The sequence below is a fragment of the Triticum aestivum genome, chromosome 2B (assembly GCF_018294505.1).
Source record: "Triticum aestivum cultivar Chinese Spring chromosome 2B, IWGSC CS RefSeq v2.1, whole genome shotgun sequence".
Lineage (NCBI taxonomy): Eukaryota > Viridiplantae > Streptophyta > Magnoliopsida > Poales > Poaceae > Triticum > Triticum aestivum.
The window spans coordinates 571,839,370-571,911,458 of record NC_057798.1 but is presented as its reverse complement, the minus strand read 5'-3'; the positions used below and the strand labels follow the sequence as shown (position 1 = coordinate 571,911,458).

The window sequence follows — 72,089 nt, the reverse complement described above, 5'->3', positions numbered from 1 at the left end:
GAAGCAGACAAGAGACAATAGCTCTCCGGACGATACCGAAGACAATGACGACCCCGCCCAGCCAAGCTCCGAACAGGCCGAACGGGAAGACGGGCGAGCCAGCCCTGATGAGCAGGCCATTAATGAAGACTCGGAGGATAGTAATTACATGCCTCTCTCCGAGGGTGAGGTGAGCCTCGTCGACGAAGAATTTATCTTGCCTGAGGATCCCATTGAGCAGCAGCACTTTAAGCGCCAGCTTATAGCCACGAGAGAGAGCCTGAAGAAGAAGCAGCAGCAGCTTCAAGCTGATCAAGATCTGCTCACTGATAGATGGACTGAGGTCCTGGCAATCGAGGAATATGGACTCGACCGCCCAACCAAAAGTTACCCGAAGCGCAAACTGCTACCTCAATTCGATGACGAGGCACTGGAGCCAGCACTACCAGCGCATAATGCGGCTGACCGACCACCGCGTGGCCGAGATAAAATGGTAACTCAGCCCGAACATCAGCCTGCACTGCCTCGCCGAACAAATACAAACACAACAACTCGGGGATGCACGCAGGCCAGACCAGATCGATCTATGGATTGCAGGGGTGCGCCCCAATGCGCAACGATGGCCACCACGCCAGATATAACAAATACACACCTGTCTAGGCCGAATACCGCAGACCGGCTCCATCCGAGCTGCGTCCCGACGTAGCCCGACATAGAGGCGCCGCACACCCCCTATGCTTCACTGATGAAGTAACGGAACATGAATTCCCAGAAGGGTTTAAACCAGTAAATATTGAATCATATGATGGGGCAACAGATCCCACGGTATGGATCGAGGACTTCCTTCTCCATATACATATGGCCCGTGGTGATGATCTCCATGCCATCAAGTATCTCCCGCTAAAACTCAAGGGACCAGCTCGGCACTGGTTGAACAGTCTGCCCGAAAACTCCATCGGCAGTTGGGAGAACCTCGAAGATGCATTCCTTGACAACTTCCAAGGCACTTATGTCCGACCTCCGGATGCCGATGACTTAAGTCATATAATCAAACAGCCCGGAGAGTCAGCCAGGAAATTTTGGACTCAGTTCTTAACTAAAAAGAACCAGATCATCGATTATCCGGATGCCGAAGTCCTAGCGGCCTTTAAGCATAACATCCGTGACGAGTGGCTTGCCTGACACATCGGCCAAGAGAAGCCTAAGTCCATGGCAGCCCTTACGACGCTCATGACCTGCTTTTGTGCGGGCGAGGATAGCTGGCTAGCTCATAGCAACACCACCTCAAGTAAACCTGGCACGTCTGAAGCCAGAGATAGCAACGGCAAGCCCCGACGCAACAGACATAAGCGTCAAAATAATGGCGATAACGACGAAGTCACGGCCATCTATGCCAGATTCGGTGGCTCCAAGTCCGATAAGCGGAAAAAGCCAGTTAAGAGAAACAATTCGGGCCTGTCCAGTCTGGACCGCATACTCGATCGTCCATGTCAAATCCATGGCACCCCCAATAAACCAACCAATCATACCAACAGAGAATGTTGGGTCTTTAAACAGGCAGGCAAATTAAATGCCGAAAACAAGGAAAAGGTATCGCAAAGCGATGATGACGAGGAACCCCGGCCACCGAACACAGGGAGACAGAAGAAGTTTCCTCCCCAAGTTAAAATGGTGAACATGATATATGCTACCCATATCCCCAAAAGGGAGCGGAAGCGCGCACTAAGGGACGTCTACGCGATGGAGCCAGTCGCCCCAAAATACAACCTGTGGTCATCCTGTTCGATCACTTTTGATTGAAGGGACCATCCGACTAGTATCCGTCATGGTGGTTCAACCGCACTGGTGCTCAACCCTATCATTGACGGATTCCACCTCACACGCGTCCTCATGGACGATGGAAGCAGCCTGAACTTGCTCTATCAGGATACAGTGTGCAAAATGGGTATCGATTCCTCAAGGATCAAGCCCACAAAAACCACCTTTAAAGGTGTCATACTAGGTGTGGAGGCCTGTTGCACTGGCTCAATCACACTAGAAGTGGTTTTCGGAATCCCGGATAACTTCCGAAGCGAAGAATTAATCTTCGATATCGTCCCTTTCTGTAGTGGCTATCACGCACTCTCGGACAAACCGCATTTGTTCGATTCAATGTGGTGCCGCACTACGCCTATCTTAAGCTCAAGATGCCCGGACCACGCGGTGTCATAACGGTCAACGGAAACACGGAACGCTCCCTCCGCACCGAGGAACACACCGCGGCCCTTGCAGCAGAAGTACAGAGTAGCCTTCTTAGGCAAAACCTCAATTTGGCAGTAAAGCCCCCAGACACCTTCAAGCGAGTCCCGACTACTCTGCAGCAGGACTGTCCGACCCGTCTAGAGCTCGACTAGCAATTCGGCCTACGTTCCAGCTTCAATCAAGCAGCGACATAAGCGCCGCGCATACATAATTACACACTCAAAATACCATGGGCGTGGACGGAGGCAAAGCTAGACCAGGGTTCACAATGTGGCTCAACCGCTCCCGGACCCGCATTACTTCACTATTCAGTTTTTTTTCAGGTTTCTTTCTTCTAGCCACGTTTCCGGACAACCTGGTCATCGGACATATCAAGGGACATCTACACCAAGAAGGCAAAAGGCTTAAACGTACAAGGGAATTCACAGGTGTTCTCTACTAACGATCATTATACCTATCTTAAAACCTGCACACAGACTGCCCTTGGTCATGGCATGTTAAATAGCCTTATTGCTTATGGCATTATTTGTACAAATACGCCTTGGCGTACTAATTAAATTACAACAAAAAATAATTCGCGGCTCCATATTTGCAGCGTCAGCTTATTACTTAATTGTTTCCTTTTTCTTTTTATATATTGTTATCATTTGCACCCGTACACTCTGGTACGGCCTAATTTGCCAGGGGCTTTATTATGCCCCATAACACGGCAGGAAAGTCCGAACACTTTCACGGTAGTTCGGCGCCCCGAATTGTAGCATTATTTGCATCAGCTCCGAATCATGTCTTGGGTCAATAGTTGGGTTGCCCGGCTCCTGTGCTTGCTACCCTACATTCCGCTATATCGGCTAGGGTAGTAAAGGGAGAACTACTATGATTGTGTCCTTGTTATTCCAGATGAGCACCTCAGTAGAGAAAGCCGAAAACTGACTGTCATGATGCGGCGAGAGCCGGTCAGCTGTTCGAGAGGTCACAAATCTTTAGCGATTTTTCCTGCATCATGCGATGAATCAGTTTTTACACGATTAAGCGTATATACCGCCCCAAGTTTGGTCTTCTGAACACGAGGGGCTACGCCTAAGTTTGTCTCGTCAAACTCCTATGGCTAAGTGAGAATGATAAAGCCGAATAGTTCGATTGCCTGGTTTGTTGCGCTGAACACCTCCTTAAGTGACCAAAACCTTGGATAAAGAGTGTTTAGATTCATCCTGAACACCCCCGTACTACCTACATGGGGGCATAAGCCGATGACTAGCATTTCTCAGATTTATTAAAACAGCCGCACAGGAGGTGTAGTTTTAAACAAACTTTACACTACATAACTAAACTGTTTCATATTACATGACACGATAAACATGAGTGTATTCATGGGAATATGATATCCTTAGCACATTGCTCCGCCACAAGGCGGGACACCTCCATGACACTCTCATAATACAACTCGGGCTTGCGGTTCTCCTTGCCTTTGGGCGGTCCTTCGGTCATCAACTTCGTGGCGTCCATCTTCGCCTAGTGCGTCTTGGCGCGGGCGAAGGCCATCCGTGCACCTTCAATGCAGACAGACCGCTTAATGGCATTAAGCCAAGGACAGGCACTAACCAGCCGCTTCACGAGTCCGAAGTAGCTACTAGGAATAGCTTCGGCAGACCATAGCCAGATTATCAAATCCTTCATGGCTAGTTCGGCCGCCTTATGCAGCTCGACCAGTTGGTTCAGCTGGTCGCTAAAAGGCGCCGGATGTTCTGGCGCAAGGTACTGCGACCGGAACAGCTTCTCCGTAGAGCTTCCTTCTTCGGCTCGATAGAATTCTGCAACATCTGATATACTGCGTGGTAGATCCGCAAATGCACCTAGAGAGCTCCAAAACCGGGTCAGTAAAAGGAACCTTTCTCTCACATATTTGCTCTGCATTATAAAAGGCTTACCCGCCGCGACCTTTTTGGCCGCCTGGATTTCCTGGAGGGTGCCCCGAGCTTCGGCTCAGGCATCTTGTGCGCTTTGGCGGGCCTTGGCAAGTTTGGACTCTTGCTCCTTAAAATCATGCTACAAGTACTCGCATCTTTTGACTGTGTCCTGGAGCTCTTACTGGACCTCCTTAACCCGGGCCTCATGCTTCTCACATGCGGTCCGCTCCTTGGCCGCCTTGTCCTCGGCCTCGGCCAGCGCCTTTGTAAGGGCCGTTACTTCGATCATGGCCCCTAATAAATATAAATGACACTTTAGTCAGAACAAATTGTTCACTGTATCTAAAATTAGATAAAAATCAGCGCATACCTTTGCTTTCTTTTAGCTGCTTCTTTACGTGGCCGAGTTCTTCCTCGGCCCGCTCCAGACTCTACTTCAGTCCGACGACTTCAGCAGTATGAGCAGGTGCAGCTAGCAGCGATGCCTGCTTGTTCACATAAACATTTCAGATTAGTCTCCTGCGAAGATTATTTGATCCTCTGTTCGGCTTTTCTTTTCGAACACCGGACAGAGTATCATGGGCTACTATCTATACTGACATTCCTTTTAAAAGTCGCGTGGCTTACCTCGAAGCTTGTTAGAAGGCTCGTACATGCTTCGGTCAGTCTGCTTTTCATGGACTGAACCCTCTCAATCACCACACCCATGAGGGTGCGGTGTTCTTCCACAATGGAAGCGCCTCGCAGTGCTTCCAGCAAATTGTCCGACGCCTCTGGATGGACGGAGGCCACTGGTGGAGCAGGCACGACCCCCTCATTCAAGGGTTGCTTGCCTGATTCCGAAGCCGCAGGAATCTTCAGAATAGTATTCGGCTGGGGGCCGAATTGAAAGTAGCCCCCACCTTCAGTCTTTGTGGGGACTTGTTCCCCCATATGTTCGGTGGGCGAGGTTCCACCCTCCGGCGCCACTGGGACAGCCTCCAGGGCCTCTCCCAGGCCTGAAATCCTTCGAGACAACACCTCAGTGTTGACCGCGGCCTTGGGGGAGGAGGCTGTTGGAAGGGACCCGCTATCCATCATCGACGGGTCTAGCGATACCTTTGAAGAGGAAGATAGCTCGATGTTGAACCGAGCCGGACTGCAAGTGCATAACCCCGCACATCAAAAAACAATGCAGTAAAAAGGCCGAATACATTATTGTGTTCGGATACTTACGATTTAGCCCGGGGCTTGATCCTGGGCGCCCATTCCTGACTGCTATCAGTAGCTGTCCTCGGACTGTCCGAAGGAGAATTTTCCCCCTTCTTGGATGCCCTGACCTTCGAATGAGTGGAGGCCACTGAGGGAGTCCTGGATTAGCGGGTCCTCGGACAGCCGGACTATATGCTTATGCCGGGCTGTTGGAGTATGAAGATACAAGATTGAAGACTTCGTCCCGTGTCCGGATGGGACTCTCCTTTGCGTCGAAGGCAAGCTTGCCGATCCGGATATGTAGATTTCCTTATCTGTAACCGACTCTATGTAACCGTAGCCCCCTCCGGTGTCTATATAAACTAGAGGGATTAGTCCGTAGGACACGAACAACAATCATAATCATAGGCTAACTTCTAGGGTTAGCCTCTACGATCTTGTGGTAGATCTACTCTTGTAATACTCATATCATCAAGATCAATCAAGCAGGAAGTAGGGTTTTACCTCCATCGAGAGGGCCTGAACCTGGGTAAACATCATGTCCCTAGCCTCCTGTTACCATTAGCCTTAGACGCACAGTTTAGGACCCCCTACTCGAGATCCGCTGGTTTTGACACCGACATCGGTGCTTTCATTGAGAGTTCCACTGTGTCGTCACCATAAGGCTTGATGGCTCCTTCAATCATCTACAATGATGCGATCCAGGGTGAGGTTTTCCTCCCCGGACAGATCTTCGTATTCGGCGGCTTCGCACTGCAGGCCAACTCGCTTGGCCATCTGGAGCAGATTGATAGCTACGCCCCTGGCCATCAGGTCAGGTTTGGAAGCCTGAACTACACCGCTGACATAGACTTGATGTTCGACGGATTCGAGCCCAGGACAGGTGCGCCCTGCAGCCGCGATGAGCATGACTTAGATCTGCCATCGGACAGCGATCAGGAGATCACACCTGAAGCTGCCCCGGCTTTAAATCCAGAGCAGATCATGCCGTCCAAGGACGGGTGGATGGACTCCATCGCGGAGGCCGCACACTCAGCGGCGATTGAGACAAACACCGGTCTCACTTCCAAGGAGGTCTGTGTCATCGGACCCTCGGACTCGTCTCCGGCCATAGGCTCCGAACCGTGTATGTCCATGCCGATCGTACCTAACTGGGTGCCGATCCTGGAGTTTAGCTCCGCGGATATCTTTCAGCAATCGCCCTTGGGCCACATGCTAAACTCATTAAAGTCTCTCTCCCTGTCATAGGACTCTCGGCCGAACTATGTCCAACTCGAGTGGGAAGCGGACGACGAAGGAATTCATTGCGCACCCACCACCCACTTAATAGCCACTGTCGACGACTTAACCGACATGCTTGATTTCGACTCCGAAGACATCGACGGTATGGAAAACGACGCCGGAGAAGAACAGGAACCACCGCCCATGGGGCGCTGGACGGCAACCTCATCATATGACATATATATGGTGGATACTCCCAAAGAAAATAATGGCAAGGATCAAAAGGATGCAATGGAGGGTGACCCTCTGGAGAAGCAACCTAAGCGCCGACGTGAGCGGCACCGCTCTAAATCCCGCCATAGCAAAAACAGCGATACCGGCACCAGAGACAATAGCACTCTGGATGATGCCGAAGACGAAAACAATCCCACCGAGCCAAGCTTCGAGCAGGCCGGACGGGAGAACGGGCAAGCTAGCCCCGATGAACAGGCAATGGATGAAGATTCGGAGGATGCCAATTACATGCCCCTCTCCGAAGATGAGGTGAGCCTCGGCGACAAAGAATTTATCGTGCCTGAGGATCCCGTCGAGTAGGGGCGCTTCAAGCACCGGCTTATAGCCACTGCAAAGAGCCTGAAGAAAAAATAGCAGCAGCTTCAAGCTGATCAATATCTTCTCACTGACAGATGGACCAAAGTCCTGGCAACTGAGGAATACGGACTCGCGCGGCCCAACAAAAGCTACCCGAGGCACAGGTTGTTACCTCAACTCGAGGATGAGGCACTAGAGCCCACACTTCAAGCGCAGGACGCGGCTGACCGACCACCATGTGGCCGTGACAAAGTGGCATATCAGCCCGAACACGAGCCCGCACCACATCGTCGAACAACTAAAAACACCAAGGCCCGGGGCTACACGCATGACCTGCAAGACAAACTAGAAAACAAAGCAGAACAGTCAAGATCGATCTACGGATCGTGGGGGCGTGCCCCAATGCGTGATGATGACCGCCACACCGAATATACAAAATACAAATCCGTCTGGGCCAAATACAGCAGACCAGATTCATCCGGACTGCGTCACGATGTAGCCCGACACAGAGGCGCCGCACACCCCCTATGCTTCACTGACGAAGTAATGGAACATGAATTCCCAGAAGGGTTTAAACCTGTTAACATAGAACCATATGATGGGACAACAGACCCCGTGGTGTGGATCAAAGATTTCCTTCTCCACATTCACATGGACCGCGGCGATGATCTACACGCCATCAAGTACCTACCACTAAAACTCAAAGGACCAGCTCAGCATTGGCTGAATAGCCTACCGGAAAACTCCATTGGCAGTTGGGAGAGCCTGGAAGACGCATTCCTTGACAACTTCCAGGGCACTTATTTGCGACCACCGGATGCTGACGACTTAAGTCACATAACCCAACAGCCCGGAGAGTCAGCCAGGAAATTCTGGACTCGGTTCTTAACTAAAAAGAATCAAATTGTCGACTATTCGGATGCCAAAGCCCAAGCGGCCTTTAAGCATAACATCCGTGACGAGTGGCTTGCCCGACACCTCGGCCAAGAGAAGCCGAAATCCATGGCAGCCCTTGCGACACTCATGACCCGCTTCTGTGCGGGCGAGGATAGCTGGCTGGCTTGTACCAACAGCACCTCAGGTAAACCTGGAAATTCTAAATCCAAAGACGACAATGGCAAGCCCCGAAGCAGCAAGCACAAACGATTAAACAACGATGACAACGCCGAAGACACAGCTGTCAATGCTAGATTCAGCGGCTCTAAGACCGGTCAAAGGAAGAAACCATTCAAAAGGAACAATGCAGGCACGTCCAGTCTGGACCGCATACTCGACCGTCCATGCCAAATTCACGGCACCCCAGGTACACCAGCTAACCATACTAACAGAGAATGCTGGGTCTTCAAACAAGCCGGCACGTCAAACACCGAGAACAAGGAGAAGGGGTCGCAAAACAAGGACGATGAAGAGGAGCCCCGGCCACCAAAGACAGGAGGGCAAAAGAAGTTCCCTCCACAAATTAAAATGGTGAATATGATACACGCCACCCATATTCCTGAACAGGAGCGAGGGCGCGCAGTTAGGGACGACTACGTGCTGGAGCTAGTCGCCCCAATATACAACCCATGGTCGCCCAGCTCGATCACCTTTGATCACAAGGACCGTCCGACCAGTATTCGTCATAGCGGCTTAGCCGCACTGGTCCTTGACCCTATCATCGACGGATTCCACCTTACATGAGTCCTTATGGACGGTGGCAGCAGCCTGAACCTGCTTTATCAGGATACAGTGCAAGATGGGAATCGATCCCTCAAGGATCAAACCCACCAAAACCACCTTTAAAGGTATCATACCAGGTGTAGAGGCGTGTTGTACAAGCTAAATCACACTGGAGGTGGTCTTTGGATCCCCAGATAATTTCAGAAGCGAAGAGTTAATCTTTGACATCGTCCCTTTCCGCAGTGGTTATCATGCATTGCTTGGACGAACCGCATTTGCTCAATTCAATGCGGTGCCATATTATGCTTATCTTAAGCTCAAAATGACCGGTCCATGCGGCGTCATAACCGTTAATGGGAAAGCCAAACACCCCCCCCCCCCCCGTACTAAAGAGCACGCCACCGCCTTAACAGTAGAAGTGCAGACCAGCATTTTTCAATTGAACCTTCATTCGACAACCAGGTTCTCGGACACAGCCAAAGGAGTCTGAACTACTACACGGCAGGATAGCCCAACTCGTCAAGAGCTCAATTAATTACTCTGGCGGCAGGTGGAGGCAAAGCCAGGTTATGCCACACAATGTGGCTTAACCGCTCCGTGGCACACAAACATCTTTTGCACTTTCTTTGCAGGCTCACTTTTGTGTAGGCCATCATCGATGACACGGCGGCCAGGACCGTAAGGGAACGAACATGCCAAGGAGGGAAATAGTTTGAGCGCGTAAGGGAACCCTTGGACATTCCCCTTGATAATCCAGATCCACACACAAGCTTCCCTCCCTGGTCCCAGCAGGTTCTGAAGTCATATTTCTTTTTATCGCACTATTTGTACTCATACGCTTTGACGTATTATTAATTTGCAAATCTGTGGCTTCATATGATGATTTCCTGATGTTCCTTTTTATTGATATTTTTTGTCAAATAGCAGCCGTACGCCTTGGTACATTTTAACGTACTAGGGGCTTCGTTGTGCCCATAATATGGCAAGCAAGTCCGAACACTTTCACGGTCGTTCGGCACCCCAAACTTATAGCATTATATGCATCAGTTCTGAATCATGTCTTGGGTCAAATGTTGGGTTTGCCCGGCTGCCATGTTTTGCTACCTTACGTTCCGCTATATCGGCTAAGGTGGCGTAGGGAGAACTACTATGATTGTGTCCCGGTTCTTCCGGATGAGCACCTCAGTAGAGAAAGCCGAAAACTAACTATCATGATGCGGCGAGAGCTGATCGCTGTTCGAGAGGTCACAAAATCTTTAAGGATTTCTTCCGCATTATGCGATAACTAATGCAGCATGCGACAGATCGGGTTTTTTCCGATCAGGTGCTTATAGAGCCCCCAGTGCGGCCTTCCGAACACTAGGGGTTGCGCCTACTTTTCTTTGTCAAACTCCTATGGCTAAGTGAGAGTGATAAAGCCTTATAATCCGATTGCCTAGTTCGTTGCACTGAACACCTCCTTCAAGGACCCAAAACTCGGGTAAAGAGTGCTCATGTTTATCCCGAACACCCCCGTACTTCCTACGTGGGGGCGGAAGCCAACGACTGGCCAACTCTCAGGATTAATATATAAAATGACCACACAGGAGGTAAAAATCTCAAATAACAAGCATTATATCATTTAAATGACCTTGTTCAACACTACATGGGATAGCATGAATGTATTCATGGGAATATAATATCATTGGCACATTGCTCTGCTACAAGGCGGGATCCTTTCAGGGCACTATCATAATATAACTCGGGCTTGCGGTGCTCCTTCCCCTCGGCGGCCCTTCGGTCATTAGCTTTTCGGCATCCATCTTCGCCTAGTGCACCTTTGCGCGGGCGAAGGCCATTCGCGCACCTTCCATATAGACCGACCGCTTGATGACTTCAAGTCGAGGGCAGGCACTCACAAGCCGCTTCACGAGCCTGAAGTAGCTGCTGGGAATCGGCTCGGCAGGCCATAGCCGGATAATTAAATCCTTCATGGCTAGTTCGGCCACCTTGTGCAGTTCGATAAGCTGCTTCATTTGATTAGCAAAGGGCACTGGATACTCTGGCGCCAGGTACTGCAACCAAAAGAGCTTCTCTACAGTACTCCTTTATTTGGCTCAGTAGAACTGTGCGGCATTAGATATGCTGCGTGGCAGTTCCGCAAACACCCCTTGATAAATCCGAATTCAAATTAGTAACGTGATTTTCTCCCTTAAAATATCCGCTTTGAATAAAAAAAATCCTTACCCGCCGCGATCTTCCTGGCCTCATGGATCTCCTGCAGAGTGCCTTGGGCTTTGTCCCGGGCATCTTGTGCGGCTTGGCGAGCCTTGGTAAGTTCGGATTCTTTCTCCGTTAAACTCTGCTCCAAGGTCTCGCATTTCTTCACGGCTTCTTGAAGCTCTTGCTGAACTTGAATAACCCTGGCCTCGTGCTTTTCACGAAGAGCCTGCTTTGTGGCTGCCCTCTTCTCGGCTTCGGCTACCGCCTTCTTGAGAGCCTCGACTTCGGTCGTCGCCGCTGGAGCACATCATGAAATATTTTCATCTTACTAAATAATTCATTCGCGGTGAATGCGAACAAGGTTTTTTTGCATACCTTGGTTATCCTCCAACTGCTTCTTCACCTGGCCAAGTTCTTCTTCGGCCCACTCCAGACTCTGCTTCAGTCCGGAGACTTCCGTAGTATGAGAGGCAGCGGTCACTACAGTCGCCCGCTTACCAAAAAACAAAGAGGGAGAGGTGCTACAAAGTGAGTCTCCTGCGAACATGTATTTGATCCTCTGTCCGTCTCCTTCTTTCGAACAGCGAACAGTGTATCAGGGGCTACTATCTATGCTATAACACTCTTTGAAACCTCACAACATACCTCAAAGCCCGTTATAAGACTGATACAGGCTTCATTCAGCCCGCTCTCAGCAGACTGAATCTTCTCAACCACCGCACCCATAAGGGCACGGTGTTCCTCAATGATGGAGGCGCTCTTCAGCGCTGCTGATAAGGTATCCGGCACCTCTGGTTGGGCAGAGGTTGCCGGTGGAACAGGCGCCCCCTCTTCTGTCGAGGGAGGTTGCCCGCCTGAATCTGGAGTCGTGTTGGTCTTCGGAACTGTGTCCGGTTGGGGGACGAATTCAAGATAGCCCCCGCCGTTGATGTCCATGGGTGCCTTTTTCCTAGTGTGACCGGCCGCTGAGGTTTGACCCTCCGGCGCCGCCTTGACGGTCTCCCCAGTTCCTCTTTGGCCGGGGACCCTTGGGGATGATACCTTGGTGTCGTCCACGTGTTTTGGGGTGGGACCCGTCGGGGGAGTCCCGCTGTCCATCGTGTCCGAGCCTAATGAATCCTCCGATGAGGATTGCTTGGTGCGGGACTTGGCCAGACTGCAAAAAAGGCGTGACTCTATGCGTTAGCGCTATTCAATCGTAAATTTGGATACACAAGCATGTCTGCGTCTTATATACTTACGAATTAACCAGGGGCTGGACCCTGGGATCCCACTCTGTGCTGGTGTCGGTGGCGGTGTGGGGTTCATCTGGAAAGGGCGTTTTTCCCCTCTTAAGTGACTCGGCCTCCAAGCGTGTGGAGGCCGTCCTTTTCTTTCTCCCCTTCGCTGGGGGAGATCGGCTTTCCTCCTTTTCTTCGTCCTCTTCGGAGGAGGAGCGGGCCTCAGAATCTTCGGACACTTTATCCGAAGTGCCTTTGTGAAGAAGACCGCCCCTGTTCTCCTTGGCCACCATCTTGGCCTTCTTCTTAGGCGCCTTATAAGGTGCCGGAACCAGCATCTTCATTAGAAGTCGGTCGGCCTGTTCTTCTGGCAGCGGGGCCGGACAGTAGATCTGCTCCGCCTTGTTCGTCCAGCCCTGAGAGAATTGTCGGAAATACATTAAGCATTTCCCTTGAAATATGTGGTTGAGGCATATGTCTTACTGATATATAAAGACTTACCGAACTCGCGGGACGGGACAGTTTGTACACACGGTCCTTGGCCGAGTCCGGCCATGGTTTGCCGGACTTAAATAGCACCTTCCAGATATCTTCGGGCGTTGAGCCGAAGAGCTCCGTCAGGCTCTGGTGCTTGGCTGGGTCGAATTCCCATAAATTTCAAGCCCTGCGTTGGCATGGAAGAATCCAGCGAACCAACATCACTTGCACTACGTCAACGAGTTTGATGTTTTTGTCTCCCATGCTCTTGACGCGCGTCTGGAGCATTGTCAATTCGTCCGACGAAGACCAGTCCAGGCCCTTCTCGGGCCAGGATGTAAGCCGCAAGGGAGCTCCGGATCGGAATTCAAGAGCTGCGACCCATTTTGTGCCATGTGGCTCAGTGACATAGAACGACTATTGCTGCCATCCCTTGATGGAGTCATTGAAGGTACCTGTTGGCCATGTGACGTTGGGCATCTTGCTCACCATGGCTCCTCCGCACTCCGCGTGCTCACCGCTCACCACCTTGGGCTTCACATTAAAAATCTTCAACCATAAACCGAAGTGTGGGGGGATGCGGAGGAAGGCCTCGCACACGACGATGAAGGTCGAGATGTTGAGGAAGGAATTGGGAGATAGATCATGAAAATCTATCCCATAGTAATACATAATACCGCGAACGAACGGGTGAAGGGGAAACCCTAACCCACGGACAAAGTGAGGAAGGAATACAACCCTCTTGTCCGGTTCCGAAGTAGGGAAAATTTGCCCCGTCATCGGAAGGCAGTGGCCGATCTTCTTGGCCAGATATCCAACCTCCCGAAGTTTCTTGATATCCTTCTCCCAGACGGTAGAGGCCATCCACTTGCCTCCTGCTCCGGATCCGGACATTTTTGGAGGGCCTTTGTGGGCAGAGAAGGTGAATGCTTGGGCGCTGGAGCTCGAGCGAGAGAGAATAGATGAGCAGAAGAAGGCGTGGGTGAAAAAGGGGAGTCCTTATCTCCTTATAAAGGCTGCAGGGATCTTGCGCCTCCCCACTTGCCCTGAAAACTAACTTATTCCCCAAGCGTCGTGTTGATGGCACGGTTGGGTTACCCACACCTGTATTGATGAGAATCCCGTGATAAGGGGACACGATCTCTGCTTTGACAAGACGTGTCAATAAAACCGCCTCCCAATATGTGCAGTAGCAGGTTGAGAAAACGGTTCGAATAATAACCGGGTCGCGGCGTGATGTCACGCTATGAAAAAATTGTCAGCAGATTAGACTTGTGAAATATTGTACTCTCTACGGTGGTATGTGGAATTTGTTTTGTAGAGCCAGACACGATTCTTGTGTTCAAGATCTACTTTGAAGTATTCGGAGAAGGAACCCGCCTTGCAATGCCGAAGACAATCTGCGCGCCGGACTCATTGTCATTGAAGCCTGGTTCAGGGGCTACTGAGGGAGTCCTGGATTAGGGGGTCCTCGGACAACCGGACTATATGCTTATGCCGGGCTGTTGGACTATTAAGATACAAGATGGAAGACTTCGTCTCATGTCCGGATGGGACTCTCCTTTGCGTGGAAGGCAAGCTTGGTGATCCGGATATGTAGATTTCCTTCTTTGTAACCGACTCTATGTAACCCTAGCCCCCTCCGGTGTCTATATAAACCGGAGGGATTAGTCCGTAGGATAAGAGCAACAATCATAATCATAGGCTAGCTTATAGGGTTAGCCTCTACGATCTCGTGGTAGATCTATTCATGTAATACTCATATCATCAAGATCAATCAAGCAGGAAGTAGGGTTTTACCTCCATCGAGAGGGCCCGAACCTGGGTAAACATCATGTCCCCCGCCTCCTGTTACCATTAGCTTTAGACACACAGTTCGGGACCCCCGACCCGAGATCCGCCGGTTTTGACACCGACAGCCACCCTCTTTTTTCTCCTCCCTACAGGGGCGACAGATTTCTTCCTCCTCCTCCTTTTCCATGTCATCTTCGGCGGTGGAGGAGCAATCATCAGCGTCTTTGCACACTATGTCCGAAGCACCCTTGCAGCGGAGACCATCTCTGGTCCCCTGGGCCTTCTTCTTGGCCTTCTTCTCTGGCACCTCGTAAGGTGCCGAAAAAAGCATCTTCATCAGAAGTGGGGTTTCTGGGCCTTCGGGCAGCGGAGCTGGACAGTCAATCTGATCCGCTATCTCTATCCAGGCCTGAATGAATCAAGGGGGAAGCTTAGACTCCCGCCTCAAATATGCCTCTAAAGGGTATAACTTGAAAAACATATAAAAACTTACCAGATTAGCCTGGCGTTTTGAGCTAAGCCCACGATCCTCGGTCGTGGGCGGTGGTGTCTCTCCGGCTTTAAAAAGCACTTTCCAGATATCTTCGTGTGTTGTGCCGAAGAGCTCTAGCAGCGTCTGGTGCTCGGCCGGATCGAATTCCCACAAATTGCAGGACCGTTGTTGGCACGGAAGGATTCGGCGAATGAGCATGACTTGTACCACGTTGACAAGCTTGATTCTCTTGTTTATCATGTTCTGGATGCACGTCTAGAGCCTGGACACTTCGTCTAAAGAGCCTAGGTTAGGCCCTTCTCTTGAGAGGAGGTGAGCCGCATTGGTACTCCGGACGGAATTCGGGGGCCGCCGCCCAGTTGGAGTCACACGACTCGGTGATGTAGAACCACCTCGACTGCCACCCCTTCACCATCTCCAGAAAGGAGCCTACGGGCTAGGTAACATTGGGCATCTTTCCCACTATAGCGCCTCCACACTCCGCTTGCTGACCGCTCACCACCTTCGGCTTCAGATTGAAAGTCTTCAGCCATAACCCAAAATGGGGTGGGATGCGGAGAAAGGCCTTGCACACGATAACAAATGCTGATATGTTGAGGATGGAGTTGGGGGCCAGATCGTGGAAGTCCAACCCGTAATAATGCATCAGTCCGCGGACAAATGGGTGGAGGGGAAATCCCATCCCGCGAACGAAGTGAGAAATAAACACTACCCTTTCTTGGGGTTCTGGGGTAGGGACAATTTTTCCCTTGGCCGGAAGCTGATGGTTGACCATCTTGGCTAAGTATCCGGCCTCCCGGAGCTTCTTTATGTCCTTCTCCTTGATGGAAGAGGCCATCCACTTGCCTCCTGCTCCAGATCCGGACATGATCGGAACGCTTTTTGTGCAGGAGGGATGAGAGCTTGAGCGCTGGAGCTCAAGAATGGGGAAGCAGAAGAGAAGGCGTGGGTGAAAGAGGGGAATCCTTGTTCCTTTATAAAGGCGGTAAAAATCATGCGCCTCCCCACTCGCCCTAAAAACTAGCTTATTCCCCGAGTTCCGTGCTTATGGCACGGTTGGGTTACCCATACCCGCATTGATGAGAATCCCGTGATAAGGGGACACGATCTCTGCTTTGACAAGACGTGCCAATGAAACCGCACCTTGATATACGGAGGGGCAGGATAAAATGGTTCAAATAAAGACTAGGTCGTGGTGTGACGTCATGTTGTGAGTTGTTAGCAGATTGGACTCGTGGGGTATTATACTCTCTACAGTGGCATGTGGAATTTGTGTTGCAGAGCCGGACACGATTCTTATGATTGAAGAACTGCTTTGGAATATTCGGAGAAGGAACCCGCCTTGCAATGCCGAAGACAATCTGTGTGCCGGACTCATCATCATTGAAGCCTGGTTCAGGGGCTACTGATGGAGTCCTGGATTAAGGAGTCCTCGGACAGCCGGACTATATGCATATGCCGGACTGTTGGGCAATGAAGATACACGATAGAAGACTTCTTCGCGTGTCCGGATTGGACTCTCCTTTGCATGGAAGGCAAGCTTGGTGGTTCGGATATGAAGATTCTATTCTCTGTAACTGAGTCTGTGTAACCCTAGCCCCCTCCGATGTATATATAAACTGGAGGGTTTAGTCCGTAGGACAAGAATAATCATAATCATAGGCTAGCTTCTAGGGTTTAGCCTCTATGATCTCGTGGTAGATCAACTCTTGTAATACTCATATCATCAAGATCAATCAAACAGGAAGTAGGGTATTACCTCCATCGAGAGGGCCCGAACTTGGGTAAACATTGTGTCCCCCGCCTCCTGTTACCATTAGCCTTAGACGCACAGTTCGGGACCCCCTATCCGAGATCTGCCGATTTTGACACCGACAATGTCATCCCCTAGGATTGTGGTAACCCGCCGTGACATCACCTATCATTAATATCACACAAGGCCCAAATCTTAATATACCTTCTCTTTTAATGAACCTTTGAAAATTGAGGCATATGTGCTGTCACATATCCATTTTTTTATCCTCCTCGATTCCCGTGCATGCCACTTATCCTTTCAGCCTTATAAATAGGGCTAGGGGTCCCTTTCCACTTCCCCCTTGCCTCCTCGTCTCAGTACTCTACCTCACGATGCCTTAGCGCCCGAGCTCTGCCGCCGCCGTCGACCTTTGCCACTACTTCGACAACGGCCGCTGCTGAAGGAAATATTCCCTAGAGGCATTAATAAAGTTATTTATTTCCTTAATTCATGATAAATGTTTATTATTCATGCTAGAATTGTATTAACCAGAAACTTAGTACATGTGTGAATACATAGACAAAACCTATAGTCTCTAGTATGCCTCTACTTGAGTAGCTCGTTAATCAAATATGGTTATGTTTCCTAACCATAGACATGTGTTGTCATTTGATGAATGGGATCACATCATTAGGAGAATGATGTGATGGACATGACCCATCCGTTAGCTTAGCATTATGATTGTGTTAGTTTCATTGCTACTGCTTTCTTCATAACTTATACAAGTTCCTCAGACTATGAGATTATGCAACTCCCGAATACCGGAGGAACACTTTGTGTGCTACCAAACATCACAACATAATTGGGTGATTATAAAGGTGCTCTACAGGTGTCTCCGAAGGTGTTTGTTGGGTTGGCATAGATCGAGATTAGGATTTGTCACTCCGTGTTTCAGAGAGGTATCTCTGGGCCCTCTCGGTAATACACATCACCATAAGCCTTGCAAGCAATGTGACTAATGAGTTAATTGCAGGATGTAGTATTATGGAACGAGTAAAGAGACTTGCCGGTAACGAGATTGAACTATGTATTGAGATATCGAAGATCGAATCTCAGGCAAGTAACATACCGATGACAAAGGGAACAACGTATGTTGTTATGCAGTTTGACCGATAGAAGATCTTCGTAGAATATGTAGGAACCAATATGGGCATCCAGGTTCCGCTATTGGTTATTGATCGGAGACGTGTCTCGGTCATGTCTACATAGTTCTCGAACCCGTAGGGTCCGCATGCTTAACGTTCGATGACGATTAGTATTATTAATTTATGTGTTTTGATGTACCGAAGATAGTTCGGAGTTCCGTATGTGATCGCGGACATGACGAGGAGTCTCGAAATGGTCGAGACATGAAGATTGATATATTGGACGACTGTGTTTGGACATCAGAATGGTTCCGGATGAGTTCGGGCATTTACCAGAGTACCGGGGGGTTACCAGAACCCCCCGGGGAGTGTATGGGCCTTATTGGGCCATAGTGGGAGAGAGGAGGCGGCGGCCATGTGGAGGGCGTGCCCCCCCAAGCCCAATCCGAATTGGGTGGGGGGCTGGCCCCCCTTTCCTTCCTCCCTCTCCCCCCTTCCTTCTCTCCTAGTCCAAGTAGGGAACCGGGGGGGAGGATCCTACTCCCGGTGGGAGTAGGACTCCTCCAGGGCGCGCCATAGAGGGCCGGCCCTCCACCTCCTCCATTCCTTTATATATGGGGGAAGGGGCACCCCAAAGACACACTAGTTGACATTGTTTAGCCGTGTGCGGTGCCCCTCTCCACAGTTACATACCTCAGTCATATCATCGTAGTGCTTAGGCGAAGCCCTGCGCCGGTAACTTCATCATCACCGTCACCACGCCGTCGTGCTGACAAAACTCCCCCTCGGCCTCAACTAGATCAAGAGTACGAGGGACGTCCCCAAGCTGAACGTGTGCTGAATGCATAGGTGTAGTGCGTTCGGTGCTTAGATCGGTTGGATCGCGAAGACGTTCGACTACATCAACCGCGTTAACTAAACGCTTTCGCTTTCGGTCTATGAGGGTACATAGACACACTCTCCCCTCTCGTTTCTATGCATCACATAGATAGATCTTGCGTGATCGTAGGAATTTTTTTGAAATTATCACGTTCCCCAACAGTGGCATCCAAGCCAGGTCTACGCGTAGATGTTATATGCACGAGTAGAACACAAAGTGTTGTGGGCGATAATAGTCATACTGCTTACCAGCATGTCATACTTCGATTCGGCAGTATTGTTGGATGAAGCGGCTCAGACCGACATTACGCGTACGCTTACACGAGATGGTTCTACCGATGTGCTTTGCACATAGGTGGCTGGTGAGTGTCTGTTTCTCTTACTTTAGTTGAATCGAGTGTGGCTACGCCCGATCCTTGTTGAAGATTAAAACATCACACTTGAAAAAAAATCGTTGTGGTTTTGATGCGTAGGTAAGAACGGTTCTTGCTAGAAGCCCGTAGCAGCCACATAAAACTTGCAACAACAAAGTAAAGGACATCTAACTTGTTTTTGCAGGGCTTGCTGTGATGTGATATGGTCAAGCATGATGTGATATAAATTGTTGTATGAGATGATCATGTTTTGTAACAAAGTTATCGGCAACTGGCAGGAGCCATATGGTTGTCGCTTTATTATATGCAATGCAATCGCCATGTAATTGTTTTACTTTATCACTAAGCGGTAGCGATAGTCGTAGTAACAATAGTTGTCGAGACGACAACGATGCTACGATGGAGATCAAGGTGTTGCGCCGGTGACGTTGGAGATCACGATGATGCTTCGGTGATGGAGATCATGAGCACAAGATGATTATGGCCATATCATGTCACATATTTTGATTGCATGTGACGTTTATCCTTTATGCATCTTATTTTGCTTAGAACGTCGGTAGCATTATAAGATGATCCCTTACTAAATTTCAAGGTACAAGTGTTCTCCCTGAGTATGCACTGTTGCTACAGTTCATCGTGCCGAGACACCACGTGATGATCGGGTGTGATAAGCTCTACGTTCACATACAACGGGTGCAAGCCAGCTTTGCACACGCAGAATACTCGGGTTAAACTTGATGATCCTAGCATATGCAGATATGGCCTCAGAACACTAAGACCGAAGGTCGAGCGTGAATCATATAGTAGATATGATCAACATAGTGATGTTCACCATTGAAAACTACTCCATCTCATGTGATGATTGGACATGGTTTAGTTGATTTGGATCACGTGATCACTTAGATTAGAGGGATGTCTATCTAAGTGAGAGTTCTTAAGTAACATGATTAATTGAACTTTAATTTATCATGAACTTAGTACCTGATAGTATTTTGCACATCTATGTTGTTGTAGATCAATGGCGTGCTACCGTTCCTTTGAATTTTAATGCATTCCTAGAGAAAGCTAAGTTGAAATATGATGGCTGCAACTACACGGACTGGGTCCGTAACTTGAGGATTATCCTCATTGTTGCATGGAAGAATTACGTCCTGGAAGCACCGTTAGGTGTACCACCCGTGCCCGCAACTGCAGACATTGTGAATGCCTGGCAGACACATGTTGATGACTACTCGATAGTTCAGTGTGCCATGCTTTACGGCTTAGCATCGGGACTTCAAAGACGTTTTGAACGTCATGGAGCATATGAGATGTTCCAAGAGTTGGAGTTAATATTTCAACCAAATGCCCGAGTTGAGAGATATGAAGTCTCCAACAAGTTCTACAGCTGCAAAATGGAGGAGAATAGTTCTGCCAGTGAATACATACTCAAAATATCTGGGTATCATAATCACTCGACTCAGCTGGGAGTTGATCTTCCAGTTGATTGTGTCATTGACAGAGTTCTTCAATCACTGCCACCAAGCTATAAAGGCTTCATAATGAACTATAATATGCAAGGGATGGACAAGACTATTCCCGAGCTCTTCGCGATGCTAAAGGCTGCGAAGGTAGAAATCAAAAAGGAGAATCAAGTGTTGATGGTTAATAAGACCACTAGTTTCAAGAAAAAGGGCAAAGGGAAGAAGGGGAACTTCAAAAAGAACGGCTAAAATGTTGCTGCTCAAGAGAAGAAACCCAAGTCTGGACCTAAGCCTGAAACTGAGTGCTTCTACTGCAAAGGGACTGGTCACTGGAAGCGGATCTGCCTCAAGTATTTGGCGGATAAGAAGGATGACAAAGTGAAAGGTATATTTGATATACATGTTATTGATGTGTACTTAACTAATGCACGCAGTGGCGCCTGGGTATTTGATACTGGTTATGTTACTCATATTTGCAACTCGAAACAGGGGCTACAGATTAAGCGAAGATTGGCTAAGGACGAGGTGACGATGCGCGTGGGAAATGGTTCCAAAGTCGATGTGATCGCGGTCGACACGCTACCTCTACATCTACCATCGGGATTAGTATTAGACCTGAATAATTGTTATTTGGTGCCAGCATTGAGCATGAACATTATATCTGGATCTTGTTCAATTGGAGATGGTTATTCATTTAAATCAGAGAATAATGGTTGTTCTATTTATATGAATAATATCTTTTATGGGCATGCACCCCTGTTGAGTGGTCTATTTTTGTTGAATCTCGATAGTAGTGATACACATATTCATAATGTTGAAGCCAAAAGATTGAAGTTTAATAATGATAGTGCAACTTATTTGTGGCACTGCAGTTTGGGTCATATCGGAGTAAAGCGCATGAAGAAACTCCGTACTGATGGACTTTTGGAATCACTTGATTATGAATCACTTGGTGCTTGCGAACCGTGCCTTGTGGGCAAGATGACTAAAACTCCGTTCTCCGAAACAATGGAACGTGCTGCTGACTTGTTGGAAATAATACATACCGATGTATGTGGTCCAATGAGTATTGATGCTCGTGGTGGATATCATTATTTTCTTACCTTCACAGATGATTTGAGCAGATATGGTTATATCTACTTGATGAAGCATAAGTCTGAAACATTTGAAAAGTTCAAAGAATTTCAGAGTGAAGTGGAAAATCATCGTAACAAGAAAATAAAGTTTCTACGACATAATCATGGAGGAGAATATTTGAGTTACGAGTTTGGTCTTCATTTGAAACAACATGGGATAGTTTCACAACTAACGCCACCTGGAACACCACGGTGAAATGGTGTGTCCGGACGTCGTAACCATACTTTATTAGATATGGTGCGATCTATGATGTCTCTTACTGATTTACCGCTAGCGTTTTGGGGTTATGCTCTAGAGACGGCTGCATTCACTTTAAATAGGGCACCATCAAAATCCGTTGAGACGACGCCTTATGAACTGTGGTTTGGCAAGAAACCAAAGTTGTCGTTTCTTAAAGTTTGGGGCTGCGATGCTTATGTGAAAAATCTTCAACCTGATAAGCTCGAACCCAAATCGGAGAAGTACGTCTTCATAGGATACCCAAAGGAAACTATTGGGTACACCTTCTATCACAGATCCGAAGGCAAAATCTTTGTTGCTAAGAATGGATCCTTTCTAGAGAAGGAGTTTCGCTCGAAAGAAGTGAGTGGGAGGAAAGTGGAACTTGATGAGGTTACTGTACCTTCTCCCTTATTGGAAAGTAGTTCATCACAGAAATCAGTTCCTGTGATTCCTACACCAATTAGTGAGGAAGCTAATGATGATGATCATGAAGCTTCAGATCAAGTTACTACCGAACCTCGTAGGTCTTCCAGAGTAAGATATGCACCAGAATGGTACGGTAATCCTGTTCTGGAAGTCATGTTACTAGACCATGATGAACCTACGAACTATGAGGAAGCGATGATGAGCCCAGATTCCGCGAAATGGCTTGAGGCCATGAAATCTGAGATGGGATCCATGTATGAGAACAAAGTGTGGACTTTGGTGGACTTTCTCGATGATCGGCAAGCCATAGAAAATAAATGGTTTTTAAAGAAGAAGACCGACGCAGACGGTAATGTTACTATTTACAAAGCTTGACTTGTTGCGAAAGGTTTTCGACAAGTTCAAGGAGTTGACTACGATGAGACTTTCTCACCCGTAGCGATGCTTAAGTCTGTGTGAATCATGTTAGCAATTGCTACATTTTATGATTATGAAATTTGGCAAATGGATGTCAAAACTGCATTCCTGAATGGATTTCTGGAAGAAGAGTTGTATATGATGCAACCGGAAGGTTTTGTCGATCCAAAGAGTGCTAGCAAAGTGTGCAAGCTCCAGCGATCCATTTATGGAGTGGTGCAAGCCTCTCGGAGTTGGAATAAATGCTTTCATAGTGTGATCAAAGCATATGGTTTTATACACACTTTTGGAGAAGCCTGTATTTACAAGAAAGTGAGTGGGAGTTGTGTAGCATTTCTGATCTTATATGTAGATGACATATTGTTGACTGGAAATGATATAGAATTTCTGGATAGCATAAAGGGATACCTGAATAAGAGTTTTTCTATGAAATACCTTGGAGAAGTTGCTTACATATTGGGTATCAAGATATATAGAGATAGATCAAGATGCTTAATTGGACTTTCACAAAGCACATACCTTGATAAAGTTTTGAAGAAGTTCAAAATGGATCAGTCAAAGAAAGGGTTCTTGCCTGTGTTACAAGGTGTAAAGTTGAGTCAGACCCAAAGCCCAATCACCGCAGAAGATAGAGAGAAAATGAAAGTCATTCCCTATGCTTCAGACATAGGTTCTATCATGTATGCAATGCTGTGTACTAGACTTGATGTATGTCTTGCTATAAGCATAGCAGGGAGGTACCGAAGTCATCCCGGAGTGGAGCACTGGCAGCGGTCAAGAACATCCCGAAATACCTGAAAAGTACTAAGGATATGTTTCTCATTTATGGAGGTGAAAAGGAGCTAGTCGTAAACGGTTACGTCGATGCAAGCTTTGACACTGATCCGGATGATTCTAAGTCGCGAACCGGATACATATTTTTATTGAATGGAGGAGCTGTCAGTTGGTGCAGTTCCAAGCAGAGCGTCGTGGCGGGATCTACGTGTGAAGCAGAGTACATTACTGCTTCGAAAGCAACAAATGGAAGAGTTTGGATGAAGGAGTTCATATCCGATCTAGGTGTCATACCTAGTGCATCGGGTCCAATGAAAATCTTTTGTGACAATACTGGTGCAATTGCCTTGGCAAAGGAATCCAGATTTCACAAGAGAACCAAGCACATCAAGAGACGCTTCAATTCCATTCGTCATCAAGTGTCGGAAGGGGACATAGAGATTTGCAAGATACACATGGATCTGAATGTTGCAGACCCGTTGACTAAGCCTCTCTCACGAGCAAAACATGATCGGCACCAAAGCTCCATGGGTGTTAGAATCATTACTATGTAATCTAGATTATTGACTCTAGTGCAAGTGGGAGACTGAAGGAAATATGCCCTAGAGGCAATAATAAAGTTATTATTTATTTCCTTAATTCATGATAAATGTTAATTATTCATGCTAGAATTGTATTAACCGGAAACTTAGTACATGTGTGAATACATAGACAAAACCTATAGTCCCTAGTATGCCTCTACTTGAGTAGCTCGTTAATCAAAGATGGTTATGTTTCCTAACCATATATATGTGTTATCATTTGATGAACATGATCACATCATTAGGAGAATGATGTGATGGACATGACCCATCCGTTAGCTTAGCATTATGATCGTGTTAGTTTCATTGCTACTGCTTTCTTCATGACTTATACAAGTTCCTCAGACTATGAGATTATGTAACTCCCGAATACCGGAGGAACACTTTGTGTGCTACCAAACGTCACAATGTAATTGGGTGATTATAAAGGTGCTCTACAGGTGTCTTCGAAGGTGTTTGTTGGGTTAGCATAGATCGAGATTAGGATTTGTCACTCCGTGTTTCGGAGAGGTATCTCTGGGCCCTCTCGATAATACTCATCACCATAAGCCTTGCAAGCAATGCGACTAATGAGTTAGTTGTGGGATGTAGTATTACGGAACGAGTAAAGAGACTAGCCGGTAACAAGATTGAACTATGTATTGAGATACCGACGATCGAATCTCGGGCAAGTAACATACCGATGACAAAGGGAACGACGTATGTTGTTATGCGGTTTGACCGATAAAAGATCTTCGTAGAATATGTAGGAACCAGTATGAGCATCCAAGTTCCACTATTGGTTATTGAACGGAGACGTGTCTCGGTCATGTCTACATAGTTCTCGAACCCGTAGGGTCCGCACGCTTAACGCTCGATGACGATTAGTATTATGAGTTTATGTGTTTTAATGTACCGAATATAGTTTGGAGTTCCGGATGTGATCACGGACATGACGAGGAGTCTCGAAATGGTCGAGACATGAATATTGATATATTGGATGACTATGTTTGGACATCGGAATGGTTCCGGATGAGTTCGGGCATTTATCGGAGTACCGGAACCCCCCGGGGAGTGTATGGGCCTTATTGGGCCATAGTGGGAGAGAGAAGGTGGAGGGCGCCCCCCCAAGCCCAATCCGAATTGGGTGGGGGGCCGGCCCCCCTTTTCTTCCTCCCTCTCTCCCCCTTCCTTCTCTCCTAGTCCAACTAGGGAAGGGAGGAATCCTACTCCCGGGGGGAGTAGGACTCCTCCAGGGCGCGCCATAGAGGGTCGGCCCTCCCCCCTCCTCCACTCCTTTATATATGGGGGAAGGGGGCACCCCAAAGACACACAAGTTGATATTGTTTAGCTGTGTGCGGTGCCCCCCTCCACAGTTACACACCTCGGTCATATCGTCGTGTGCTTAGGCGAAGCCCTGCGCTGGTAACTTCATCATCACTCTCACCATGCCGTCGTGCTGACGAAACTCTCCATCGGCCTCAACTGGATCAAGAGTACGAGGGACATCCCTGAGCTGAACGTGTGCTGAACGCGGAGGTGCCTTATGTTCGGTGCATGGATTGGTTGGATCGCGAAGATGTTCGACTACGTCCACCATGTGCTTTCGGTCTACGTACGAGGGTACGTGGACACACTCTCACCTCTCGTTGCTATGCATCACATAGATAGATCTTGCATGATCATATGACTTTTTTTGAAATTATCACGTTCCCCAATAGCTGCATTAGCCTGAACTGACCAGAGTCCGTCCGTGCGCCTCCGCTGTTCAGCAGTTCCGGTGAGTTTTCCCCTTTCCTCCCACCATAGATCCCATTAGGGTTTCCACGAGTTCATCAAAGTTCATCTCCGCTTTTCTTTGTTCTTCATTGTAGTTTGAGATTTTTGATCCAAACTTTATATTCCTCCTGCACGGCAGCAGTTGTATTACTCATTTTTTATATTTAGAGCATCTCCTTTGTGTGAGAAATCCAATCTGGACACATGAACTGCTCCACCACTACAACTTAGGTCTAGATATTTTCCATTATTTGAAGTGTCATAGATCCAAAATTATAGCATCAATATGTGAATTTTTTTTCCAACACTTAGCAACTTTTCCACTCTCAGATCTATAAATCAATAATTGAGTGGGCGGCTTAACTCAGAAATTTAGCAACTTTTCCACTCTCAGATCTATAAATCAATAATTGTGTGGGCGGCTTAACTCAGAAACTGTAACCCACCAGATACCATTAGTCCCCTCTTAAGCCGCCAATAGCTCACCTTTATAGCTTCAATGCTACGTTTAATACCTCTGCATGCATTCTTCATTATTATTTGCCTTTAAACCAACAGCCGCTTAACCATATAATCTTAAACTGGCATAATCTTCCTTTCAAATCATCAAAAATGACTAAGACATACACTGCGTGCAACTGGGTCCGATCCCGGGTCACTGAAGAAGACCTGAACAATTTCATTGCAATTGGCACCCTAGCCAAGAGAGAGGACCTCCACTAGAGGGTCCCAGGTGAAGAAAATCCTCGTGAGCCCAAGGACGGAGAAGTGATTGTTTTCACTGACCACCTGATCCGGGGGTTCAGCCCGCCCAGTGATGTCTACTACGCAACTTTATTATTGTAGACACGAGTTGGGCCTCCAAGCGTAGAGCTTTGTAGGACAGTAGCAATTTTCCCTCAAGTGGATGACCAAGGTTTATCAATCCATGAGAGGTGTAGGATGAAGATGGTCTCTCTCAAACGACCCTGCAACCAAATACAAGAAATCTCTTGTGTCCCCAACACACCCAATACAATGGCAAATTGTATAGGTGCACTAGTTCGGCGAAGAGATGGTGATAAAAGTGTAATATGGATGGTAGAAATATATTTCTATAATCTGAATAAATAAAAACAGCAAGGTAGCAAATAGTAAACGGGCACAAAAACGGAGTTGCAATGCTTAAAAATGAGGCCTAGGGTCCATACTTTCGCTAGTGCAACCTCTCAACAATGCTAACATAGTTGGATCATATGATTATCACTCAAAATGCAATAAAGAATCACTCCTGAGTTCCTATTAGCAGAGAACAAAAGATAGGAATTGTTTGTAGGTCATGAAACCACCTCAAAGCTATTCTTTCCACTCGATCTATTCAAGAGTTCGTACTAAAATAACACAAAGCTATTTTTTCCGTTCGATCTATCCTAGAGTTCGTACTAGAATAACACCAAAGCAAATTTATATTCATAATACTCAATCCACACAAAGAACTATGAAGAGACCCCACAGTTTCCGTCGGAGAAAAACCTGCATCAACCCCTATGCATAGATTACCCCAATATCACCGCGGGAATCCGCGAGTTGAGTGCCATAACACATATCAAGTGAATCAATAAGATACCTCATTGTCACCTCAAGTATTCATATTGCAAGACATATATCATGTGTTCTCATCTTTGAATATTCAATCCAACAAGACAAAACTTTGAAGGGTAAAGATTCAATTCATCATAACAAGAGTATAGAGGGGAGAAACATCATATGATCCGACTATATTAACAAAGCCCATGACATAGATCACGAGAGAGAGAGAGAGATCAAACACATAGCTACTGGTACAAACCCTCAGCCCCGAGGGTGGACTACTCCCTCCTCATCGTGGTGGCCGCCGGGATGATGAAGATGGCCACCGGAGATAATTCCCCCTCCGGCAGGGTGCCGGAACGGGGTCTAGATTGGTTTTCACGGATATAGATTCCTTGCGGCGGCGGAACTTCTGATCTAGGGCTACCCGGAAGGGTTTCAGAATATTTGGGAATTTATAGTGCAAAGAGGGGGTGGGGGAGGCCACCCAAGGTGGCCACAACCCACCTGGGCGCGCCAGGGGGCCCTGGCGCGCCCTGGTGGGTTGTGCCCCCCTCGGTGCACTCTCCAGGTGCAGCTCAGGCCCATTGGGTTCCTTCCGGTCCAGAAAAAATCTCCGTAAAGTTTCGTTGTGTTTGGACTCCGTTTGATATTGATTTCCTATGATGTAAAAAACAAGCAAAAAACAACAACTGGCACTGGGCACTGGGTCAATAGGTTAATCCCAAAAAATGATATAAAGTTGCTATAAAATGATTGTAAAACACCCAAGAATGATAAAATAACAGCATGAATACTTCATAAGTTATAGATACGTTGGAGACGTATCACCCGGCTCAAAGTTTTTTCTTGACGTACTTCATTTTTTCCAACTTTACCCTAGAGATATTGGACCCAATTCCATGTCCAACATTTGTAACTTCGAAGTATTTTGTGAAGCTTATCTTCAAGAGGATCCAACAGTTGAATTGTTTAGAGAGTTTTACTACTTAAACCATCAGACAAAGTTCACTAACGGGCCCAGCTTGGAACTTGGTGGAGTTTCAATTCAAAAGAGGAAAGAATCAAGCTTTCCCTATGCCAAGCCACCGAGTTAAACTTGGATGATGACGGTGATGACGATGAGTCGAAGGTAGAACTTGACTCTCTTGGCTCATTTTTTATACATCTCATTGACAATGATTGTTATCAAGAGGAAACCGAGGCCAGCCGTGTGGGTGACGATGAGGTAATTGTTCTTTCCTCTGGCTCAGAGTCTGTGCCAAAATAGAAAAATTGTCAGGCAAGCCGGAAAGTAAAGTTTTCACATCCTTTGGCTTATTTGGATCCCAACTTTATTTTGAAGAAGCAGCAACATGAAGCTTGTCGCACGACCCGGAATAGCGGAAGCGGGATCCTTTCCTCCGGCTTACCAAACACCCCAGCCCCTCGTAAACGTCATTTAGAGGTCTTAACAAACTCTGACTTAACTTATCCCAAGGCCAGTCTTTACGACAACCTCTTAATCCTCCGATTCAAATTATCAGGGAACATCTCACTCTTCCTCTGGCGACTCAATGGGGACTCATGTCCCGGCCTTCAAACCGGTGCCAGGGTAAGACTATCAAGCCTTTACTTTCAATTATATACTCAACTGTTGTACTATCTTGTCTTGTGTTTCATTCACAGGGCTATGGCAAAGCCCAGTAAGAAGGCGGAGGTGACCAAAACTCCTGAGAATCCTTCTGAGCTGGAGTAGCAATCAGCAGAAACCTCTCATCACGCTCCTGAAGCCACAGTTGATGAACCGCCACTGGTTGATCACAATGGTGATGTTGGCTAGATGGATGTTGACCCGGCCATTACCAATCCGCCAAGCCCCATCAAGCCAGCAACCCCTATAAAGTCGGCTGAAGAAAAAGACGATGACGTTACCATCACCGGGCATGGCTATACAGAGCCAGGCAAACCCACTGTCCTTTCCAAGCAAAGCCAATGAAGAAATTTCCATTGCTAACAAGAGCAAGTGGTTAGCCAATCTAGACAGTTATGCCAATTTCAGTGCCCAAGAGATTCACTATGGGTATTTGAACCGCCTTTACACAAGCCGCGACTATGAAGCCGGCTTAGTAAACTTGATGAAGGAGCGCTATGAGGTAAACATTGCAACTCTTTTTCATATGGATATACTTCCATTAGCCGCCAAGTTTACTGGACATGACAGAATAGAATGTGTTGTAAACTTCAATAGCTTCATAGATCAATTCCAGTAGACCCCAAGGGCCGGTTTATTCTTTTAAGATAAACTGGAACTTCCAATAGCAGTACTTGAACCTTGCACTTGTATCCCCCAAGGGTCGGCTTAATCTGTCAAGATGAGCCGAGACTTTATATAATAATGATTAAATTTTCATTTGTAGCCCTCAAGGGACGGCTTAATCTGTCAAGATAAACCGGGTCTCAATACCATACATATCCAGAAAATTTAAACACATAGCCCCCAAGAATCGGCTATAATCAGCATATAACAACCAGGTCATCAAAAACTTGTCTTAAAAAAGAACAAAGGGCATTAGCCCCCAAGTGCCAAGTAAAATAATTGTATTGTGCTTGGGACTTCAAATAAATTCATGGAAATCCCACTCATTGTTTATCTCTTGTAGGCCGAGCTTAATGGCAAAGAATCCCAAGTCGCCGACCTTCAAGAAAACATCAAGACTCAGCAAGCAGAAACCTCCAAGGCCAAAAAATGAACTGACCACTACTTTAGCAGATATGGAGAAGTCGAGGAAAGACTTCAAAGCTGATCAAGCGGGCTGGGAAACAGAGAAGTCAGCCCTGTTAAAGAGAGCAGAGGATGCTGAAGCGGCTCTTAAGCCGGTAGCTGAAGAGCTCACCGGCTTAAAACATCAAGTCAACGCCATGACTGTTGCCATATTTGGTAAGTAACTTCATCTCAATATTTGCTTTGAATGCATTTTAATAAATATTCATCTGGCTTATAAATTTTTCTTGATGATGCAGGCTCCAAAGTTGCCCACCTTGGCACATACATGCGCAAAAAATTGAAAGCCGCCTATACGCTCATAGAGTAGTTATACACCGGCGCACAATGAGCCATCTGCACAGCTGCTCACAAGAAACAACCTCCAACCCTCATCAAGGACACATTAGAGAAGCTATCTCTGTTGCCTCTGCGGATCGAAGAATTGAACAAATCAGCTGCCAGAGCCGGTGCACTCACCGCGCTAACCCGGGCCAAAGCATGGCAAGTTGATCTTGAGCCGGCAGACTTGGTAAACGGCTGCCCGAGCATAAAAGAAGACGGGCCACCCTTCAGCGCAGAATACTTTGCCACAATTGTGAGGGAAATGCGTCCTCTGGCCAGTAAGCTAGCTGAAGATACCAATCTTTCACATTATCAACCGGTTTATGACGTCGACAACAAGAAGGTTAAAGTGCCTCGATTCACAGGACATGACTCCTCCGATCCGTAAGCACACTTTTACCGCTAATGTTGACCCATCAACACTTATAAGTGATGAAGCTGTATTCAGAGCTTTGACTGGGATCAATTGGGCAACCACTTATTTCCAGCCATTAGGTGAAGAGGAGCAGGATGAACCGGTGCTGGACGATCCACAACCTTCAACTCATCATGTCAAAGACCAGTAAGCCGCAGGCCGGCTTAGCATTTGCTCTTTGCGATGCTACCAAAACAATTATTCTCTTAGCCATCAGTTGCCTTGTAATAGGCTAGCTGTCGAAGCAATTTATCTGCCATGCCATCGTGCATGTTTACTTGCAAAGCTCTGTGATGAGCTGTATTGATCCTCTTTAATGATCTAATATTCAAGCTCATAGTCATTATCAATTTTGCCTAAGCATATTGTCATATACCCTGCATACAAACAGAGCACAAGTACCTTGGCGGTTTACCCCAAGGCAGGTCAAAAAGCCCCATATAACAAACCACTGGTGACTATATTGTCCAAAACCAGGGACGGTTTATCAAAACCTCATATAAATATAACAAAATAGATATCATACCTGTGATACTTATGTGTATTGCCGGCTTACAAGGACAAATGCAATAAGGGCAACAATCCCAATACAGAGCATATCACTCTGTGTAATTTATCCATGCCGCCGGCTTACAATGTTGTGGATAAAATTTCATGAATCATACACTGGCGACTCAACGTCCAAAGCCAGGCCGGGTTATGAAAACACCAGATTTTATCAAATCAAGATCAAGGCTTCATGGACTAAATCGAATTTTGACCATATATCAATATGGCACAAGTATGTAAGTCATCAAAAATATTCAAAGGCAAAAGAAAACAGAAAAAATCAAGGCATTCAAAGGTTGCCAGGCCTCAACATCAAGTGCTATTCAAGGGCTGCACAGCCACTGAGTTATTCCTTAATTCAAACCTGTAAGTCGGCCCTCACATGACCAAATCACCATTTTAACTTTGACAAGTTCAGGGTCTTTAAAAGATTAACTGTCAAGCGTATGATGAGTCATTCCAGGATTACCTAGTCGGAGTGCCAAACTTACACAGGCAGGATAACCCGGGTTGTTGGTGAATACACCTGGCGACCAAGCTTATTACGAGGGATAACAAAGCTTTTGTTCATTTAACAAAGAGCCCCCAAGTAATGTTGTGATCCAGGCATATAAGTTGGATCAGTAGGGTAGTCACAGCTATGCTCAATGAGTAGGAAGCCCCCAAGTTTTTGCAATCAACGCGTACAAGCTAGATCAAAAGGGTCATAGCTATGCTCCATGAGAAGGAAGCCCCCAACTGACCTTATGAAGTAAATAAAGACTCAGATTCTCAGAAATGAAATGACAGAGGCCCAGAATCATCCGGGATGTCGGCTTTATTATACTTATGTTAATATATACATTGATAAAAATATGTACATCACAAGAGCTAGTGGCTTAGGTATAATACGGCTGAAGATGAGCAATATTCCATGGTCGGTTGGTCTCCTCCTCCGACGTGCGTGAGTCCTTGTGGTCTCGAACATCGATAAGGTAGTATGACCCATTGTTCAGATTTTTGCTGACCACAAATGGTCCTTCCCAAGGTGGGGATAGCTTGTGCATATCAGTTTGATCCTGGATGAGCCGGAGCACCAAATCTCCTTCTTGAAAGGTCCTGGTCTTAACCCGGCGGCTGTGATAACGACGCAGATCTTGCTAGTAAATCGCCGAACGAGCCGCCACAAGGTCAGCTCCTCATCTAACAGGTCAATAGCATCCTGACGTGCTGTCTCATTATCAGTTTCAATATAAGCCGCCACACGAGGCGAATCGTGACGTATGTCACTAGGGAGAACCGCCTCAGCTCCGTAAACCATGAAGAAAGGCGTGTAACCCATAGACCTTTTGGGGGTGGTATTGATACTCCAAATCACTGAAGGCGGCTCCTCCACCCAACAACCCAGTGTCCTCTACAAAGGGACCATAAGCCGGGGCTTGATACCTCCCAAGACTTCTTGATTAGCTCGTTCAGCTTGGCCATTAGACTAGGGGTGAGCCACTGACGACACATCAAGCCAGATATTCTCTTGTTGACATAATTCTTTCATTGCCCCTTTAGACAGATTAGTACCATTATCAGTAATGATACTATGAGGATATCCAAAATGAAAGATCACATTTTTAATGAATTGAACCGCCGTGGCTACATCACATTTGCTGGCCGGCTAAGCCTCAACCCACTTTGTAAACTTGTCAACTGCTACCAAGAGGTGAGTCTTTTTATCCTTCGACCTTTTGAAAGGCCCAACCATATCCAGCCCCCAGACTGTAAACGGCCAAGTAATTGGAATCATCCTCAATTCTTGAGCCGGCACATGAGCTCGTCTTGAAAATTTCTGACAACCATCACACTTACTGACCAGATCTTTTGCATTAGCATGAGCCGTTAGCCAATAAAACCCATAAAGAAAGGCCTTAGCAACGGGAGACTTAGAGCCGGCATGATGACCACAATCTCCTTCATGAATCTCCCTTCAAATTTCATGGCCCTCCTCAGGAGAAACGCATCGTTGAAACACTCCAGTAACACTACATCTGTGGATCTCACCCTTGATGATAGTCATTGACTTAGATCTCTGGGTTATCTGCCTGGCCAAAGTTTCATCCTTAGGTAACTCGCCTCGAGTCATATAAGCCAGATATGGAACAGTCCAATCAGGAATAGCACAGAGAGCCGCCACCAACTGTGACTCTGGGTCAGGAACTGCCAAGTCCTCCTCTGTAGGCAACTTTACCGATGGGTTATGTAAAACATCAAGGAAAACATTAGGGGGGGGGGACCGGCTTACGCTAAGATCCCAGTCGGCTTAAGGTATCAGCAACCTCATTTTTCCTGCGATCAACATGATCCACTTGATAACCCTTGAAATGACCAGCAATATTATCAACCTCTTGGCGATAAGCCGCCATGAGTGGATCCTTTGAATCCCAAGTCCTTGACACTTGCTGAGCCACCAAATCTGAGTCACCAAAACATCTTACCCAGCTTAGATTCATCTCTTTAGCCATGCGAAGGCCATGGAGTAAGGCTTCATACTCAGCTGCATTGTTAGTACAAGGGAACATCAACCTTAAAACATAACAAAATTTATCACCTCGTGGGGAAGTCAATATAACTCCAGCCCCCGAGCCTTCCAATTGCCTGGATCCATCAAAATGAATAGTCCAATATGTATTGTCTGGCTTGTCCTCAGGCATCTGCAGCTCTATCCAATCATTGATAAAGTCCACGAGTGCTTGAGATTTTATAGTCGTCCGAGGCACATACTTCAAACCATGGGGTCCAAGCTCAATGGCCCACTTAGCTACCTGACCTGTGGCTTCTTGTTTTGGATAATATCCCCCAATGGAGCAGAGCTAATCACAGTGATGGGATGACCAAGGAAATATTGTTTCAACTTGCGACTAGCCATGAACACGCCATAAACCAGCTTCTACCAATGTGGGTATCTCTGCTTAGACTCAATGAGCACCTCACTGACATAATAAACTGGCCTTTGAACCGGATACTTCTTGCCTGACTCCTTCCTTTCACCCACAACTGCCACACTGACAGCCCTGTTGCTTGCAGCCACATGTAATAGCAAGGGCTCCTTGTCAATAGGAGCTGCAAGAACCGGCGGCTCAGCCAATAGCTTAGTGCCTCAAACACCTCATTAGCAGCGCCGCTCCAAACAAAATCATCGGTCTTTTTCATCATCTGATACAAAAGGGATAGCCTTCTCTCCCAGGTGGCTTATAAACCGGCTCAAAGCCGCGATACGACCCGCCAAATGTTGGACGTCATTGATACACACCGACTTAGCCAAAGAGGTGATAGCCCTGATCTTCTCCGGGTTAGCCTCAATGCCCCTCTCAGAAACCAGGAAACCCAATAACTTGCCTACTGGCACGCCAAAAACACACTTGGTCGGGTTAAGCATCATCTTGTAGACCCGGAGATTGTCAAAGGTCTCTTTCAGATCCTCAATCAATGTTTCCTTCTTCCTGGATTTCACAACAATATCATCCACATAAGCATGAACATTGTGCCCAATCTGGCCATGAGGGCAATTCTGAACACACCGTTGGTAAGTCGCCTGGGCACTCTTGAACCCAAAAGGCATAGACACATAGCAGAAGGCTCCAAAGGGAGTGATGAAAGTTGTCTTGTCCTGGTCCTTAACTGCCATTTTGATCTGATGATAACCAGAGTAAGCATATAAAAAACTCAAACACTCACAACCCGCCGTAGCATCAATAATTTGATCAATATGCGGGAGAGCAAAAGGATCAGCCGGACATGCCTTGTTAAAGTCTGTATAATCCACACACATACGCCAAGTGCCATTTTTCTTAAGTACTAGCACCGGGTTAGCCAACCACTCAGGATGAAAAACTTCAATGATGAACCCTGCTGCCAAGAGCCGGGCCACCTCTTCACCAATTGCCTTGCGCCTCTCCTCATTAAACTGACGAAGAAACTGCTTGACCGGCTTAAACTTGGGATCCACATTAATAGTGTGCTCAGTGAGTTCCCTCGATACACCTGGCATGTCAGAAGCCTTCCATGCAAAGATGTCTCGGTTCTCACGGATGAACTCGATGAGCGCGCTTTCCTATTTTGGATCCATATTAGCACTGATGCTAAACTGCTTGGACAAGTCACCAGGCACAAAACCAACCAGCTTAGTGTCATCAACCGACTTAAACTTCAACAGGGGGTCATTCTCAGTGGTTGGCTTCTTCAAAGGGGTCATATCAGCCGGGTCAACATTGTCCTTATAGAACTTCAACTCCTCCGTGGCGCAGGCCGACTCAGCATAAGCAGCATCACCCTCTTCACAATCCAGAGCAATTCTTCTATTACCATGCACCGTGATAGTGCCCTTATGACCCGGCATCTTAAGCTGCAAATACACATAACATGTCCATGCCATAAACTTGGTGTAAGCCGGCCGCTCGAACAAAGCATGATACGGGCTCTTGATCTTCACCTCCTCAAAGGTCAACTTCTCAGCTCTGGAATTATGGTCATCTCCAAAAGCCACCTCCAGTATTATCTTTCTTACTGGATACGCCGACTTACCGGGCACCACCCCATGAAAAACAGTAGAAGAAGGCTTAAGGTCTTTGTCAGTCAAATTCATACGACATAAGGTCTCATAGTAAAGGATATTGATATTGCTGCCCCCATCCATGAGCACATTCATGAGCTTATATCCTCCTACCTATGGGGCAACCACCAATGCCAACTGACCTGGATTGTCAACCAGGGCGGGTGATCCTCACGGCTCCATACAATAGGCTGCTCAGACCACCTTAAATAATGAGGCACTGCCAGCTCAACATAATTCACTGCCCGCTTATGGATTTTCTGATCTCGCTTGCGAAAGCTTGTGGTGAACACATGATACTGACTATCATTCAGCTGCTTTGGATTATTCTGATAACCAAACTGCTCATGCTGATTCCCTTGGCCAGATTGTTGATTAAAACCACCATGATTACCTTGGCCTTGAAAACCAGAGCTTATGCCGCCACCTCCAAAGCCAGGTCCCTGAGAATCGGAACCTGAACCGCCGTTTGGGCCATGATTGCTCTGAAAAAAGTTAGAATTCCTGTACTCCCTCATGATGAAGCAATCCTTCCACGGATGGCCGGCCGGCTTATCCTGGGTCCCATGTTTTGGACAAGGCTGAGTCATCATAGCTTCAAGGTTGAACTTTGGCCCTCCAAACCAGGGTGCTTGAGCTTTCCCCCTACGACGCTGGTTATTATTCTGCGTGCTGGTGTTAGCCACAAAATCTAAACCGCCATCCGCCTTATGCTTACCAGTACCACCTTGACCTGCCGTGTTATGTTGTCCCTTTGCATTGCCACCCTTCTTCCCCTTCCCATTCTTCTCATCATCAGACTCGGGATCTTTAGTGCTATCAGAGTCGGCATACTTGACGAGAGCGGCCATGAGCTCCCCCATATCATTGAAGTGACGCTTAAGCCGCCCCAATTTCTGCTTAAGGGGAAGGAAGCGACAATTCTTCCCTAACATAAGGACCACTGAACCGGCGTTAATACTGTCTGACGAGTGTATAACAGCTGAAATCCAGTGCACCCAATTGGTTGTTGACTTGCCTTCACCTTGAACGCAAGAATCCAAATCCAGAATCGACATAGGCTACTTGCATGTGTCTTTAAAATTTTGAATAAAACACCTCTTCAACTCTGCCCATGATCCAATGGAGTTAGCGGGCAGGCTTTTCAATCAAATACGAGCCGGCCCATCCAACATCATGGTGAAATATTTAGCACATGCAGCATCACCGATATCCAGCATCTCCATAGCCATCTCATAACTCTCAATCTAAGCCTCTAGGGGTTGATCCGTCGTGTAATTAGGCACCTCACGGGGGCCCTTGAAATCCTTAGGCAAGCGCTCATTGCGTAGAGCTCGCACTAAAGATGGCACACCCAAGGTTCTAGAGGTCACTTCTGCCTCCATGGACGCTGAAGGATAAACCGGAGATTGTTGTTGAGCCGCTAACTAAGCCGTCAGCTCCACCTCACGCCGCGCTCTGCCTGGTCTACCAAAGCCTGAGCATCATTACCAGCGCGCGGCGGGTCAGGGCTACGAGGCTGATTTCGATGACGTTCACTGCTTGACACGGCCGGTTCATCAATATGCCTGCTATAACTCCTGCTTGGACATGGTGTTGAGTGGATATGATCACGACTGTAGGAATAAGCCGCCTATTGGGCCACAACCGTCTGAAGAAGTTCTCTGGCTCGCCGTATTTCCATTGCCACTGGCGACTCATGTTGAACTGGGAGAGCCGCCAACCGAGTAGTTGCGGCTATCTTGTTATCCAAGGGGTTAGAAAAATGCCCCGGAGGCGTCGGAACATGCTGAGGAGGTGTCAAATTCAAATGTGGGGGGTCTGTAACACGTGGTTGAACCGGTTCTCCAGCCGCTGGCACCTCAACGGCCCGATCCACACCCGACGGGTTACTGGTTCTTGCCCCAGGCGTGTTGAAAAGGTTCCTCGCGTCGTAAGTCGGGGGCAGCCTGCTCACATGCCTTCTATTGAAGACATCGTTTGATGCATCCCGGTCCAGGCTTAAGAAGAAGCTCCCTGACTGAAGCCGTTCTGCCTCCCTCAGTAAGGCGGCTCGCTCCGTTGCCATCCGGGTGTTCTCCGTGTTTAGCTCCTCCTTGGCTTGTCCTATCTCATCACGCAATTTTGCAACCTCAGCGTTATGCTGAGTTTGATCCACCGGGTTAACCCCCGCCGTTAACAACATTGTCAGAGCATCCAATAGATCGGATAAGACTTGAGCTGGCGGGCGCGCAGGGCCTCCTGCCTCGGCAGCCGTCTCCGTCACTGACCCGGAGATCATTGCTGCTGCAGTCATAGAATCCTGCCCTGGTTGTGTACCGGCCATGAAGATCGTGACCCAGTGTGGAGGCTCATAGGTGTCCGGAATACTGTCACCATTGGAACAGCCCCCAAGCCCACCATCCTGAACCTGGTAGATGGAGTTGGTCTCACCAATAGAGGACTCGTCGCCTGAGTAGACAACCGTCTCACCACCAGATTCAGATCCTCCTTCTAGCTCCGCTCCATGAACGAAGCCAACAAAGACATGCTTTGGGGCGGCCTTAACCTTGGCGGGTCACGCTCGCCGAGCCGACTCGACGATGTCGGTGCAAATGTCCGACTCAGCTTCCGACTCACCAGTCTTGCCAATAAGACGTGGATTCCGCCAAAGAGGACCCGGTACCCGTACTCGATTGAGCCGGCCTCGGGGCCCCAGCCCTCGTCGTCGATGTAGAGCTTGCCGCGGTGACTCTTGGTCATCCGGCCCACAGCGTACCCCTTGAGCCCTGCGAAGCTGCCCTTCAAGAACTCGAAACCACCGTGCTCTGGCCCCACGGTGGGCGCCAACTGTCGTGGAATTGTCACGTCAAATGCCCTAGCATGAGGACTTATGTGTGGAGCCATCGCAACGTAGTTAGCTTGAAGGGGTTAAAACGGGACAAGGGACACGGAGAGTTTATACTGGTTCAACCCCTCACAGTGGAGGTAAAGGCCTAGTCCAGTTTAAGGTTGTATTGCTTGGGCTTCGATTACTAGGGAGCGTATACGCTCGACCTACTTCTCGATCTCTGCTTTCTTGCCATAAACCGTCGCCGAGTCACCCCTTTATACACATAGGATGATGCCCGGTGGCCTACGGAGTCCCGGCCGGCTCATACACAACGTGTCCGGCTCGGTGACAGAATCTATACTTTCCTTAACATACAAGTTAACATATGGCGGTTTACGCCTGTGGGCCTCAAGTCGCCTTTGGGTCTTGGGCCTTTAGTAAGCCTGCTTCGTGAACTGCCATCTTCAACATCTTCATGGGCCTTGTCATTACGAACCGCCAGTGGTATGACCTGGCCCCTCCTAGGTGGGTCATACCCAATAGTTATATCCCCAGCAGCGCTCAGTTGCTCTTCTTTGTAACACTGGCGCTCCTCCTCCCTTGAGTCCTTCTTGCTCATCATGCCCTCCATGCTTGTGATCAAGGCGTTCGACGCCGCATCCTGCTTGTCCTCCTTCTTGGAGTTGGTCTCCCCCCGCGGTCGTGCCTTCTCGATGTCCCCAACCTCCTCCACGGCTTGCTTCCACCCATGCGACTTGAGGGTGGCATATTGCACCTTGAACTTCTCCTCGTCTTTGATGACCCTAAAGCAATGGGAGAGGTTGAAGCACTTGCCATTGTGTTGGACCTTGAACGCCTCCAAAGCTTGAAATGCCTACAAATGTATTTCATGCAAGCATATTGGCAAAATGGTTTGCAAAATGAACACGCAAGCATAAACAAAATGACACAAAAGAGGTCGGCTTGATAGCATACCATGTCTTGCATGCCGATGCCGCTCACGGGGCGGGCCTTGACGCTCTCAAGAGTGGTACAAAACTTGTTGCACTCTTATTGGCTCATCCTCCATCGCTTCGAAATGGACACCCACCCGCGCATGCTTACTATTTGGTACGGCGGAAACTTCTTGCACTCATGGAACTCACGGTGGACACGAATCCAAAAAGTTGAATGGTTTTGTTCAAAGCTAGTCTTGGGGTCATGCCCAATGTCTCTCGAACACTCACAAATAAGCTTGTCCTCGGCTGCCGTATATGCCTTGTTCCGCTTGCTTTTCTGCTTCGGCTTCACCTCGACGGCTTCGTTGGTGAGCTCGTCCTTGAACAAAGGCTCCCTTTCAATGTCGCGCTCGTCCTCTTCCTCTTGCATGTAGTCCTCCGAAAACTCGTGGTTGAGTGGGAAGCCGTCCAGGTCCAGGCCGACCTGATCATGCATGAAGGCCGTCTGATCTTGATCAAAGGTCGACGGCATGAACGCCCCTCGGCCGTCCTGCCTTTGTGTCTCGTCGGGATCGTAGCCAGCCCCGGCGGCACCGCCAGCGGTGTGCACCACCCTCGAAGATCATGTTCTGCATGTAGTTGTCGTCGCCGGAGGCCGGCATTCCGTCGAACAGGTTGCGTGCGCCCGGCAGCACGGCGGCTGGCATCTGCCGCGTGCGCTTCCTCGCGCCTCCGGATGATGAGCCGCCGGCCGCCGGTGTGGCGCTGAGGTCATGGGCGCGGGTGCGGGCCGACGTGGAAGGTGCCACCATGCTCACCTCGGGCGAGCACTCCCCGGAGAGGCAGGAGGCCTGCGGGTAGACGTGGAAGCCGGGCATCGGGGTGCAAGCCGACGCACGGGGTGAGTCGGGCAGCACCATCCGAGGGAACGCGGATGAACCGATGCTAGCCGTGGCCACAACATCATTGACGAGGCTGTGCTGGCCAGGGTTTAACCCTAGCATATAGAGCGCCTCCCTCCTTGTCGCCGCGACGCGGGCGTTGGTGAACTCCTGTTGCGCGGTGGCGGCCGCCGCCGCTGCCGCAATGGCTTCATACCTCGCGTCCGCCGCGTGCCTCCGACCCTTCCTCTTGGCCGACTCCCTTGCCCGTTGTCCGAGCGTCAGCGTCTTCTTCAGCTTCGGCGCGGCGGCGGTCTTGCGGGGGGGGGGGGGCGAGGCTTGCCTTTGTCAGAGGGGGCGGTCGTCATGCCGGACGAGGCGAGGAAGGCAAGGCCGGCGGCGGCGGCGAGGTCGTCGTCCATGGCGGTGGAGTGGGAGCGCGTGGGGGGGGGGAATGGTGGGGTCTGTCACCGACCAGCGGGTCCGGCGGAGGAGAAGGCGCACGCACGCGTTCGTCTCGTGTCCGCGCCGATGCAAATCCGGCTCAAAAATAGACCGGGAATGGGTCAACAGGCGGACGAAAAGCAAACGCACGTCCGTTTGAGTCGGCGCGTTGGGCCGATTTTTGTGTCCGCACCGACCTAAACGGATGCCAACGTACGAAATGGGTCGCCCCATTGGAGCTGCTCTACCAACCGGAGTCGCTTCTCTGTTCCTGTTCGTAAAGAAGAGTGGAAGGCCGTGTGTAGTTTGATCGTACGCGGAGCATTTCGGGATGGACATGATGGCGGGTCAAGGGGCTGGTTTGGTAGCCAAGTTTAGGACTTCCGGTGCAACAAGTTGCCACGCTTGCTGCCGCAAGTGTCGGGCCTGTAGTACGTGCTCGCACTAATTAATAGTGGACTTAACTGCTTGGCTTTGTGATGTAGTACCGTGGGCGCAAGAGAGTGCTTGTTTCCTTTGTGATGATCATGATTAATAAGCTTATAAATGCACTATTAAGTGCAGTAGTGGTGTTGTCCTCCTCCCAAGAGTAAATTGCACAGAAGTACCACAATTGGGGCATTGGAAGCAGATTGGTGCCAAGATTGGTAATTTTTACGTGTCAGTACCAACTTTGAGGCGAGACGTTACAAAAAAGGCTAAAACTATTGTTTATACGTATTGACGGGGAAACTGACCGGTTGGGCCCGCCTGTCGGGTGCCGACGTGGCATGCTTTTTGTAGAAAACCCCCTTTCTTTGTACGTAATCATATAAATGCCCAATTATTTCGAAAAAAATTGCTCCTATAAGAGTCTTTTTTTTCGTTCGTAACATTCACCATCGATTTGGACTCGTTTGAATATTTGCGTCGGTTTAAACGAATAAATAAAACAAAACAAAATTGAATCCAGCGCAAGATTCGAACCGCCGACCCGTGGCTCAGCAGCGCAGTGCTCGGCCACGGCAGCGCTCGCGACGTACTCCAGGCTAGACCGTTTTTATACTAGCCCAAAGACGTTGGGCCGGCGGTTGGCCCAGCGAGGCTGCACACTGGTTTACTGTTTTTTTAATCATGAATATTAATACATATATTTTTTGCGATTACATATTAGTATTATTAAGGAGCTAAATATTTCAACATATATTACAAAAATATTCAATTTGCATTCAAAATATGTTCAACGTTCATATTATAAGAAAAATGTTCACCGTTTCTAAAGAAAAGTTCATCATGCATTAAAAATGTTCAGTATAAAATAAGAAATTATGTAATCAGTTTGACAAACTTTTTTTGTAAAATCCGATGAACTTTTTTTCATATCTGATGAACTTCTCCAAACTTGATGAACTTTTTTTGAAATCCGTTGAACTATTTTTTCAAATCTGATGTTTTTTTTCAAAATTGATGATTTTTTTCAGATTCAATGAACTTTTTTTCAGATTCGATGAAGCTTTTCCAGTTTTAATGAACTTTTCTCAAATTTGATGAACATTTTTTAGATGCGATGAACTTTCTTAAAATTTGATGAACTTTTAAAAAAACCAATGATTTTTTTTTTCAAATTTTTAAAAAACTCGTGCATTTTGAAAAAAAAACTTTGATTTTTTTTCAAAAGGTGCACGTATTTAGCAAAAAAGGAAAGAAAGAAGGCGAACAAAACCGTTACATAAAAAGAGAAAAAAAGATTAAAAAAACAGTTTGCGGAAGGGTCTGAGGTTCGCGAGCTGCAGAAAGAATAAAAGGAAGCCGACGAAGATGATAAGCATGTGTCTTACGATGGCGTAGTGGTTGGTGCACCCGGAATTGGTTCGTCAGGTCTAGTGTTCAAGTCTGGTTACCTGCGTATAATTTTTGCAGTTTCTGGCAGAAAGGGAAAAACAAATGGGCCGGCCTAACAGCGCCGACTAGGAGCTCCCATGAATGAGCCGCAACACGCGCGTCAGGTAAGTGTGAAACGAAAAAAAAATTGCAGGCAGGATTCGAACCGCCGACCTGCTTTATAGGAGCATTTTTGATTGGGCATCTATGGGATTTAATTTTCGTTTCCTTTATTTGTTCGTTCAAACCGACGCAAAATTTCAAACGAGTCCAAATCGATGGTGGAAATTACTAACGAAAAAAAAGGCTCTTATAGGAGCATTTTTTTCCGAAATAATTGGGCATCTATGGGATTAAGTATAAAGCAAGGGGGTTTTCTGTAAAAAAGATGCCACGTCAGCACCTGACAGACGGGCCCGACTGGTCAGTTTTCCCGTCAATACGTATAAACATCAGTTCTAGCCTTTTTTGCAACATCTCGCCCCAAAGTTGGTACTGACATGTAAAAATTATCAATCTTGGTACCAATCTGATTCCAATGCCCAAATTGTGATATTTCTGTGTAATTTACTCTCCTCCCAAGGAAGTCACTCCACGCAACGCAACCCTGTCTCCAGCGCGTCTACCCACGCCTCACGTGCGCGCGCATGCAACAATCCTCGTAGCATCCCAATCCTTTATTTGTTCGTTCAAACCGACGCAAAATTTCAAACGAGTCCAAATCGATGATGGAAATTACTAACGAAAAAAAAGGCTCTTATAGGAGCATTTTTTTCCGAAATAATTGGGCATCTATGGGATTAAGTATAAAGCAAGGGGGTTTTCTGTAAAAAAGATGCCACGTCAGCACCTGACAGACGGGCCCAACTGGTCAGTTTTCCCGTCAATACGTATAAACATCAGTTTTAGCCTTTTTTGCAACGTCTCGCCCTAAAGTTGGTACTGACATGTAAAAATTATCAATCTTGGTATCAATCTGATTCCAATGCCCGAATTGTGATATTTCTGTGTAATTTACTCTCCTCCCAAGGAAGTCACTCCACGCAACGCAACCCTGTCTCCAGCGCGTCTACCCACGCCTCACGTGCGCGCGCATGCAACAATCCTCGTAGCATCCCAATCCTTTATTTGTTCGTTCAAACCGACGCAAAATTTCAAACGAGTCCAAATCGATGGTGGAAATTACTAACGAAAAAAAAGGCTCTTATAGGAGCATTTTTTCCGAAATAATTGGGCATCTATGGGATTAAGTATAAAGCAAGGGGGTTTTCTGTAAAAAAGATGCCACGTCAGCACCTGACAGACGGGCCCGACTGGTCAGTTTTCCCGTCAATACGTATAAACATCAGTTTTAGCCTTTTTTGCAATGTCTCGCCCCAAAGTTGGTACTGACATGTAAAAATTATCAATCTTGGTATCAATCTGATTCCAATGCCCGAATTGTGATATTTCTGTGTAATTTACTCTCCTCCCAAGGAAGTCACTCCACGCAACGCAACCCTGTCTCCAGCGCGTCTACCCACGCCTCACGTGCGCGCGCATGCAACAATCGTCGTAGCATCCCAATCCTATACCCAGCGATCCTAAACCATGCAACCTATGGACGCAACATGATAACGTGGGGGTGCCAATTTTGAGCCCAGCACCACTCCACAGCCCATACGCACCGCAACGCAACGCATCTATAGCTAGCCAAATAGAAAAGCCAGCTAGTACTAGCTAGTACGCCTTGCTTTCAGTGCCCACACAGCAACAGGTTCAATCCACAGGGAGACATAGAAACATCGCGATCGATGTAGTAGCAGTAGGATGGACATTGCACGGCCTCGCCGATCCCAACGCCTGCACGCACGCACGCCCCAACGCAAGCCCTGTTGATAAACGTTTTCGTAGAAAAATGTTGGTTTGACCGGGCCGGGCACGTACGTAACGACGAGCTTCGGCCACGGAAAACCGGCGGGACTTGCTCCGGTGCCGGGGCTCGGTGCGGTGTTCCCGGGGAGAAGCTAGTGGAGGGGAGGGGAGGGGAGGAGAGCGTGCGTTCTTGTTTGTCAAGGCCTCGGTTGGGCGCGAGGGCTGGTGGAATGGAAGACTCCATGCGCACGAACGGCCTCGGGCACTGCTGCCCTCACCGTCTTTTGTGCGCCGGGAGCAGCGCGCATTAATCAATCAACGAGTTGATGATGGCAACGTATCCTCGGTTCCCTCTTTGGCTGGTCTGCTGGCTTCAGTCCAATGTCTGGATTATGGACATGTCGTATAATTTGTTACTGCTGCTACTGCATTATTCGTCCTTTTGGAATTTGAGTTGTTTCCTCGGAGCATCATCCACCGTGGCATTATCTAAACAAATTTAAGGCGAGTAATATTGGATAGGAGGGAGTGCTGCTAATTCGGTGTTCCAGATGAAGGTTTTCAGACTTCTCTATGAGCACACGGCCTACTGCTTAGTAAAACTTTATACTAAAGTCAGTATAAAATCGAGACACATATTTTGGGACGGAGTGACTACTTCGTCCATAGTTCTTGGCTTTCTTGTTTCTTCAGAACTTCAGGTATAGCACTCCTATCAGAAGCATTGGTTGAGCACTGCATGCTTGAGGCACTATAGCTTGTGAAGAGCTACTGTACCTGTCTGGATAGTCTACTGCTGGCACTGCCAGTGGGGACTCCAAAAAAGTAACACACTCAACACCCAACTGTATCCATGTTCATCGTCCCATGATCGAGCCGACACTTTCCTCAAGTTTGGACTGGAACAGCCAACTTTGTCCACGATTCAGACACGGGACCAAACTATCACTATACACACCAATCAGAAAATCGACGATACAGAATGTCTCTGATCTGGCCATGCCCATTCAACTGCCTCCATAAGTAACATCACATAACACCTGTCTTTATTGCAACCACCATTCTAACCTCAAGTTTTTCGACATCAAACAAACCGACCATTCATTCACCAGACACATTTTTGACATAGGGCCGCCCTCTAAGTTTGACCCTTCGTCAGGGTCCCGTTGAACTCAAAGCTGCTGATGCAGCAGTTTTGGTGTACGTTCTGAAGCTACGAATGCAATTGAATCTAATACGAATAGCTAGATACAGCGTAGATCAACACTATGTCAAACTGTTAATACCCTACAATGTTGGGGCACACAATGTGCGTCGCCTAAATATCGACAGGAAGAGCGGTCAAGAACGCCAGCGTGTAAGGAGATGTGGACTTACCGAAAGCTGCACACCAGCGTGGAAGCTTCTCGAGAAGCGTCTCAACCATCGGTGTGGCCCTATTCACGTCCGTTCTTAGTTTTACCAGGAGAGGAGGGTCCTCTGCGTTAGCTTCCTTTGGAGATGCCTGTGTCGCATTGCTTGACCAGAAAAGGGTTAGCTGGAATTTTGTTGGCGCGTTCTTGCCGCCTGCAAACTGGATTGTATGCCATCCATCGACCTCGCTCTTACCACCCAGTTGAACCAACTTATCTGAATCCACTGAGTAAAATAACGAATGTAGAGGTCAATTAGATGCCAAATAACAACGATCTACTTCACCTAGATTAATCGACCTATTTAAGTGTAACTCACCTTGAACAGTGAAGTCATCGATTTCCTGCATATTGATTGCGAGTGACCACCGTGTAGATGACTTGGTATCAACTGATACTACTGTTCTGCGGGCATCATCGGCAGCAGAATCGCTTTCAACATGGAGCACTGGAACTTCTGATTTGCTCCATCCAGCATTGCTCCCTTTGTAACTCCTGCAGCCATACTTCACGGTAAATGTCACAAAATCAGTTGTCATATTCCTTCCGCAAGAAAACTCTTCCCCTCTTAGGTCCATCAATTCCTGTGTCAACTTTCCAGGCATGTTCGAGAACAGGGAAACATAGGATAATGGTTCTGTGTTTCCATCATTCATTCTTGTAGTATCAACAACATGCACAACCTGAGGAAATAGTGAATCAGTTATCATTTAATAAGTAGGAGTATTCATTGCTAGTATGAGCTTTTTAATACAAATATGGGGAACATTATGACAATTTCAGGCAAACAAATTTTCAGGAACATCCCAGAAATTATTTGCTAATATAAGGTGTTTTATGCCTATGAAAATTGAAATAATAGAAATTCCGAGACAATTTAATCTGTTTCTTGATTTCTCTATTATTCCCTTGCTCAACAATTGGCATTTCTACATAGGCAATTGATACTACACGGTTAATGGCAGTGCAAGATAATTCATTGTGTTTGCGAACGTTTGAAGGACACAAAAGTCATTTCTTGCATTCCTTAATCCTAATACACAAAACTACAATAACTTATATTTCAATTGGAAGGGGTAAACATTTACTTCCAATTTTCTTTGAAGAACAGGCTCTCCTTTATGATATGCATAAGAGATTATCTTAAAAGGATACCGGGTGTTTTAAAATAAAAATTATAATTTTCAGGTTACAGAGATAGCAAATGACGACAAATTATGGAAATCACATGACAACATCATATGAGTAAAAACAGTTAAACACCGGCTCAAAATATTAGGATAGCATGTGTCAAGATAAACTCATATTCCCTCCCATACACGAAAAAGTGATGTTGTGTATATTAACACGGTCTTCAAAATATAATTTTGACCACTAGTTTCTAAATCAGTGACAATTAATATGGACTGGAGGGAGTGGTATTTTGGAAGTAATTCTCGAGACCAAGTTATGCACATGATCTTCCAAGTTCCCAATCCAAATATTTATAGCAATATCGGTGGTCAAAGTTTTCATAGCAATGCTTACATTTACAGAACGAGCAATATCCTCTGTGAATGCTGGAACAATGCCACTTGATACCAGTACAAGGGCAAGACCAAAGAAAGCACACAACACAGAAAGAAGTGTTTTTTTGGCACCTGCAGAAAACATTATCTCGGATATCAGCTTATTTCGATGTGTTATGTATAAAACAGAAGGCCGCAGATGTATGTACATATTGGAGAAGTACGAAAATTGGATGCAATGATAGCTGTTGAGTACAGCAATGTTTGAGAGAGAGGGAGGGAGGGGGGCCTTCTTCTGACCAGGGAAAACCACAATCCTAACAAACCTATGATCATTCCTTGGATTATTTTAGCTTTGAAGCTGCTCGGTAATTTTGGTTTTTAGTATTTTCTTAGTGTGGGTTCGTGATCACCCTTTGGTGGCCTCTAAATTTAGCACCATTTTGGCATTACTCTAACACAGAATGACAAAGCATGATGAAAGTTTGAGGGGCAATATTTAATGATCATTCCAACACACCCCTTACAGTATATGTCCCAAATCAAAGCAAAAAAAAATTATAAACAAGAAAACAAAAATTGATAAGTCATGTAACGGAAGCAAAATGTGATGATATATCAAGCATGATATGGTTTACCTGAAATATGGACATACGAAAGAAGATACACAAACGTGAAGGACACGACTATAGCGATGGCAACAGCAACTACTACATTTCCAAGCCAGTCTGGTAGTCCACCAGGGTTCCTGCATATATAAGTGTGCACCGAGGTTGAAATTAGTTTGGTTAGCATAGATTAACTGACACAATACTCTCCGTTAACAGAATTTAAGTATGAAACTAATCATGGCCCTAACTGACACAGCAAATGAGAAAATAAAGAACAAGTTTGGACGTCGCAGGATCTAGATATTTACCTATCAGCACGTACAATACTGCCAACCATCACATCTACCAAGCGAATAAACAAACCAGCAGATGACATAACTGGCACAGCCAAAGCCAGGACCAATGTAAAGACCTTAAGCTGTTTAGGTGACCTTACAGGAGTTAGTGTTGCTTCCATAAGACCATCTGCAACGAAACAACAGCCATTAATACTCAAAGTTGAATATTAACATATTAACTCTCAGATAGTCTCCCACAAAAAAAAAACACAACTCCCAGATAGTCACCCCAACTTACATGCAAAAGCAGGCGAAACAAGCCAGATGAGTGCTATATAGGATGCGCCGACCTTCAAATAGGTTCCGAGTATCAAAACTATAAGCCATTGGACAAAACCAGATTTGAAAATCCACCTCTCAGCTTCCAGGCCAACAATGTAATCCATCGTGTTACCAGTTAGACCTGGCTTTGTTCTTGAATACACTTCTTGAATGTGCCTCTTCAGGAGAATAAATCCAAAACGCTGACCAATGAATGCGCCAAGCAGTGCAGGTGAACCAAATAAGCCAATAACTAACCACGGATTTCCAACAAATGGAACAGGAAAAGGACAAATATGCGGCAGGGAAAATGCCACCACAACCGGTAAGAAGATAGAAAATATCAACGTCAAAATAATGCTCAAACATGCTATTCCGAAGGACACAAGACCAGGACGTCCACCCATAAGCAGTGATGTTCCCCATATCAGGAGCGACTGAAATATTATTGAGTTGTGAAACATGGTTGCTAACCGCTGTGGATAGACCACCATGTACTTGCCCTGCAAAAGTAGTAACATACAAGTAAGAAGCTGAAATAAAAGAAAATTCAGTTGAATAAGAAATCATAGTAACTAAATCTGCATTCTTTTCCAGATACGAACAAATATCTTGTCTGTTTCCCAGGTGCACTTTGTTTTTGCAGATATAGACAAATATGTTGCATATTTTCCAGATGCCACCAATACATGCGAACACGTACTAGAATTATCTGCATATTTTCCTTGGTTATATCATGGTCTAAGTTTTCTTTTCAGGGAATCCATTGTTGATATTTATGCCAGCAAAGGCAAGCAACACCAATTATCAAAAGCACTAGAGGTTTTCGAGGAATCATATGGAACCGGGAGCACAGGAACATCTGATCCTGGCTTCAAATCTAATTTTGATGTTTAGTTTCAATCATGGTATGGTCTGACAACAGAACCATGGCGCTTCAGGTGATCATGAAGTCAAAAAGGAGGGGGATGCCATGCAAAAACATTGGGTGACTCCATTGTCCATTCCATTGCTCTAAACAAACAGAATCAAAGAACGTACCATGCCATCAAAGATGGACAACTCATTTAAGAATCGGGTCATTCCTCAAAGCTATATATGACGTAAATATATTGTTAATTCTATTAGGACCAAATATGAGGCATTTATTTTCTCTTCTTTGCCCCAGTTATACCCATACCCCCTACTTAGGCCAAAAGTCACAATTCACAAAGATTTTGCTCCAAAGAATACATCTTTATTTCATAACAAATTGTTGATAATAAAGAATTCACACATCATTCATTGGCCTTACTGTCGCCTGAGATACTACATGCCCTGACAATTTTTTAAACTATAAAATTGGTTAAATTCATATGGTCCTTTATTATCTGGAAAATTAGCATATGAAGACCTACAGCGAACTTGCAAAAAAGAAAATATATCACGTGCTCTTAGCTTAACGAAAAAACAGATATTGCATGGTACATTCATAATATTTGATACCAATTTTTTTAAATCTTACATACCAGAATGTCGAAAAAAATAGCATTATTCTGCTCTGTGCTCTCTTGCTTTGCCTGGTGTGCATCTTTCATAAATTTTGGTGATGAAGCAGCATGGAGTAGGAAGGCAAGCATATTTTCTCCATTGTGCTGAAGGGATCCAGGTGTCAGGAGCTCTATTTTGTCATTCTGCACAGAAGAGAGCAATGAAATATCATGAGTCTACAGTGTTTGCCACTAAAAAAAGAGATTGAAGCTGCCATTCTGCTGACATTGATTTACACTCACAATATCAACAAAAGTTACCATTACATCTAAAGCTATCACCTCGTACTAGTTTCTGTTTGGAAGACATAGATTACAATCTCATGGCAATGAAATTATTGTAACCAAAACTCACTAGGAAAAAGATGGCTGGATAGTACATTTAAGAATTAAACAGCTCGCATTCATACTCTACGAGGCCATGGAGCAATCAGCTGGATCCTCAAGTGAAGTTCACATGTGATGTTTCCACCTTGTAACCTATCAAAAAATTACTTTTGGTTCGGAGATATGTATACTCGTTACATTCCTTTTTGCGTCAATAGGGAATGGCAGCAACATAGCTTAATCTCAAGGTAATCTCTAGCTCTTCAAACAGGTAATTATGAGCAGTAGATTCTTTCACCGAGTAGATGATATAGATATATTAGTTATCATGTTCATAACAAATACTCCCTCCGTCCCAAAATACTTGTCGGATAAATTGATAAAAATGGATGTATCTAGAACTAAAATATGTCTAGATACATCCATTCCTCCGACGAGTATTTCCGGACGGAGGGAGTACTACATACATACACGGATAAAGTCATCAAAGCAAACCTTTGTGTGATACACGGATGTCGTATCTGTATATGCAAAATCAAGGCCAGGAAGACCAGCAACCTCCTGATATATTTGGAAATCAGTAGCAGATTTTATCGCTCCAGAACGGAAAACATCCTGCAATTACAAGTTTGGGTCATGTCATATTTACAAGCTCCTACGATTGAACTACACTGATTGAGTAAAGTGACATGTCGAACTGTCTTCTATAAGTGGGTGTGAGGTGGATGAAACAATTGCCTATCTTTTTTCTTATGAAAAGGTGAATTAAATAGGACATTTTCAATTGACAGTGGGTACAAATCACTCCATGTTGCTCTTAGCTGTTTGATTCAGGGTTGCTGGAATCATGACAAAGTTTATTTGCTACTCCCTCCGTCCTATAATACAAGAGCGTTTTTTACACTAGTGTAGTGTCAAAAATGCTCACGCTCTTATATTATGGGACGGAGGGAATATTATCCAATGTGCCCTGCTTCTGGACAAAATATAAAATTACTTTTTACCCAACAATAATTTTGAACAGGAAAATTATTCAAACTTCTACAGCTGGACAATTAATGTATGCGGACAGCACCTGACAGGGTAAATGAACCTCTATCAAAAGTGAAAATTGTTCTGACTAAGACAGCTAAACTCGAGAATCAAATAAACACATACCTGTGTAGCTATTTGAGCAGATGGATACTTCGCTACAGCAGCAAAGCTCTCCAAAGCCCATTGGTGAGTACCCTGTTATGTGAACAGAAAATAGCAAGGTAAGTTGAAAATGTTCAAAATCAATGCTTTCGTGAAAATTGAGCAATGCATAACAACTAAAAAAAACTCTGATGCATCAGCGACAAGCTAAACCATGGTTTGCGTAAAATGTTCAGAAACCTTATTTACCAGCATTAGGCATCAGCAACAAACTAAAATAAAAAACAGGTTTATGATTTTTACAATTGTAAATGCAAGCATAATTTCTGAAACAAATCGTGAGCCTGACCTGAAAAAGGGTGGATTTCCCACTGATACCCATAGCTTCCAAATCAACAGCAAAACGTACTGAGTTTCTCCAGTGGTGCTGCACAATTTTTTATTATTAGTAAATCACATTATTGGAGCATAACGACAATGACTTATGTACCAGTTACAACATGATTTATGTGTGACATATGAAAATAGTGACCTGAGTTATAAAACTGTGGGCCCCGTCAAGACCCTCTTCTTCCCCTGTGTTGAACAGAAACAGGACACCACTCTTAAACCCATGAGCCCACTGAGCTACTCCCCGTGCCAGCTCTAGCATGACTCCTACACATGAACTGCAATCTCCGGCACCTCCCCTGAAAAAGAATACAAGTTAGAAGTATTTTTTTTCCAAAAAGTGACAATGGGGAAGAAGAAAAAAGTGAAAGTTATTGCAAGAGTTGGTCTGCTACAGTGCATGTATTTGCAATAAATAAGCGTTAGCGTGTCATTTAAAATAAGCATTAGTGTGTCAATAAGATACATCCTATTAACATTAGATATACACTTGAACAGTCTGAATACCTCCTAAATTACTTGTAAAAATCATCGTCAACAGAACTGTTCATTCAAAACATGCCTCAAAGCTATATTCTCGTTCAGCCTTCATGTCATGCTATCTTAGCAAATTTTAGATCTCGACATCTCCTGCTTATAATTAAAAGAACCATGCACGACTGAGCCCATATATTTGTCTAATCTCACCTATTCCACATAAATTTCATTTAATCCACTCTCTACACCAACTCCTTCCTCAATTGAATAATAATGTGGTACTCAAGTTGGATTATTGCATATTACGTCTACAAAAATAAATACACAATGTACCAATTTGACCACTAAGTGTCAAAAAGGCAAGCGGAAACTCTTTGTATCTGATGTAACCAATTAACATGTTGATGATTAAGCATATTGATTACATTACATAGCAAAATTGCCTCATAAGGGAGAAGATAGAGCCTTACGTTGTGGAAACCGTGTCAATATGAGAAGAGACAAGAATCAAATTTTCTTCAGCTTCCGGTAAATACTTGGGAACAATTCTGAGGATAACATGCTTAAGGTCTGAGTACAAGAGTGTTTTTCCCTTGAAAAGTCCACCAGCTAGACGATTTGCACCAATATCTGTGTGGAACAGCTCCAGTTGAACATCAACATCCCAATGAGCTGTCTTCTTTATTTTCTCTGCTTCTGCATATACATACTATTGCATGGACATGTCAAGATGGATAGTACAACTAAAAATAGATGCTGTAGAAAAATGATAAGTTCCAACAACAATATCGCACAGTACGATTGTATCATAACACCATCCAAATAAAAAAACAGTAAAAATGAAAGATAAGACTAAGAAATAATTGGGTGTCTCCTCACTTCAACTCGTAATTCTTCTCCAGTTATTCCCCTTTCTAGTTCTTATGCCCGAACACCAGACCTCAATTTTTTTGCTCAACCCCCAATTCCTCCATGGCCAGTGTGGTGTGCGCTTCTGGTGGTCAAAGCAAAGGCTGATCTCGTCTGGACTTCCGGCGAGAAGCACGGACAAGATTAGCAACTAGCAACCAGGATCAGGACGGCGATTGCAAGGTGGAACGGCTGAGAGCCTGAGAGAAGTCAACGAAGGTGTTGCCTTTTGCATCTTGGTTATGGTACAGGTAAGAAGGGAGAGAAAGTGGGTTATACACGTACTCATACAATGTTGGCAAGAATTGGCATCCAATGTCTTTGCAGTGTCTGACTGCACTTTAGTGACCTGGTGTTCAAAGATTTTTTTTACCTAGACATGCATTTTCTGCGTACCATGGCTAAACGAACAATGCTCATGGTGTACAAGTTCAGTGACACACCATGCTTACCTAGATTTGCATTTTCTAAGTACCATGGTTAAACGAACTACTCGCACACTACATAAGTTCAGTGACCCACCATGCTTGCCTAGATGTGCTTTTTGCTGCAGATCGTGGCCAAACGAACAACTCACACGGTGCATAAGTTCAGTGACCCACCATGGGTTGAATACATGCAAGTTTCTAGGTGCCCTTTTAATTATTATAATAAAGAAATATGAGCTTAGTAGAAGTATTTAACCACGTGATGCAGATTTTTATCACTAAATAGAACTGTTTGGTCAAATATAAACAAGCATCCAAAATACGGCCCAAAAGTAAGTGTTCCAGCTTCCCCCAACCACATAACTGATTATTATGACTTAACAATATTTTTAACAAGAAATAAAATGCAGACTTAAAGAAGCCTCTTTCCTACTAGAGCTCTACTCATTAAACAGGACACTGCAATTAGTATGGACAATTCAACACCCAACAGCTAGTACCACCTTAATAGGAAAGTGTCAGTGATCACCCATGTTTAGAACATATTAATGCATAATAACAGCAATGTTAAAATTGATCTGAAGATTGAAATTGTAAGGTAAAAACAGTAAGCAAGGTTGGGAGGACAACCTGCACAGCAAGATCAAGGGCATCTGAACCAACTGCATGAGGACCCAGGCCTGTCAAGTACTTCACATGCTTAAGGGCAGAAGCCTCTGAAAACCCCCGCTTACCAGCCTGCTCGGCACCAAGGGGCAAAGGAAGATTTGCAAACTGCATACGGTAAACAGACCAGGATCCATGAAGGAAAAGTATAAACAACCCCAGCAACAAATAAGCGCTCCTCTTATGCCTGCTGTTATCTTTATCAGAATCGACTGCTGCATCAACATTAGGCTTCTCGTGTGTTGACACAGACGAACCTCGCCCTCGAGGCATTCTGCGTGTTTAAATGTAGTGAAACGCCTGAAGAAGAATGGGAACAATTATCTACCCAGCACCATAACAAACAGTACACGATATTACCACTTGTAGCAGAAAATTAAAATACAATTAGTAAGCATTCAATTCCATATGCAGAAATTAGGTGGCATTTAACATTCGTTTTTTACGCAAAAGAGCAAGTTAAAATGGAATTCCCACAATGCAAGATGATAAATGATTTGAGTTCCAGGCTTCCAGCTACCAAAAAGAAATATTTCACATGGATCCAGGCTAAATAAAACACGGATCGGACAATCCCGGTTTTGTTCAGGATTAGAAATCAGTATGTTCCACCACTGTAAGAACTGGGTGTGTGCTAACAGCTAATCTCCCACGTTCCACATGATAAAATGCATGCACAGTCTAAGCAGTAGTAATCAGACACCACACAGAGTCTCAGGGTGTCCTAATTTTTCAGTAATGTTCTTCGCACAGTTCAAGCGACACCCCAAGGTTCACAGTTTCAGAGCAGGGATGCTCCCAACTCTCAAAAGCAAGGTAGTACAGGTCCAACTCCATAGTCGGTTGGTTACAAACGGGAAACTTGAAACCAAGAGAACGGATTGGCTATTCAAGACGACCACAACAAGTTCCTGAAACAGGAACTGAAACTCTGAGAGTCTATCGATGAGAAGTGGCCGCTTTTGGCAGGCATCCTACTACATGTTACGTTACCATAAAAGAGAGGCAAAAAATTGGTAGGTTGATTCACATTTACTGCGTCCAAGGTTCTTTTTAAGAAGCCAGTGTGTGTGGACCAGGGCAGCAGGGAACTACTACTAATACCACCATATGGCAGGAGAATTTTTCAGCCTTGAATATTTCACACAAGGGCGGTAAAAAGGGTCCCAGCTTGCAGTTCTAGACGATGCATTTACCAGAGATCATGGGAAAGCTGTGGCCTGCCTGTCAGGCCAGAGAAAAGGAGCAGCCGGCCAGCCATTAATTACCAAGAACAGATTGCAGCACCGTGTGACATCTGAAACTAATTACCCCAGCTAATGGTGGTATCAGTTCTGAAGTTTCGAGCCAATGGCGCAATTAGCCACGGAGTGCATTGGGGATTCAGACTTCCCCCTAAATCTCTGCTTCCTTTTACATATTAAACTGCTATCGACAGTAGTATTAGTTCTGTATAATTGACAGCCAAGGCCGGGCCGCTCCTTGGATAATCCTATCCTGTTTCCTATGGGGCCGAGGTCATCTGAGAGATCGTCTATGAGAACGAACAAGAAGATGGTAACCGGACCCGCAACTAACTACCATGATGGAGAGAGCTACTAGTAGAGAGGAAGATTCAGATTCGATTTACGAAGGGAAGAAACAGAACAGAATTGTATAACAGCAAGCTAGTACCAGTGCTTACTCACCAGCGGAAGAAGAATCCACGTCCGTACGGACCTCCAGGGTGGGGGACGGCGGCGAGGGGAGCGGAGGTCCTGCTTCGGCGGGGAGGCCGGCCCAGCGTGGACTGCAGTCTGGAGGGGGTGAGGCGGCAGGCCGTTAGGATTTCGGTCGCCTCTCTCTTTTTTTACGCGAGGGAGGGGAAGCAGCAGGGAGACGCCCGCGCCGCGCGGAGCGGAGATTCGGGGTTAATGATGAGGGGAAGGGAGGGAGGGAGAAGGAAGGACGGCGATCGCATCGCGTGCCTGACCCGTGGCCCGTGCTACGAGTGCTTGGACGTAGACAGACACGAGATGCTGGTCCGGTGTCGTGTTGCGCGGGGTGGGAAAAAGTCCATTTTAAACCTTGAATTCGTAGACGTCCGGCGAATCAAACTCTGAAGTCGAAATCCCTGTCGTTCGGCCCCCAAACTAACTAATCCCGGTCCAAATCTAACCTTAGTGTCGTTTTAGCCCTTAAAACGCTGACGTGGCCAGGATTGCTAGTTAGGTGGGCCAGCTTATAACTGGAACGCGGGGGGGGGGGGGGGGGGGGGTGAACAGCAAATCGATTGGGGATTTGGGGGGAGAAACTAGGGTTAGGCGGCGGCGGCGGCGATTCCTTGAGGGGTGCGGCGGAGGAGGCGATTGCGCAGGGGGCGGCTGCATCGGCTGCGTTGACGGCAATGTCGTGGTCTTCTGGTGGTTCGAGTGCTCCCAGCTTCCGTCGAGCCACCGGAAGGAGAGGGGAGGAATCTAGGTCGCCGGTGCCGTACCGCGAGGCCCCGATGGCGTACGAGCCAGCGAGGCTCTGCTGGTGCAACCCCCGTCGGAAGGCGCCTAGGTGGATCTCCTGGAGCCGTCAGAATCCAGGCAGGAGATACTACGCCTGTGTTGATGCGATGGTGAGCTTCAAGTTGCTGTTTTTTTGTTCTGTTCATTTGTCCCCCCCCCCTCTCATTGATTTCTGTTGGTGCAATTGAACAGCATGGTGGTTGTGGATTCGTGGAATGGCATGATGACCCACTTCCCAAGTTTTGGAGTGATTTGATTGGTGATTTGCGAGATGAAGTGCGTAGGCTGAGAGGTCAAGGAAGTGGTGCTGTGATTGAAGATCCCACTGCAGTTGTGGCTCTCCCTGAAGCTGAAACAGGAGGAATGGGAATGGCTATGGCTCTGCAAGATCAATTGAAGCAGAAAAATTCAGAGATAGATGCACTGAAGGGCAAATATCAGACTGCTGTCATGCTGTTTGTTGTATTTGTGGTGGGTTTAGTTGCAGGGAAGATGCTACTGTAATAAGATGTGCAAGTGTTATTTCATCAGTTGTATTTGTATGCAATGTAGCAATGCTTTAGGGTTTAGAATGAACTGGAAGTTGTATGCATTTGGCACTGTTTGGAATCAATGAAAGTGGAAGTGCAAGTTGTGTTATGCCATCATTTTGTACCTCTCTGAAATGCATATATGTTTGCAATCTTTGCTGGCAGTAAAGTGAAAAATGATGCAGTTAGTAATATATTGCAGTACAGTGGAACATTATGCTGTTTGTAACATAATGCATTGTCAGGATGGCATTTAGAAACAATGATAGCAAGTAATAAGAAGGAAATGCCACTGATGAAAGATCATTCAGATCAACTTAATTTCACATAGACTAGGTTTGAAATAAGTCACACTCCCACACAAATACATGACCTCTAGTTTGAGCCATGAACAAAAGATAAGTTTGCAACATTACATCAGAAATGTTTTGAAACATTGCAACTTCAACAAAAGAACTAGATGCAGCCCTTTTCAACTATAACTAGTAGTTTCCACTGCAAGTGAAATATCTGAAGCTTGGCACTGATGATGCAGGCCTTCTTCCCCTCTTAGCTCCAGATCCTGTCCTTGTGGAAGTAGATGATCCAGCTTCAGCAGTTGCAGTTCTCTTTCTTGGAGGCTTGAACCTGTTGGTCCCAGTAGAAGGACCTGTTGGTACTGAACTTGTTGTTGGTGGAGCAGATGCAGAGGCAGAGGCAGATGTTTGCTGCAAATTAAGGATAAATATGCAATAAGTTCCAACACAAGAGTAATAAGCAGGATAAATATGCAATAGATAAGTACATGACAGCAACAAATACCTCAGTTGGGTTCTTTTTCTTGCTAGTTCTAGCAAGATGAGCATTTTTTTCTTGCCTCTCTCTGGATTCTGCTTACATCCTGATTTGTTGTGTCCAGGGTTACCACACAAGGAGCATTTGATAATTGTGCCATGCTTGCTCATTTTCTTCCCCTTAGGTTGCTCAGTTTCCTCTCTTCTCCTATCATTGTTTTTAGGCCTTCCTTTTTTCTTCTCTTTTCCTGGCAACCTAACACATTCAGGAGGCACTGGCCTAGGATTGGGTGACACTGGCCACATCTCTTCACCCTCCACAGGCTGCAAGCAATGCTCATAGATTTTGTTGAACACTTCAACAAAGTAGCAAGGAGCAATAAAATCCTCAATTTTTCTGTTGCACTTGTAGATGGCACTAACTGCATGGTGGCAAGGAAGCCCTGCCAGCTGGAAGTACCCACAAGAGCATGTCCATTTTTCCAGGTCCACAGTGTACTGCCTTCCTCTTCCATTCACTTGCTTCACTTCAAATCCATTTTCTCCATTCCATAGCACTTCAAGATATTGTGTTCTAGCAATACTTTTCTTAAGCTTCTTAAAAACAGCAGGGCATATTTTTCCTTTAAAGTTGGCACCTTTCTCTCTTTGTTCCTGAATTCTCACAAGTACCTTTTTCCTAATTTTTTCATTCATAGAAATAATAGGATAAAACCTAGCATCAACTATAGCATGGTTGAATGACTCACATAGGTTGTTGTCAACTGATTCACAGTTTGAACCAACTGGGAAAAAAGCCCTTGCCCAGTGCTGTGGCTCAGTCCTCATGATGTCTTTAGCCCCTTCAGGAGTGACTTGTGCAAGCTTGGCCTTATAATAGTTGAAATCTTGCTTGTTAGAAGCCTTAGCAACTGCCCAGAATTTTTTTTGCCACTCATGATCTCTATGTTTCTTCCTCCAATTAGCATAAATGTGTCTAGCACACATCCTATGCTGTGCAGCAGGAAGGTAATCATTCACTGCATTTATCAAGCCCTTCTGCTGATCAGAAATAATAACCCAGCCATCTCCATTATTGTTTATTTCCAAGTCCTTAATGAGCAGCCCAAGAAACCACTTCCATGTGATATTAGTTTCATTCTCAACTACAGCCCAGGCTAGTGGATACATCTGATTATTTGCATCTCTACCTATGGCACACAAGAGCTCACCCTTCACTGCACCTTTGAAGAAACAACCATCAAGGCCTATTACTTTTCTGCAACCAGCCTTGAATCCTTGCTTCATTGCATTAAAGCACACATAGAAGCTCTGGAATACACTTTCCTCCATGTTGGTTGGGTCCATGCAAACAACAACTGTGCTTCCAGGGTTGCTCCTTAGCAGCTCAAGTTGGTAGTCAAACACTCTAGTGTATTCATTGTTCATTCCACACAACAATTTGTCCATGACAATTCTTTTTGCATGCTTGCACTTTGAAGTGGAGACATCAGCAAACATATCTTGCAAAACAGTTGCTTTCATGCTCTCAATTTTCCACATAGGATTTGCCAGTATGAAGTGCTCATACCTCTGTGCAATCACCTTTGCAGTAACCAACTTGTTGCATCTGTTCTGTGCACATTGGTGATCATCATTGTATGTTATGACTTGGAATCTTGAAGTCCTTGATCTCTTGGCTGCATATATCAGCCATGGGCAGCCAGGCCATCCACACTTTGCCCTAACTCTGTCACACTCAGATTTCATGAACTTAATGCTCCTCTTTGTTACTAGACCATATCTTCTCAAAGCTTTGCATAGCTGATTCTTGCTTCTAAAAACCATGGTCAAAGCAAAATGTGGTACTTCACTTTCAGGGTTGTATCTTGGGAATGAACTCTTCCTCTTCCTTATATGACCATCTGAATCTTCATCATAGCTGTAGTCCTCATCAGATGAATCATAGTTCCAATCCATTTCTTCTCTTTCAATTTGCTCCTCCATGTTGGCAATCAATTCAATTGGCACTGGCCCTGTGGCATCCCTACCTATCCAGCTCTTGGAGTCCCTCATCCTTTTCTTAAATTTCCTAGCATGTCTCCTGAGCTCCACAACTTCTGAATCCTCCCCACTATCATCAGTATGTCCAATGTATTCAGGGTCACTGTCTGAGTCTGAATTTTGATTGGCACTGTCAACATTTGCAGCTATCACCATTTGGTTATTCACATGCCCTGAAGCCTGAGGTTCAGAAGCACAAGCTGATGCAGGTTGACTTGGATCCAAAACCTGTGAAAAAACACCTTCCATGCCTGCCATTTCATCCACATCTACTACTCTGCTTCTTCTCTGCTTCAAGGGGCTGCAAATTCTTTCAGTGATTACACCAGTTTCATCAGGTATGAGCACATCAGTGTCAGACTCTGCAGGTTCAACAGCATTTACTGGCACTGGTTCTTCTGCAGTTATAAGTGCATCTGGTTCTTCAGCAGTTAAAACTGCATCTAGTTCATCATCATCACTCTGTTCCATGAGTTCATCCTCAAAATCACTCCCACTACTGCTGCTGTCATTGCTATCTTCCTCTCCATGATACTCCACATACACATCAGCAACTCCTCCAACACAAATGTAGTCAGACATCTTCACACACGAACTGTCATCATGAAGGAACACCAAACCATTGATAAGCTCTTTTCCAGGAAGCAGAAAATAGAACTTCATCGATTCCATCAACTGAGTATGATCTTTTAAATAGCCTTTCACTTCCTGCAGTGACAGTTTATCCCTCTCAATCTCTGACATTGCTTGATCTCCCCCAACATAGTCCAAATTTGGACCAATGTGGATGAACTTCCCTCCAATATGAAACCGAACGTTCAAAATCTCACTTGGGTCCATGATTTCACTGAAAAAACATACACCGCGATCAAAATAAAGCATAACAATCTATTCCTAAATCAATCTATTCACAAAAAATCAATCTTTTTCTGTCACCCAAATCGTCCCCAATTTTGCCCCAAATTTGCCGCTCAAACCCTAACCCTAATGCCGCAACTACTCCAACCTATGAATAACAAGGGAGGAGGGCATCCAGAACATTACCTGCTCCTTCGATGCGCCGTCGCGCCGTCACGATCGTCGCAGAGGTGGCGATCAACCGCCGGTCGCCATTGCCGTCGCCAGAGAAGGATGAATGCAGAGGGACGCGGAGAGAACGAAGCGAAATGACGGGCCGAACTGGGCCGGCCCACTAATATCGCCTCAGGCGCGCGCCGAACGACCCATCCCGGCCACCCCATTGCCACGTCGGCAATCCCCGTTTGGGAAACGACACTAAGGTTAGATTTGGACCGGGATTAGTTAGTTTGGGGGCCGAACGACAGGGATTTCGACTTCAGGGTTTGATTCGCCGGACGTCTACGAATTCAAGGCTTAAAATGGACTTTTTCCCGCGGGGTGTATGGGCCATATGGGGCGGGACGAGGCACTGTGCGCCCTGCCGCCTCTGTGACGACGAGCCCGTCCATCGTCCGTCCCCTACTTTTCTGTTCCTCCCGTGGCGTGGAGGACCGCAAGGAGGTCAGGGTCCCCGCTGAAGCGTCCCGTGCTCATCTTTGTTGTTGGCTGGTGACACGGTTTTGTCCGTCCAGATCTCGAACTGCTTTCCCGTGATTTTAAATTTTTAAAAGTTTTTTGTTTTTATTTTTAAGTTAGAAGAAAAGCTGCTAAGTTTCCATTTTACAAAAAGAAGTCTGATGGATGAAAGTGCTCGGTTAGCTAAACTAGGTCTAAAGCATCAAGACATACAGAAATCCCCAAAGGCCGAGCCAACACAACACAAATAGAAAGGCACATTGCCGAGGAGGTCGGTGTCATCATACATCGCCATCTGCGCTCACGGCCCGACGACTTCGGCTTTGCCAGAACTTCACCCAAGAGGACCATTCCGTTGTACTGATCATGACCGCCACAAGCATGTTTGACGGCCTCATCGACACCTGAGGGAGAAGAGATGTCCGATAGAGGAGCGGGAAAGTGCCACTATGGTCTCGACAGGACGACCAACCTGACTTGTCTAACGTTGCCCGCATGTCTAGAGTGCTCCAGTCGTGCAACACTGTCGGCCAACTACTGGCCACAACCTAATGCACCACCGCAAACATCTCGCCACTAGAAGCTTTCGGTCAACTGCTCAACCACATACAAGGTGCTCCTGCCCAGAGGACAAATCTCCAAAACGGTGCTTCCATCAAAGAAATGCCGCCAAGAACGCCGCCATCGCCGATCCAATAAGCGGATCTCGGTTTTCACCCGAGACAAGAACTCAAGAGCGGGATGGGTGCAAAACTCCTCGGTGAAGCCTTCAACAAGGAAGCAACATCCGCCGATGTTGCCATCACTGGCTAAGAGTGAGACTTTCGTCCGTAGAAATGCGCACCTATGCCAGATGTAGGAGAGAGCCACAAGAACTGGAGACAGATGCTCCTTCCATCCCGGCCAGAGGACAACCGGCGACTCCGCTGCTTACCAAAGAACCCAGCGCCCCGCACACATCAGGCCTAGATCGGGCCGATCATTGCCCGAGCCAGATCTGGCTGGCCCAAACCGCCACTGTGCGCTCATCCGGCAAACCTCCTCGTCGCCACCGCATCACCACATATAGCGCTAGACCGCCACCACCACTAACAACTGCGCACCAGTCCGCCACGAGCCGAGGCCTGATACATCTATAACGTATCTATGTTTTTGATTGTTTCATACTATTATATTATCAATCATGTATTCTTTATATGTAATTTTATATTATTTTTGGGAACTAACCTATTAACTCAGTGCCCAATATTAGTTCCCGTTTTTGCCTATTTTATTGTTTCGCGGGAAAACATACAAAAAGAAGTCCAACTATGATGAAACTTTATGATGATTTTTTCTGGACCAGAAGAGACACTAGAAGCTTCGAAGGGGGTGCAGGAGATGTGCGAGAAAGCCACAAGCTCACACCTCCTGAGGTTGTGGGCCCCTTGTAAATCTAATTGACCTAATTCCAATGCTATAAATTCCCTAAAATTCAGAAACCACCAAAGCGAGACCCGAAACAATTATTCTATCGCAACAAGCCTCTATTCTTCCGCGATCCCATCTGGAGGCCTCCGCCGACACTCTGCCGGAGGGGGAATCGATCATGAAGGGCTTCTACATCAACCCTGTTGCCTCCATGATGATGCGTGAGTAGTTCCCCACAAGACATACGGGTCCATAGCAGTAGCTACACCTCTCTCTCTCTCTCTGTGTGTGTGTGTGTGTGTGTGTGTGTGTGTGTTGACCTTCAATAGAATGTTCTCTTCAAAGATTGATTCAATGTAGTTCTTTTGCAGTGCATTTGTTGGGATCCGATGACTTGTGGGTTTATGATCATATTATTCATTGAAACTAACCGAGTATTTTCTGAACTTTATCATTTGTGATTTCTGTTGGGGAACGTAGCAGAAATTCAAAATTTTCCTACGTGTCACCAATATCTATCTATGGAGAAACCAGCAACGAGGGGAAGGAGAGTGCATCTACATACCCTTGTAGATCGCTAAGCGGAAGCGTTCAAGAGAACGGGGTTGAAGGAGTCGTACTCTCGTTATCCAAATCACCGGAGATCCTAGTGCCGAACGGGCGGCACCTCCGCGTTCAACACACGTACAGCCCGGTGACGTCTCCCATGCCTTGATCCAGCAAGGAGAGAGGGAGAGGTTGAGGAAGACTCCGTCCAGCAGCAGCACAACGGCGTGGTGGTGATGGAGGAGCGTGGCAATCCTGCAGGGCTTCGCCAAGCACCGCGGGAGAGGAGAAGGGAGAGAGGTAGGGCTGCGCCAGGGAGAGGTCAAACTCATGTGTTCGGCAGCCCCTAGACCTCAACTATATATAGGGGAAGGGGAGGGGGCTGCGCCCCCTCTAGGGTTCCCTCCCCAGGGGTGGCGGCAGCCCCCAGATCCCATCTGGGTGGCGGCCAGAGAGGGAGAGAGGGGAGGCGCACCTGGGGTGGGCCTTAGGGCCCATCTGCCCTAGGGTTTGCCCCCTCCCACTCTTCCCTGCGCCTTGGGCCTTGGTGGGGGGGGGGGCGCACCAGCCCGCCTGGAGCTGGTCCCCTCCCACACTTGGCCCATGCAGCCTTCTGGGGCTGGTGGCCCCACCTGGTGGACCCCCGGGACCCTCCCGGTGGTCCCGGTACATTACCGATATCACCCGAAACTTTTCCGGTGATCAAAGCAGGACTTCCCATATATAAATCTTTACCTCCGGACCATTCCGGAACTCCTCGTGACGTCCGGGATCTCATCCGGGACTCCGAACAACATTCAGTTACCACATACAAACTTCCTTTATAACCCTAGCATCATCGAACCTTAAGTGTGTAGACCCTACGGGTTCGGGAACCATGCAGACATGACCGAGACGTTCTCCGGTCAATAACCAACAGCGGGATCTGGATACCCATGTTGGCTCCCACATGTTCCACGATGATCTCATCGGATGAACCACGATGTCAAGGACTCAATCGATCCCGTATACAATTCCCTTTGTCTCGCGGTATTGTTCTTGCCCGAGATTCGATCGTCGGTATACCGATACCTTGTTCAATCTCGTTACCGGCAAGTCTCTTTACTCGTTCCGTAACACATCATCCCGTGATCAACCCCTTGGTCACATTGTGCACATTATGATGATGTCCTACCGAGTGGGCCCAGAGATACCTCTCCGTTTACACGGAGTGACAAATCCCAGTCTCGATTCGTGCCAACCCAACAGACACTTTCGGAGATACCTGTAGTGCACCTTTATAGCCACCCAGTTACGTTGTGACGTTTGGTACACCCAAAGCATTCCTACGGTATCCGGGAGTTGCACAATCTCATGGTCTAAGGAAATGATACTTGACATTAGAAAAGCTTTAGCATACGAACTACACGATCTTTGTGCTAGGCTTATGATTGGGTCTTGTCCATCACATCATTCTGCCAATGATGTGATCCCATTATCAACGACATCCAATGTCCATGGTCAGGAAACCGTAACCATCTATTGATCAACGAGCTAGTCAACTAGAGGCTTACTAGGGACATGGTGTTTTCTATGTATCCACACATGTATCTGAGTTTCCTATCAATACAATTATAGCATGGATAATAAACGATTATCATGAATAAGGAAATATAATAACTAATTTATTATTGCCTCTAGGGCATATTTCCAACAGTCTCCCACTTGCACTAGAGTCAATAATCTAGTTCACATCGCCATGTGATTAACACTGATAGGTCACATCGCCATGTGACCAACATCCAAAGAGTTTACTAGTGTCTACACTAGTTCACATCACCATGTGATTAAGTCTCAATGAGTTCTGGGGTTTGATCATGTTTTGCTTGTGAGAGAGGTTTTAGTCAACGGGTCTGCAACTTTCAGATCCGTATGTACTTCGCAAATCTCTAGGTCATTCTGTAAATGTTGCTTCCACGCTCCACTTGGAGCTATTCCAAATGGTTGCTCCACTATACGTATCCGGTTTACTACTCAGAGTCACTCGGATAGGTGTTAAAGCTTGCATCGACATAACCCTTTACGCCGAACTCTTTATCACCTCCATAATCGAGAAACATGTCCTTATTTACTCCAGGGACAATTTTGACCGTTGTCCAATGATCCATTCTTGGATCATTCTTGTACCCCTTGACTGACTCATGGCAAGGCACACTTTCGGTGCGGTACACAGCATGGCATACTATAGAGCCTACGTCTGAAGCATAGGGGACGACCTTCGTCCTTTCTCTCTATTCTGCCGTGGTCGAGCTTTAAGTCTTAACTTCGTACCTTACACCTCAGGCAAGAACTCCTTCTTTGACTGATCCATCTTGAACACCTTCAAGATCATGTCAAGGTATATGCTCATTTGAAAGTACCATTAAGCGGTTTTGATCTATCCTCATAGATCTTGATGCTCAATGTTCAAGTAGCTTAATCCAGGTTTTCCCTTGAAAAACACTTCTCAAATAACCCTATATGCTTTTTAGAAATTCTACATCATTTCTAATCAACAATATGTTTACAACATATACTCATCAGAAATTCTATAGTGCTCCCACTCACTTCTTTGGAAATGCAAGTTTCTCATAAACTTTGTATAAACCCAAAATCTTTGATCATCTTATCAAAGTGCATATTCCAACTCCGAGATGCTTACTCCGGTCCATGGAAGGATCGCTGGAGCTAGCATACCTTTTAGCATCCTTAGGATCGACAAAACCTTTCTGACTGTATCACATACATCCTTTCCATACAAAATCTGGTAAGGAAACTCGTTTTGACATTCATCTGCTAGATTTCATAAATGCAGCTAATGCTAACATGATTCCGACGGACTTAAGCATCGCTACGGATGAGAAAATCTCATCGTAGTCAACTCCTTGAACTTGTGAAAAACTCTTCGCCACAAGTCGAGCTTCATAGACGGTGACATTACCGTCCACGTGCGTCTTCTTCTTAAAGATCCATTTATCTCAATGGCTTGTCGATCATCGGGCAAGTCCACCAAAGTCCATGCTTTGTTCTGATACATGGATCCTATCTCGGATTTCATGGCTTCTAACCATTTGTCGGAATTTGGGCCCACCATCGCTTCTCCATAGCTCGTAGGTTCATTGTTGTCTAGCAACATGACCTTCAAGACAGGATCATCGTACCACTCCAAAGCAGTACGCATCCTTGTCACCCTACAAGGTACGGTAGTGACTTGATCCGAAACTTCATGATCACTATCATAAGCTTCTACTTCAATTGGTGTAGGCGCCACATGAACAACTTCATGTGCCCTGCTGCACACTGGTTGAAGTGATGGTTCAATAACCTCATCAAATCTCCACCATCCTCCCACTCAATTCTTTCGAGAGAAACTTTTCCTCGAGAAAGGACCCGATTCAAGAAACAATCCCTATTGCTTTCGGATCTGAATTAGGAGGTATACCCAACAATTTTGGGTATCCTATGAAGATGCATTTTTTATCCGCTTTGGGTTCGAGCTCATCAACCTGAAACTTTTCACATAAGCGTCACAGCCCCAAACTTTTAAGAAACGACAACTTAGGTTTCTACAAACCATAGTTCAAACAGTATCGTCTCAACGGAATTACATGGTGCCCTATTAAAGTGAGTGCGGTTGTCTATAATGCCTAACCCATGAATGATAGTGGTAATTCGATAAGAGACTGGTACGCACCATATCCAATAGGGTGCAACTATGATGTTCGGACACACCATCACGTTATGGTGTTCCAGGCGATATTAATTGTGAAACAATTTCCACAATGTCTTAATTGCGTGCCAAAGCTCGTAACTCAGATACTCATCTCTATGATCATATCATAGACATTTTATCCTCTTGTCACAATGATCTTCAACTTCACTCTGAAATTACTTGAACCATTCAATAATTCAGACTTGTGTTTCATCAAGTAAATACACTCAACATCTACTCGAATCATCTGTGAAGTAAGAACATAACGATATTCACTGCATGCCTCAACACTCATTGGACTGCACACATCAAAATGTGTTACTTCCAACAAGTTGCCATCTTACTGAAAAACGAGGCTTTTCAGTCATCTTGCCCATGTGGTATGATTTGCATATCTCAAGTGATTCAAAATCAAGTGAGTCCAAACGATCCATCTGCATGGAGTTTCTTCATGCGTATACACCAATAGACATGGTTCGCATGTCTCAAACTTTTTAAAAAGACGAGTGAGTCCAAAGATCCATCAACATGGAGCTTCTTCATGCGTTTTATACCAATATGACTTACATGGCAGTGCCACAAGTAAGTGGTACTATCATTACTATCTTATATCTTTTGGCATGAAAATGTGTATCACTACGATCGAGATTCAATAAACCATTCTTTTAGGTGCAGGACCATTGAAGGTATTATTCAAATAAACAGAGTAACCATTATTGTCCTTAAATGAATAACCGTATTGCGATAGACATAATCCAATCATGTCTATGCTCAACGCAAACACCAAATCTCGATGGTAGAGGGAGCGTGCGATGCTTGATCACATCAACCTTGGAAACACTTCCAATACATATCATCAGCTCACCTTTAGCTAGTCTCCGTTTATTCCGTAGCTTTTATTTCGAGTTACTAACACTTAGCAACCAAACCGGTATCTAATACCCTGGTGCTACTAGGAGTACTAGTAAAGTACACATTAACATAATGTATATCTAATATACTTCTATCGACCTTGCCAGCCTTCTTATCTACCAAGTATCTAGGGTAATCCTGCTCCGGTGGCTGTTCCCCTTATTACAGAAGCACTTAGGCTTGGGTTTAGGTTCAACCTTGGGTTTCTTCACTGGAGCAGCAGCTGATTTGCCGTTTCATGAAGTATCCCTTCTTGCCCTTTTCCTTTTGAAACTAGTGGTTTCACCAACCATCAACAATTGATGCTCCTTCTTGATTTCTACTTTCGCGGTGTCAAACATCGTGAATACCTCAAGGATCATCATATCTATCCCTGATATGTTATAGTTCATCACGAAGCTCTAGCAGCTTGGTGGCAATGACTTTGGAGAAACATCACTATCTCATCTGGAAGATCAACTCCCACTCAATTCAAGTGATTGTTGCACTCATACAATCTGAGCACAAGCTCAACGATTGAGCTTTTCTCCCTTAGTTTGCAGGCTAAGAAAATCGTCGGAGGTCTTATCGTGGGCACGAGCCTGAAAATCCCAATTTCAGCCCTCGAAACATCTCATATGTTCCGCGATGTTTCGAAAACGTCTTTGGTGCCTCAACTCTAAACCGTTTAACTGAACTATCACGTAGTTATCAAAACATGTATGTCCGATGTTCGCAACATCCACAGACGACGTTTGGGGTTCAGCACACTGAGCGGTGCATTAAGGACATAAGCTTTCTACTGTCCGCATAATCGCTACTGTCAACTTTCAACTATATTTTCTCTAGGAACATATCTAAACAGTGGAGCTAAAGCGCGAGCTTACGACATAATTTGCAAAGATCTTTTGACTATGTTCAGGATAATTAAGTTCATCTTATGAACTCCCACTCAGATAGACATCCCTCTAGTCATCTAAGTGATTACATGATCCAAGTCAACTAGTCTGTGTCCAATCATCACGTGAGACGGACTAGTCATCATCGGTGAACATCTTCATGTTGATCGTATCCTCCATACGACTCATGCTCGACCTTTTGGTCTCTTGTGTTCCGAGGCCATGTCTGTACATGCTAGGCTCGTCAAGTTAACCTAAGTGTTTCACGTGTGTAAATCTGGCTTACACCCATTGTATGTGAACGTAAGAATCTATCACACCCGATCATCACGTGGTGCTTCGAAACAACGAACTTTCGCAACAGTGCACAGTTAGGGGGAACACTTTCTTGAAATTTTAATGAGGGATCATCTTATTTACTACTGTCGTTCTAAGCAAACAAGATGTATAAACATGATAAACATCACATGCAATCAAAATAGTGACATGATATGGCCAATATCATATTGCTCTTTTTGATCTCCATCTTCGGGGCTCCATGATCATCATCGTCACCGGCATGACACCATGATCTCCATCATCATGATCTCCATCATCGTGTCTCCATGAAATTGTCTCGCCAACTTATTACTTCTACTACTATGGCTACCGGTTAGCAATAAAGTAAAGTAATTACATGGTGTTGTTCAATGACACGCAAGTCATACAATAAATAAAGACAACTCCTATTGCTCCTGCCGGTTGTCATACTCATCGACATGCAAGTCGTGATTCCTATTACAAGAACATGATCAATCTCATACATCACATATCATTCATCACATTCTTCTTGGCCATATCACATCACATAGCATACCCTGCAAAAACAAGTTAGACGTCCTCTAATTGTTGTTTGCATGTTTTACGTGGCTGCTATGGGTTTCTAGCAAGAACATTTCTTACCTATGCAAAAACCACAACGTGATATGTCAATTGATATTTACCCTTCATAAGGACCCTTTTCATCGAATCCGATCCGACTAAAGTGGGAGAGACTGGCACCCGCTAGCCACCTTATGCAACAAGTGCATGTCAGTCGGTGGAACCTGTCTCACGTAAGTGTACGTGTAAGGTCGGTTCGGGCCGCTTCATCCCACAATACCGTCGAAACAAGATTGGACTAGTAACAGTAAGCATATTGAACAAAATCAACGCCCACAACTACTTTATGTTCTACTCGTGCAAAGACTCTACGCAATAGACCTAGCTCATGATGCCACTGTTGGGGAACGTAGCAGAAATTCAAAATTTTCCTATGTGTCACCAATATCTATCTATGGAGAAACCAGCAACGAGGGGAAGGAGAGTGCATCTACATACCCTTGTAGATTGCTAAGCGGAAGCGTTCAAGAGAACGGGGTTGAAGGAGTCGTACTCTCGTTATCCAAATCACCGGAGATCCTAGTGCCGAACGGACGGCACCTCCGCGTTCAACACACGTACAGCCCGGTGACGTCTCCCATGCCTTGATCCAGCAAGGAGAGAGGGAGAGGTTGAGGAAGACTCCGTACAGCAGCAGCACAACGGCGTGGTGGTGATGGAGGAGCGTGGCAATCCTGCAGGGCTTCGCCAAGCACCGCGGGAGAGGAGAAGGGAGAGAGGTAGGGCTGCGCCAGGGAGAGGTCAAACTCATGTGTTCGGCAACCCCTAGACCTCAACTATATATAGGGGAAGGGAAGGGGGCTGCGCCCCCTCTAGGGTTCCCTCCCCAGGGGTGGCGGCAGCCCCCAGGTCCCATCTGGGTGGCGGTCAGAGGGGGAGACAGGGGAGGCGCACCTGGGGTGGGCCTTAGGGCCCATCTGCCCTAGGGTTTGCCCCCTCCCACTCTTCCCTGTGCCTTGAGCCTTGGTGGGGGGCACACCAGCCCACCTGGAGCTGGTCCTCTCCCACACTTGGCACATGCAGCCTTCTGGGGCTGGTGGCCCCACCTGGTGGACCCCCGGGACCCTCCCGGTGGTCCCGGTACATTACCGATATCACCCGAAACTTTTCCGGTGATCAAAGCAGGACTTCCCATATATAAATCTTTACCTCCGGACCATTCCGGAACTCCTCGTGACGTCCGGGATCTCATCCGGGACTCCGAACAACATTCAGTTACCACATACAAACTTCCTTTATAACCCTAGCATCATCGAACCTTAAGTGTGTAGACCCTACGGGTTCGGGAACCATGCAGACATGACCGAGACGTTCTCCGGTCAATAACCAACAGCGGGATCTAGATACCCATGTTGGCTCCCACATGTTCCATGATGATCTCATCAGATGAACCACGATGTCAAGGACTCAGTCGATCCCGTATACAATTCCCTTTGTCTAATGGTATTGT

General features: G+C 46.3%; 1 protein-coding gene across 1 annotated transcript; it reads right to left on the bottom strand.

The window, feature by feature from the left end:
* Nucleotides 1–45,847: 45,847 nt before the first annotated feature.
* LOC123046096 (endoplasmic reticulum metallopeptidase 1) lies at nt 45,848–56,824 on the bottom strand. The gene is made up of 14 exons (XM_044469384.1): nt 56,554–56,824; nt 54,830–55,165; nt 53,333–53,571; nt 52,528–52,684; nt 52,345–52,422; nt 52,017–52,088; nt 51,354–51,473; nt 50,511–50,675; nt 48,980–49,505; nt 48,712–48,868; nt 48,431–48,540; nt 47,812–47,924; nt 46,604–46,967; nt 45,848–46,510 (listed from the first exon to the last, which is right to left on the bottom strand). Exons 2-14 carry the CDS (start codon nt 55,136–55,138, stop codon nt 46,191–46,193), a joined length of 2,730 nt encoding a protein of 909 aa, XP_044325319.1. The 5' UTR covers nt 55,139–55,165; nt 56,554–56,824; the 3' UTR covers nt 45,848–46,190.
* Nucleotides 56,825–72,089: the final 15,265 nt, after the last annotated feature.

Bases quoted from the DNA above. Each gene is read 5' to 3' on its own strand.
- LOC123046096 (XM_044469384.1), bottom strand. From the start codon at position 55,138: ATGCCTCGAGGGCGAGGTTCGTCTGTGTCAACACACGAGAAGCCTAAT. The intron at 53,572-54,829 runs GTTGTCCTCCCA...TCCATGCAATAG, and splicing joins CCCTTGATCTTGCTGTGCAG to TATGTATATGCAGAAGCAGA. The intron at 48,869-48,979 runs GTAAGTTGGGGT...GTTTCGTTGCAG, and splicing joins TGTTTCGCCTGCTTTTGCAT to ATGGTCTTATGGAAGCAACA.